Below are 72,089 nucleotides of genomic sequence, written 5' to 3'. Positions count from 1 at the left end.
CTTATTCTACTAAAGGCCATTGTTGCACTACTGCCCTAATCCCAAATTAAGTGTATGGGCTCCATATTATAGGCTTGTTGATCTCCCCGTGTTAAGATATCGAATGCCCGTTGATTAAGTCAAGTTACTAACAACTACATTAATCAACTTCTTATGTCCTTGAGTAGTACCACTCAACCTCATTGTCATGTCGAATTAAATCCACCTGCAAGGTTTACATGACAATCCTTATGAGCTCCTCAAGGGGACATCATCAACCCGACTTCTTGCGGGTCACGGATTCCTTCTATAATCAACAACACACCTTACATACAATGTCATTACCCAATCTATTGAGTTTGTTGATTCACAAAAGAATCTCACTCATTGATGATTTAAAGCAATGTACAATCCACGTAAGTGCCCGTTATTATATCCGGATTAAGAGGACAAGCATCCATAATAACAGAGGTGTTTGTTCTCTTATATAGTCAGTATAAAGATAAACAACCTCACTTGGTCCTGTTCAATACACACAAAGTGTACTAGTGTAATCCTATAATCAAGATAGACTAATACCATATTATACTACAACCATACCAATGGTTTGTCCAAATCCATCTAGGTTGTGAACATTTACTTATATTTTATAAGGTATTGATGATATGATCTTCTGTGTGTCACCACACACCATATCATCTACAACATAAAGTAGTAGACACATGCATATAACTAATAACATATATAATATGCATAACATTTGCCCATATGATTCTCATTCAAAAATAATTAGGTGTCAATACAAAAGTAATCTTTTTAATATATAACCCTATCACTGATCAGCTCTTAAATGTGCATTTTATTACCCTTATATTACTGCATTACAGCTCTTCTCATGCATAATGAAAAGACAACTCATAGTTTTTATTGCCTTTTTCAGATTACAAAGCAATTCAGACCACTTATCATAAAAGTTGCGTCTTAGCACCAAAAGGAGCCTTATTTATGATTATTAGGAAGACTCGAAGCTGCTATGAAAAAGTGCTGAAAAAGTCAAAGTCAAACGTCAAACATCAAGGACTCAAAACCAAAGAGCTGAAAGTCAAGTCCTTAACTTAAAAGACCAGAGATAGATGTCCTTAACACAAAAGATGGCTTTCTCTAAAACCTATCTTGATCAAGAAGAAAAGCAAAAGGAAAAAGCAACTTGGTGAGATGTCCCAAATGTAATGGAGGAAGGCAAATCAGTCTTTTATAAAAGTAGGGGTATAAGAACCAAAAACTAGGGAGAGAGAATGCACCTAGACTTATTCTAGCGTCACGTAGGATTTATTTTCTAATTATTTTCATTCAAGTTATTTACTTTTTGCTCTTCGTTTTCATTTTTGTTTACTTTTTGTTTTTCAATCAATCAATCATTTCATTTCCTTGCTGTTATTTCTTTCAATCAATCATTTCCTTTCTTTCAAGTTATGTTTCCAATCATTTAAACAACTTAGTCTTCTCAAGCTTTTTCAATACAATTGAGTTAACCTATACAAGTTCTAAAACTAAAAGAATCTACCTTCCTTCCTTCTAAAACTCCCAACCATTCAAGCTCCAAACAATTTATGGCGAACCTCATTCAAAATACAACTTTGAAGACCACTCCCACTAGATTACAAACTTGAAATGGTGCCGCCGTCATGGATTGGAGGAGCAAGGATGCTTGGTTGAGCATCTAAAGAAGGAAGCATCACTCTTACCATTTCATTTCTTGGTTTTTTTTTTAATTATTGTTGATATTTTTTGTTATTTTTGATTATTGATCTGTTTTGTTTCAAATCCAGGTTCAACATTCAATAGTGGAGAGGAACTAAAGCTGCTGCTGGAAGATGGACAAACTTGGCCAGAACCATACGGGCATCTGCCTGTGCGTCCGCCCCCATGGTGGAGCACAATCGCCCAACCACCTCAACATAGTGATGTCTTGTTTTTTCACAGTTCATTCATCTCTAATTCGTGGTTGTAACTAAAAGCTCAGATTTTGTAATAAAATAGTATAAATCAGTGGACTTTGTTGTAATAGATAGAGATAAAAATAAGGAAAAACGGGAAAAAATAGAAAAAAAAATGAGTTTTAGGTGAGTTATTTAGATTGATGTGAATGGAACACTTGGTTGAAGTGAAGACTTACCAAAAGTTAGAGTTTTCATTGCCTTGGGAAGTTCAAGTGTGCGAGGCGAGTCATGAATCATATGTTCACACACTTTGAATTAACATGGTAATCAACACTCTAATTACGTTTAGCTCTAGTTAATTTAGTTAATCTATCTAGTTTGGTTAATCTATTAGTTTTAGTATTAGTGTTAGTTTACTTTTATGTTTTGGGCCCTTGAAGGCAAACTTGTTTAATTATAAAAAGCCCACAATCTGGAGCTTTTTAAGTGGACCTTTTTTGTAACTTAAACAGGGAACGCTCAAACGGTTGGGCCTGATTCTCAGATCACACGCTAACCAACGTCGCCTTCTCCTCAAGTAGCATGTAAGCACGATATGAGAGGTAACTTCTAAACCTCCTTGAAGCCCAAGTAAGAGAATACCTTGTGTGTTCAACCATGCTTACGTGATTGTTTAAAATTTAATTTCCTTACTGCAATTTACATTCGCGTATAAAGCTGAACCCGAGCCACATAACAACCATTGGGAAGTCATTCTCCAATGTAGGTAATTTGGACGTTGCTTGTTTCTTGAAGTCCCAAACCAAAAAAATGAATTAAAATCAATCAACTAGAGTCCAAAGTAGTCACGCTCCTCTAGAAAAATACAAAAATATAGCCATGAGGATTTAGAGTAATCAGTTACCAGATTCCGGTGGACCAACTACCTTCCTCACTCCCCTCCCCCAGATTTATCGTGAGTGGGATTCTTGGTAGCACACCACTTGGTGAAGTGACTGCCTACTCTTTTGAGATGTGTAGTAGAGTCATCCTAGTCTCGCGCCTAATTGTTCCCTTGAACAGGGCATAGTAAATTATAGACCATTCAAACACTTTCAAAAATCCAAAAAAATGAATTTCTACTGTTTGTGCATCATATCATTGATTGAGTATTCATGTCTTATCAATATGCATCGTAACTGTCATGGAATTATAATGCAAACCCAAAACCTTGTTCTTTTTGTGGTTGTCTTTATCACTGGTTATCTCATTGTCCATCATATACCGAATTCGAGTCTACTACGGGAATTCCTTACGATTACGGACCTTAATTTTCAAACTTTCCTAGTAGCCCATACACTCAAGAGTTTTCTGATCATGCCAACAATTCGTGGAGTTTCCCCACAAATAGTCAACCACCATTCATATATCCACCTGGTCAGTCAGAGTGCGATTTCACCTAAAAGCCCATTACCATTCTCATCGCCATTCATATCCCACTCCACCATCTATCACAGACCAACTTTACCAGGAAATGGCCAAGCAAACAATACTAACTCAGCAAATAGCAACTACCTTATGTTTTCTCCAATCCGATTCAAATGATGCCACATCTGAGACTTATATTATTCTCACCAATCCAGAACACATCTAACAAGAGAAACAAGGTGTTATTATAACAAAGCTAATTGCTAAAACCCATCCTGATACTCATGACCAGTTAAAAACCCGTCATCCTCCACCTGACTATCGTGTGAATTCCAGATCTTATGATGATGACTATATGCCTAAAGTCACAGTTTCTCTCACATACCTTAATGCATCGTCACCCATAAATGAGAAAACCCCGGCAGAAGAAACTCAACAACATGTATTGAACTCGACATATTTGGAAAATGGCATTGAGAAAATTTATGAAGATCTAGGCAGAGAGGACAAAGAAAATAAAGTGCTTGGAAAGGAAGGAATAAAATCTATGGTGGAAAGTGAATTTCAATTTAGTTTGGCCGTTAAAGACTTATCGATGGAACAAATTTATGACATCCTTATTATTGTATATATGAACCACAATCTTGTGGAAAAGTCAAAACTAGATGAAAAATTCTCTGAGTCCTCAAGAGCATGTGAAGAACAACCACCCAACCATCACTATCCCAAAGTAACACCTCTTGAAATCCAACCTCCATTCATAAAAAATCCACCAAATTTTTAGGACGACACCACGAAATCATTTCTAAGAAACCTCAAATTCGCAGTTAAGCTAATTGCTTTTGATATTATTCATAATTTTCTAAACCTTCCCAGTGAAGAGACTTTGCCCAATATACAAACACAAGAGTCCATCATTTCAGTAGTAGAGAAACCTGGTATATCTTATTCCCCATCATTTGAGCCTCATGAAGGACATCTTCACCAACCTCTCACTCTTTTGGACCATTTAAATATGACGGGTTATTGCATAGGTTCCATGATGGGTTACACAAACATCATCTTATCATTCTGCTTCTTACTCTCCAAATGCATCATTTTATCCTGTTTAGGGGTATATGCTTTCATATGTTTTTCTATAAAGATCCCCAATTGTTTAGACTATTAGTATATAGTTAACAACATATCATCCATCTCATATGCATAGTCTTGGGGAATCTGACTTATAACGACCCCACATATAGTCTTGAATATCTGACTATAAAATATTCATGTTATGTTTTCCCTCGATGTATTCCTTTCCCATTCCTTCCCACCTTTTGCTTTAAAGAGAATACATCAATAAGGTAACCGGACCCTCCATTTGGAATGTGTGGTTGTAAGTGCCGGAGCCTTAGTCCACGTATATCTCGCATATTCTTTGTAAAACACTTTCTACTCGTCATTTGAGTAAGTGTGATCCTATGGAGCGAGTATACAATTTTCATTTTCCTTATTTCACATTTCTTTTTCAAAATAGTTGTTTTTCTCTGTTCGCATTATGAAAGGTTCTCGATACATCAAAGAGTCATGTGATTTTCTCCAAAAACAAAATGAGCAATGGACTCCACATAGACCAACCTTAGAAGTGCCCAATCTCCATTCTTCTAAGGGCGGTTTGAGGATCAGTTATGTCTTACTAAGGGTCGCCCATATCACCATGCACTTTCTATTTCAGCTTAAACCATATAGATACCAATTGTCATTTGGTCACCAACATATCATCACTTCACCCAGAAGAAGTCTGTGCTTTCAATGTACCAAACGCACCATGGAGGCAACACCCAAATTATACATGGAGTACTAATCCACAAACCCAACCACCTCTAGGGTTCGTTCACTAACCATGTTAAACCACCAAATACATTCAAACAAGGACAAGGTTTCTACAACAATCAAAACAGAGCATTGGTTTCATCCCATTTTTACTAGAACTACCAAAATCCACCAAGGAGACTTAGTTCCACCACCCACTAGTGTCCAATCAGATAAACCATCCCACTATGTCTTGTGCAGTAAATCCCCCAACAAACACATAACTGAAGCCACAGTCTGACTGGATTGGGTTCAATAAATAGCCGACACGAAAGTTACCTGAGATTACCTGTTATGATTTGTTTTCAAAAACTTAGCATTTAGAATCACTGCTTTTAGGTACGAGCATCTTTATAACATCTCTACATAGTTTTCAAAACCTGAGGATATAAAAATGAAAATTATTCGCCTCGAAGTAACCAAATTTATACCGGATTCACGTATAATTTTATCTTTTTATCAAAATCTCTATATGGTTAGAAATATATTTTGTTTGGGAAAACCAACTAAAAAAAACTAGGAGTCTCCAAACGAGAATTAAACAAAATAGAGTAACCCAAAGTAATATTATTCTCTGTTTAATTCTATCTTTTGCATCCACCTCTCTATTTGCACTCCCGCATAGCGATAGACACGCTAGGACCCAATGTCATCCAGGAGAAGGATCTTCTCAACATCGTGACAAGTCACGCACGGATTCTAACTAGGCAGCAGCTCTCTCATGTCCATATAGATAGTTTATAGTTATGTCTTATTGTTTAGTTTATTTTCTTTTTTCGCACTTATGTATAATTATAACTAGTAGTGTAATTTTAATTTTGTCTGCTTGTTTTATTTGTTTTCTTATGGAATTTGGTATATGAGTAGAAGGTAATACAACTGCATCATGCCAAAATTTTCCATTTTTCTTTTCTGCATTTCATATGTTATCAAAAAATTTAAAACCCAAAAAAGATTTCATAGTAGAATAATTATTCCTAGTACAATAAACCATGTATTTCTCATTCTATCTCAAACAACCCACGCTCCAAACTTATTTAGGGGTGACGTATTTTCATCATGAAGAACAAAATACAAGTGTATCGCAGTTTTTGCTCATGTTTCTATGGTAATCTCTTTCCTTATCTCTTCATACTTTGAGGACAAGTCATATTTCTATTTAGGGGGTGGTATAATAACATTTTGCAAAAACTAGGCATTTCTATAGTAGATATAATAGTATATTTCTTCTTTTTAAAAACAATTTCGAAAAAAACCAAAAATATTTTTCTGTTTAGTATTAAAAGTCTTGTTTTCTTTTTCTATGATGAATAAAAAGTTTAGAAGTCTCATTATAGCGATATAGTAAGAATTTGTTCTTCGAACTTAGACTAATATATATACAATAGTGTCTGCATATTTTCATGAATGGCATGCATAAGCATTTGGTTGTATATAGCAGTGAGTTTTTGAGACCAAGGTTAGAACATTTAAGTTCCATATCCTGTGAGAATCTAGCCAAAAGCCTCATCTGAATGATTATTGAGTAGTGACACAAATGATGTCCGAATAGAAAGACTACATGTCTACTTGCTTGATCACCACGTCATATCCTAGGAGAGAATTTAGGCTTTTTTTGGATCGATATAGCCAAATAAACGTTAAAAACCTAAAAAGATAGTTTTCCTCTAGTTACCCCTCTTGAGCCTTCACCACATTCTAAAAGCCTTTTTATTCTTCACCACAAATCCTTAACCCATTATAACACACAATAAAAAGCTTATCCAATTGATGAGTTGAGAATTGGATGGATATCAGAAAAAGAGAAGAGAAGACATTGTACAAGAACAAATTAGTTAAGTTGCTTTGAAAAGAAAAAAGAAAAGAAAAAAAAAAAAAAAAAAAAAAAAAAAAAAAGAAAGACCCATCAAATACGAAAACTCCAAGAAAATCAAAGGAGTCAAAAATCGAATCTCCCAAAAGTTCAAAAATCAAAAAGAGACGATATCAAAAACAAAAAGAAACAAAAGCAAAGTTAGAACTCCCAAAAATTCAAAATCATATGGAGTCAGAAAGCCAAAGGGCTAAAAGAATGTATCACAATTCATAAGCAAATAACAAAACGAGGTTCTTCTCTAGTTACAAGTATCTTGAAGACCTAGTTTTTCAACTTATCAGATTTTGTTTTTCCTTCCTTTTTCTTTCTAAACCATCACCCTTGCCTCGTAACTCATAATAAAAGACCTCTAGCTCGATTAGGAATAGGATGGTGTCACAAATTTGTTACATCGATAAGTTTTTAACGGCCAAACTAAATTGAAATCCACTTTCCACCATAGATTTTACTCCCTCTTTTCAAAACACTTCAGTTTCTTTGTCCTCTCTGCCTAGATCTTCATAAATTTTCTCAATGCCATTTTCCAAATGTGTCGAGCCCAATACATGCTCTTGAGTTTCTTCTGTCGGAGTTTTCTTATTTATGGGTGATGATGTATTAAGGCATGTTAGAGAAACTATAACTTTAGGTATATAGTCATCGTCATAAGATCTGGAATTCTCATGATAGCCAGGTGGAGGTTGATGGGGATTTAATTGGTCAGAAGTATCAGGATAGGCTTAGCAATGGGCTTTGTTATAGTGTCTCTTGTTGGATGGGTTATGGACTGGTGGGAAGAATAATAGTCTCGGATGTGGCCTCTTTTGAACTAAATTGGAGAAAACACAAGGTAGTCAATATTTGCTGAGTTAGTATTGTTTGCTTAGCCATTTCCTGGTAGAGTTTGTCTGTGATAGATGGTGGAGTGGGATATGAATTTGATATGCATCATGATGTAAATGGGAATAGGTTTTGGGTGAAACCATACTCTGACTAACCATGTGGATATATGAATGGTAGTTGACTATTTGTGGTGGAACTCCATGAATTATCGGCATGATTAGATAACTCTAGAGTGTATAGGGTACTAGGGAAATTTGAAATTTGAAGTTTGTAATTCGTAAGGATTTCCCATAGTAGACTCAAATTTGGTATATGATAGCCAATGAGATAACAAGTGATAAGGACTATAACAAAAAGAACAAGGTTATGGATTTGCATTGTAATTCCATGACAGTCATGATGCATATTGAGAAGACATGAATGCTCAATCAAGGATGATGCATAAACAGTAGAAATTCATTTTTTTGGATTTTTGAAAACTTTGTTTGGTCTATAATTTACTATGCCCTGTTCAAGGGAACAATTAGGCACGAGACTAGGATGGCTCTACTACACATCTCAGAAGAGTAGGTAATCACTTCACCAAGTGGTGTGCTACCAGAATCTCACTCACGATAAATCTAGGGGAGGGGAGTGAGGAAGGTAGTTGGTCCACCGGAATCTGGTAACTGATTACTCTAAATCCTCGTGGCTATATTTTTGTCTTTTTCTAGAGGAGCGTGACTACTTTGGACTCTAGTTGATTGATTTTAATTCATTTTTTTTGGTTTGGGACTTCAAGAAACAAGCAACATCCAAATTACCTACATTGGGGAATGACTTCCCAATGGTTGTTATTTGGCTCAGGTTCAGCTTTATACGCGAATGTAAATTGCAGTAAGGAAATTAAATTTCAAACAATCATGTAAGCATGCTTGAACACACAAGGTATTCTCTTACTTGGGCTTCAAGGAGGTTTAGAATTTACCTCTCAAGCGGTGCTTACATGCTGCTTAAGGATAAGGCGACGTCGGTTGGCGCGTGATCTGAGAATCATGCCCAACCTTTCAAGCTTTACCCTATTTTAAGTTACAATAAAGGCCCACTTAAAAAGCCCACAAGTTGGGTTTTTGATAATTTATACAACTTTGCCTTCAAGGGCCCAAACTTAAAACTAAACTAATACTATACTAATCTATTAGATTACTAGTTTTAGATTTGATAATTTAGATTAACTAGAGTCAAATGGACTTAGAGTATTGATTACCAAGTTGATTCAAAGTGTTTGAGCTATAATTCATAACTTGCCTCACATACTTGAACTTCCCAAGACAATGAAAACTCTACTCCCTTGGTAAGTATACAACTTCAACCAAGTTTAACTCATGTTCATCATAAGGAATCAATCAAAAACCAATTTTTCCTAATTTTTTTCATTTTCCTTTTTATCTCTAACTATTACAAACAAGTTCCACTGATTTATCCTACACTATTACAAAATTCAAGATCGGTGTTTAACTATTCATCAAAAATCAACTGAGCTACCAAAAAACTGGACCCTTGTGCCTGGAGGTGATTGGGCGGTCGCCCCTTAGCTATCTCGCGGTCGCCTGCCGACACCGGTGAAGTTCGGTCGTCCTTCGGCTGTAACTTTAGCTCCTCTCCAGCTTGTTGGTCCCACACCCTGATTTGCAAGAAAGTAAATCAGTACTGAAAAACAACAAAATAAAATGACGAAAAATTGAAAAAAAAAATAGAAATGGAAATATGAGAATGGTGCTTCCTCCTTAGATTCTCAATCAAGCACTCTTGCTCCTTCAATCCATAATGGTGGTGTCATTTGAAGTTTGTGTTTTTGTGGTGAGTAACTTCAAAAGAGTTTGTAAGAAGTGAGGTTCATCCTAAATTGTTTAGAGTTTGAGTGTGGGAGTTGTGAAGAAGAAAGGTAGACTCTTAGTATAGATTGTTTAGTTTAAACTAATGAAAACATGAAAACTCAAGTTGTTGGTATGGAAATGACATGAAAACTTTGAAATAAGTATTGATTGAAACTTGAAATAAGAACAACAAAATAAGATTAAAGATTGAAAACAAACAAAGTAAAATAACAAGATTTAAATAAAAGGAAATGAAGAACAATAAAGTATAGGACTTGAATTAAAAAACTAGACAAGAAATTAAAACAAACCAAATGGTTTGGACCTTAAAGCAATGGATGTTTTCTCTCTCCCTAGCTTTTAGATTATATACCCCTACTTTTACCTTTTACAGATTTGCCCTTCTCCATTACAAATGAGACACCTCACATTTCACTTTTACTTTTGTTTTTTCTTGGTTTTTTTATTTCTTCTTGACCAAGGTAGGTTTTGGGAGAATTTCATATTTTGAGATAAGGGCCTCCATCTCTGGTTTTCTGAGTTAAGGACTTTGACCTTTGACCTTGACCTTGACCTTTGACTTTGATCGTTGACTTTGACTTTTTCAGCACTTTTCCATAACAGCTTCTGGTCTTCATAATAAGCGTGATTAAGGCTCCTTTTGGTGTTAAGACATAGCTTTTAGGATAAGTGGTCTGAAATACTCTATAACCTGAAAAAGGCAATAAAAGCTATGAGTTGTCTTTCCGTTAAGCGTAAAACGGGTTGTAATACAGTAATATAAGGGTAATAAAACGCACATTTGAGAGCAAATCAGAAGACCACTCCACTATATTACAAACTTCAGGCACCAAAATGTATAATATACCATGAAATTTATGCATGCAACGAGTAACACAGCAACATTAGATTCTCTTTTAATGTAGACATGCCATCTGACCATAGAAATTGATACCAGTTCTTTTTCATTAAAGTTTGTCGCCATTAAGGTGAATCTTCTATAAGACAAAGACTCTAATACAGACTTGATGGTACATCCAACATAAACCATTTTATAATCATTGTTAACTCACATCAACCTTAGTTCAATACTCATCCTCAATTGAATCTAATTCAATGATCATCTTTCATTGAATCTAGTTCAAATAAATTATGTTTACAAATTCGCTACCATAGCTTAATTAAACGTGTCTAAGTTACTTCGAAAATCTACTCAAGTGTAATGGATGCCTGATTCTCAATATCAGTGCTGGTTACTAAAAAACAATATTAAAAATGAGACACCTCCATGAAACAAGTGACTATTGGGTTTCCAAGAGCCAAGCATTACAAACAACAACTTGATTTTCACTTGTTTGTAATACCAAGTGACTATTGGTATGATCATCATACCACGGTTTTGATATTTACTTGTTCATGAAAATCCTGGTTTGGATCCATCTCTAAAGAAAATCCCACCAACCCAAGGAAAATACATCACATGCATCATTGGTTAAATAAGAAACTTAAAAAATAGTAGATAGAGGATTTTGGGTATTTACACTTCATTCTCAAAAGAGAAATAAGCTTTAAAAGTGTGTGGCATATAAAGTCACTGAGCTGAATGTCAAGTTTCATAATGACGTAATAACTAAAAGAAAAACAAATACTAAAGTGAAGTAAATGTATAGTGGAAATATCGAAATATATAAATAAATAAATAAACAAATATAAGTAGCCTCGCGTTTTAAAATATTGCCAATGTAATCTGCAATTAAATACCATGTGAACTGAACCACACTCATAATAAGAATAGATCAATCTAAACACTTCAGAAATAATTAGAAAATTCTGCCAGTTGGATGCGTTGGATGCATATCTAAGAATCAAAGATTCAAATCAAATATTTCTAGTATTTTAGGAAAATGAACAATACCTTAAACACATTCATCTCCTTGGCATTGACTAACAACATCATAGTAGTAGTCCCCATACTTCTTAAGCCACACAAGCAAACATTTCTGATTGTGTAACCCTTGGGCAACCTAAGAATGAAAAAGTATGTAAGATGATAGTGTATATTATTAAAAGAACATAATTGCAATCGTTAGCCAACCAATTAAAAGAACAAGAATAAATTGTTTGCACTTGCTAGTGTATATGATTGCATGTTTCCTCTTTATAAGTATTAGTGTTGAAAATCAATCAAAGCAAAATAACTATGACCAATAGGACTTTTTATCAGAAAAACGGGTAGCATTAGAAACAAATATGAGACAATTCAAAGAAGTAAATCTGGAAGAAGAATCTTACTAAATTTAAGAAGTAGTGAATGCATTGATTTTTACATTCCAAGATCCAAATAATCTCAAAGTTGTATACTAATTATTCACTACGGAACCAATGCCAACCCAATTCACAGAAAAAACTTAGATCAGTTCAGAAAAGCCTTTTGCTTCAATTCAGATAAGCAAAAAAAAATATATACATATATTCTCTTCAATCCAGTGTTTAAGGAAAACGAAAACTAACCTTGAACACAATCATCTAAAGGAACAAGAATTATTTTGCCTTTACAGAAATCAAATGATTCAACATTGTTATAAATTGAGGGGAGAGAGATGTGGAAGCCCTAGTGATGGTACATAGATACCTATCAACAACAGTCGAAAAGGAGAAGTACGGTTTTCCTCTTTTTTGAGAACTGCCTTTATCCACACGGTGAGTGTCACACCCCAAATTTCCAGACAATATTTAAAACAATTATATTCAATTATCAGGAAACCCGGAGTGAAACAAAATCCAAAACCCTGTTATCAAACACGATGTATAAAAACTAAAATCAAATGAAAACAAAAGGAGCAGCTCTTCATTCACAAATAAATATTACAATCATTTCAACTTGGAAGACAAGTTAGTTCCGTTTTCTCAAAACGGCATGTAGTTTCTTCTCAAGTAAGTTTTCAATCCCATTATACATTTCCAAGAAACTCATATAACAGTACTCATCATTCCTATTTTTCCAAATTAACTCACAATATAAATATCACGTACATTCCACTTATTAAATACACATATAATAACATAATTAACTATGAGTTTGATACACCTTACCTTTAAGCCAGCACGTCATTTTAGCATACAAGATTAACAAATCCTACCCTCTTGCAAAACAAAGTTATACATCACAATAACAGGATTTATCTCAGCCAGTCAAATTTTTCGTTCATAATCAAACCTTATTTAAGACATTGAAGTCTAATTGATAAAACATGGTTTTGTCCCTCATATTTGGAAATATCACTTATCATTACACTAATAGATTATTCATGGCACATTCAATGAATACCTTGGGTCATTCCCGCCACATTCAAGGAATACCCATCATAACACCAACAGGTCATTCATGGCACATTCAATGAATACCTTGGGCCATTTCTGCCACATTCAAGGAATACCCATCATAACACCAATAGGTCATTCACGACACATTCAATGAATACCTTGTTAAACAACCACTATCGCATATCCAATTTAATACTAGAATTGTACACATATAGTTATCACTAAAACTAATATATAATATATAATATGGTGGATGCACCTTTACATAAGGCTGCCTACATATCCAATCTCTCAAGATTAGAATCAAGCCTTACGTAGCTCTTAACCAATCTCTCAATATCTTTATATGTGCCTTTAAAGAAAACAACAACTTATACTATATAGAATCACATAAGATAAGTTTCAAATACTCCTACAATCATATACATAAAGTTTCATCCCCGTAGATATATTAGGACCCTTTAAGTCCAAAAAGCTCAAAAATAGATATTTCTCGATTTTCGATTATCCAAAAACGATCTTATGAACCATGTCGGTTCCAAATAAAACCACAATCTAAAAGTATTCTACAAATACTATATAAAAGCACCCAAAAATTTGAGAGACTCTTAGTTCATTACTAGACATATTTCCCAAAACAGGTTCATGCACATAAAGGATAACACGGTAGGTTTTCTAGCCAACTTGTCAATGCTATAGTTTTTCCTACATTCATCCAAATGACATGTAACTTAATTATTTAGAAACTAGAGTATGTAGACTTACTTTTTCATGTATAACTCGAAGTCTCAACCTAAGTCCATCCAAAAGAAAAGTTAGGTCGAAAATGGTAAAAGTCCTAATTTTTAACAAACTAGAATTCTGACACATTATTTTCTGGAGACCACAACTCTTTCCACAAGTGTCCAAACGCTACAAGGCTTTTTGCGTTGAAAAGAAGACTCTTATAAGTTACTCTTTCATATTTTACAAAAATACTAACTCTCACTCTAACTATATGAAAACTGGACTCGAACACAGTGCACAAAAAACTGAATTCTGCCGCACTGTTTACTATCAACCAAACTTCCAGACAACATAGCTGTCTCCACAGGACTCGGAATGGGACGAGGTCAATTGAGTTAGAAAGAACACTCATAAAACTCACATTTTCATGTTTTACAAAAATTCTAACTCTCCTCCTAGCTTTATACAATTTGTGATCAAACCCTATGCAGAAAACTGTTTTCTGACGAATGGAATTTCTGAACAAAAATACTAACTCTCACTCTAGAATTTCTAGCGCCGACCAGCCACTTAAAACTATTGGCTAACATCAACCAGCCACCTAGTTACTAGCAACGCTATTAACAATTTAATTTGTCGAATATCAATGATTTCAGACTATAAAAGAAAATACCAAATTTTCTTCACCAATACAAAATATCAGCCCATACTAGAGTGCTAAGGAATCTGATTCGAAAATTTACAATATAGAAGTGATTCCAATTAAAATACAAATCAATTATGACCACAACAAAAGAAATTAGAGTTCATGTCACTGAGAGAAACGACGACTAAGTATCTGACATACTGAATTCGGTGGTTGGGTTCGCATCCTTTTTGTTTTCGATCTCGATTAACAAGAGTACTATATATGATTAAAATTCTCTAGGAATCGGATGATCATAAGACCACCAGATGACTTAAAAGATTCTCATGGATGCATGATGTGTTCAGACCGCAGATACAAAACTCTACATATATACAGACTACAAGTCTATAACTTAATTAATAAAGAAGCATTGTTGACAAGAATACAACTCAAGAGTATTGAACGAGTCATTTGCACTGAGAAGAATTCACGCTGAATTGACTAAATTAACTGCTATATTAATTAGTTTCTCATACAGAGTGTGGTATCAACATTCATCTGTCAGGACTTGTAACCATATACATCCTATTTCTGTTTTTCAGACTAAAACTTTTTTTTTCCTTGCAGTTTCAATGATCTATCTCAGATTCTCGGGTGGCCATAAGGCCATTTGTTAACTAAGGTTTCTACAGTAACTCAATAAATGATACTAATTAAAGCCTTGTACACAAATGCCATTCAAACTGAAACGCACCTTTGATTTTTTTTGTTTATCCATACCTCAATGAGCATTCCAGCACCAACTCCTGCAGTAAAAACCCTTCCCTTTTTCTTTTTTTTTTAAAACGCAGAACTCTTTCTTTTTTTTTTCTCTCCCGTATATCCTCCCTACAAAGAAAGAGGTTCGGTGGTTATAACCCCCTATCCCTATCTCTATCCACGTTTTTCTCTTTCACTATTTATCCCCCTCTGTTTTTTTTCTAACTAAAGCCCACTTAAGCCCATGTCCAAATAATACTAATAAAACAAAATAAAATACATGCTATAAATATTTATTTATTTAATTAAAAAAATAGGGTTGTTATAATATACACACCTTAAAGGAATCTCGTCCCGAGATTCTGGGAAAAATGTAAATTAACCTAACAAACAATACGTCAAACAATAAATCTTTATAGAGTATATAGTTAACAGATTATATCCCAACAACTAACATTTAAGTAATAATGTCAGCAGGGAGATTAAATTAAACACATCATTTACAGCTTGCACCCAATGATCATAGTAAACCAATATCAGAAATGAGACATACGTGTATACGCAAGTATACACACCTTAAAAGGAATACACATATACAATATCATATAGATGGGCATACTAATATGCAAATCACATACTTTGAAAGTGTGTCCATATACATATAGAACCCAAGAAATACGTGTATACGCTAGCATACACAACTCAAAAGAATAAATGTAATTAGTTTCTTCAATTGCCAGCACTTAAGTAAACTCCTTATTTCTCAATTTAGCAAAACTCATATTCTTCGAGTTAAATCATACTAAGAAGGCAAGGTAGTTCCTCTCACACCGAGGCAATTAGCTCCACTCTTAGTATTTCCCAACTAATCCAAGGCGTTTAACAATAAATATACATATAATAATTTCCTTTTCAACGATCTTCCCTATCAAAACTATTTGTTTAAAAACTCATATGTTTCATCTACAATCTCGGTGTTTACAAATATATCAACATTTCTCGCAGTGTCTCACGAACACCACATGTTCAAAAATGAATATATAAAATGTATTGGTTGATTCATATCAGCAACGACCTACACTATGTCCACCATCACATAGGATCAAACACCTACAATGTGAGGGATGCACACTGGCTCACACACCAACGATATGCAAGTATACACTAGTTCACACACCAACGATGCATACAAGCTCTCTACCATCACATAGGATCAAACACCAACGATGTGTGGTATGCACACTGGATAACACTCTAACGGTGTACATGTATGCACTGGATCAAACTCCAACGATGCATACAGAGAGATGTTATGTATATTGGATCACACACCAACGATATACATAACTTGGAAAATATCATCAATTCCAAATCCAACCTTTACCAAAAGGGTTTCTTTATTCCTTGGGTAATTCCAATTTACTCAAATATGAAATTTTAAAATAACAATTTCTTCTTTAGCCAATACTTACTTAAAATAGAAAACTCCGTTATGAAACCAACACTATAACATGCTGAACAATTTTGATTATAAATTTCATAAGAGCATCATCAACGCGTTTTTAAATTTCGTTGTGACACATCATCATTTTTAGGAATCAAAAATTTCTAAAACGAAGGGTTGAAACAATGCGGGTTGGTTAAATTTTGTTAAAAAATTTTGAACGGGTCAAGTTGTCCCGCCCCACTCCAATTTTTTTTTTGAAACGGGAGTAGTTGTCCGTGCACTCTATTAGCCCATTTTATTTGAAAACGCGAACAATGTTCGGTAACATTTGCCCGCAAGAACTCACCAACAACATCTCAAAATCCAAACCTTCAATCACCCAATAAAAATTCGATTTTCAACCAAATTTGTTTCGTTTTTGCAATGGATCAACGTCGCCGAATTGGCTGGGCGAAGAAGACTATTATCGCGTGGCTCGGGAGTTCAAATCCTCGGAAAATGAGAGTGAACTTCGCATCGGAAAATGATTTCAATTTTCCACAGAGATTGAGTATTGTTGATCATCCGACATTGGCTCCCGATCCAGACATGCATGTTTCGTGTTTATATAACACTGACGGAGTAAGTATGAGTTTATGAACGTTGTTCAATTGATTTTGATTTAAAATCGTGTTTAAAATTTAACGTATACTAACTGTTTGATTAAATGCCTCAACGTATAGAAAATGAGTTCGACGAGATGGAGATCTAAATGCCGGAGTATTAAAGACTTCGGAGTCATCTAGTGGAAAGAGGGGAGGAAATGGAGCACGTAAGAGCTCGAATTTTGGGAACACCTTTTGGTCCATTGATATCGTGTAACGAAAGCATTCAACCGATCGTCCATCGATATTTGCATCATGAACGATGGTGGCACACCACGCACACTTTTCACCTTCCATGTGGTGAGATTGGTATCACACCACTTGACTTTACAATGCTAACGGGTTTAAGTGTGGGCGAGAAGAAGCCATTTTTGTTTGATTCAAGTATCGAAGATGATTTTGAAAGGTTGAAGACTCTACTGCCTTCGTTGTTTGATGTTGAAGGTAGACTTGTTTCAGAGAATATGGATGGCAGATACATTTTGAACCTGTACATCAGAGAAAAATTCATGCACCGATTGAGTATTGAATATTGTTTAGAACATGAAGTTGACGCCCTATATTTGGACCCAAACTCTGCGGAGGAGGATGAGTTTATCAGGATATTTTTGTTATATTTTTTGGGCCAAGTTGGTTTTACAACAGGAAAATCTATGGGGTTCGGGCTGGTTGGTTAGCATCTTTGGTAGACCTTGATAGCTTGGAAGATTTTGATTGGGGAGGTGCTTTCATGGCACATTTATATCTGAGGGGCTTGATTTGTTTGTACAAACAAATCAAATGGGAAGCAATGCAACGGAATTACTTAGATACTACGAGGTAATTCAATAGGATTTAACTTTTAAGATATAAGTTTTTATTTTGTTAGTTAAATATTATATAATTTAAATTAATTAGATACACTTTCATTTGATTATTTCAGTACTGGTGGTATGAGTATTTGGCTTGCTTAAACCCTATACTGAAAGAGGATTGGGTTAAGGACTTATGGCCTCGCCCTCAGGGATGGGCTGTTTTTGGTCATGCTAGATTAAAAGATGAGGTCCATAATGATCTTCAAGCTGCTAGGATCCAAATAGAGACGAAAAGTATGAAATCTATTGTTTGGAGTCCATGGCAAGGTTCTCAATTTGAGAATATGCATATCTGTCAGCATAGTACTCTAATGTCGTTAAAAAGATTCATATTGCAAGCCCCTGATATACGTGCTTGGTTCCTTGGAGATAGGGTGACTATGCAAACCATTGGATATACATATATTCCTGCTCCCCACCCACGATATGCATGCCATGGATGTTTGAAGAGAATTTGATTGAACGGTATCGCGTTGAGAGTCGCGTGGCGCGTTTTACAGATTATGTTGATGTGAACTCCAGTCTTGATTATGAGACTTATTGGCGGAAAGTTTCTAGGGAAGCCTATCTGCGGGTCCATGTATAGAGGTGCAAACATGGATGTCGCGAACTAGTCGAGTTTTAGGCGAGGCGCCCAATTCCCTTAACCCGCAAGTTCCACAAGAACATCCGGAGTATATCATGGTTATACACCCCACCTAGTGATCCATATGACCCATGGTCATACCAGCGTTGTTAGTTCTCGGGGAATGGAGACCACATTTCACTTGGGGCGCCCGGTGCTTGTACCCGATCTACAACAGTTTAATGAGGTATATTTATATTTCATTATGTTAATTTAAACACACTATGTATATTTAACTTATATACAATATTGACACAATGCAGGAAACAGATGAAAGGCAAATCAACGGGGGCTTTGAGCTAGTTTAATTGAGCACACTCAACAAAGTATTATGGCTATTTAGGCGAAGAACGAAAGCAAAAAGCAAGCAAAGCCGTTTAGGATGCATTTGAGATGACAAGCTAATTGGAAGCCTTGGTAATTTTATTATATGTTTTACATTTTCATTTTTTTTTTAATATATATTCAATTTTATATTTTAATTGCATTGTGTTGATGTTTCTGAGAATTGCTACTGATATCATGCAACAAAACAGTGCTCCTAATAAGAGAGGGCGAAAACGGAGAGGGAGTGGCCAGAGCAGTCAGGGCAGTGCTCCATAGTGTTATATTGCACTATTTTGTAATAATTTAGTTATGTCATTGTTTTTTGTTGTTGGTTGTTGGTTGTTGTTATTTTTAGGGTTTGAACAGGTTTTGAGAATCTTAACAGGTTTAGGTATATGAATTATGTTGATTAAACAAAGGAGGCTATGTCCAATTTTTTTTATGCATTAAATTAATTATTACATTACGTTAATTTAAATTCAAGACATTACGTTAATTATTACTTAGAATCTATACATGCTTTTTATTATGTAGACAAAGAAATTCTCATGTGAACAATCAAGCCCATGTGAACGTGACTAATAAACCCATGGGCCTCAATTTATTATTCTTCCAATCAATTTATATCCGTTGGCATTATTCCCAAGGGGGGATCAATTTATATCCGTTGGCATTTATTCCCAACGGATATATTTCTATCCGTTGGGCCTTTGCATATATATTCAAAGTCATTTTCATTCCTCACTTCAGCTTCTCATTTTCATTCTCTAATCTTTCTCAACTTCAACTACCAATATGGGCGGATCAAATATTGTCCACATTTCTACACTTGAGATTTGTCAGTGGTGTAAGGAAGTTGGTCATTACGCTACTTCATGTCCATATATTAACATCAAATGCCCAAACCCTGAATGCAACGGCATGATGATAGTGGTCATAACTATCAATGATGATGGAACATTGGAAGACAAACTTCTAAAGTGTGATGTTGATGATTGTCCCTCAAATATCAACATCTATCATTCAAAAAAGGTTGACATACCTGTATGTCATTTTTGCAAAAAAGCAGTAGATTTCTGCCCTAGGTGTGGCTTGTGCGATCAATGCAATCCTTCAATGTAATATTTGTATTTTGTTTAATTCCCTAGTGTATTGTCTTTAATTGTTTTGCATGTGTTTTTAAGTCCGTAGAATTTTATAAGATGTTTTGTGTTTTTATTTCAAATTAAGTTGTAATGTTTTTCATTTCTAGTTGAGTTGATTTGTTTTAATTTCAACTTATAAACAAACACATTTTTTCAAGAAAATATACTTTCATTAAAACAAAATACAATTTTATTTAAAGAAAAACATACACGTAAACAATAAAAATAGATTACAACATAAAATTTAAATAAATTAGTACGCTAAAACATAATCTAATACCACCCAAATACATGTTCAGGCCCAACGGTACAAAAGTTTACACGGTACAATTTTTGCAAATCTTCTCAAATCGTTCAGGCCCAACCCAACGGTACAAAAGCCCAACAGTATAATTTTTGTAAATCTTCTAAAATCGTTCAGGCCCAACAGTGAAAAAGCCCAATGTTAATAAAGCCCAAAGGTACAAAATCGAACTGTTTGAATTTTTTAATAAAAAAAAACAAAAAAAATTTGGACGGCTAAAGTAGTCCCGTCCCACTCTTGGGACGGGTCAAGTTTTCCCGTGCACACCATTTCTATTTTCTTAACCAATTTGACTCCAGTTTTGACAATTCTTATAATAGAAACGATAATTTGACAACGCGTTGGTGATTAAAATTGCTATAAACATTGTCAACTGTCACATTGAAAATCAAAAATAGCAACGCGTTGATGATGCTCTAAGAAACTAACCGTTAAAGCAACAAGCATTTTATTTTCATAATCATACGATCAATTTTTACATCTAAGTACCAATAGAGGAACTAGTAAATAACAAATTCAAACATACCTAACATTAACCAGTGCAGTTCTTAACAAAGTGTCCCAACTTTCCACATCTACCAAAATTCAACTATTTTATTTTCCTAATCATATCCCAACATTCCACTATAAAAGTACACACAAAACAGCAAACCAAACAAAATACCACAAAGAAACACTCCTACTACCCATTTACCAAAATCTGAGGATCACCTAGACCTTCACTATCTAGGCTAACCTAGGCTCTGATACCAAAATGTCACACCCCAAATTTCCAGACAATATTTAAAACAATTGTATTCAATTATCTGGAAACCCGGGGTGAAACAAAACCTAAAACCCTGTTGTCATAGCCCGAATTTCTAAACAATAACAAAATAAATATTTGAAATATAAATATCTCAAACATCACTATGTTCACTTGTTTAAAAACCCAGACTATGACGGGGGATACTACACATACAAAACCCTAACAGCCATATCATTCAAGAATCAACTTAAATTAAAAATAATCCCAATAATTATCCGCCATTTGCTTTATTAAGATATCATCCCATCCAAACAAAACATCAAACAGACTCTTTGAATAATAGTCCTTACTACCATGTTCTCATGCCATGCAAAAAGTAAACTACGTTATTACATCCTTCCAATAAGAATCAGACCTAAAAGAAAACTAACGGACGGTTCCAGGCAAGAATCCCAATCACACGCCGCGGTTCCACTGCCTTCCACCTATGTTCCCAAGAACACACCCACGTTGCCAAAACAAGCAAACATGGGTCAGCAAAAATGGAATTTGCTGGTATGAGTAGACTAACCACGTATAAACATTTCAAATCTTTTCTTATCTAACTAACACTTTAACTCTATCATAACCCAATCATTCTTAACTTGGAAGAAAGGTAGTTCCGCCATCTCAACCGGCATAGTTTCTTCCCAAGCAAAACTTCCATTATATTAACTCATTCTAGTAACTCGTTTTAATATCTAAATAATTGAATTACAACTTACCGGTATCCACTGCTGTATAAGGGTAGGACCGCGTCCCTGCACAAAATATTATTAAGTCCTACCTTCCTGCAAAAGAAAGTTAGAACTTATATATAACATATGTAGATATCCTATATGTATTCAAAAGTAAACCCAAACACACTCGCATAATCAAATCAATTTCTCTTATCAATTAATCAATTACTTTTCTTATACACCCACCCTTTAGTACCTACTCCACGATTTGCACTCCACACATTTGCCAAATCACACATTCCTGTGTGCCTCTCTCCCACCGAATACCACAATATCATAGCCACCTCTGGCTTTCATACACGTATTTCACAGCCTCATTGGGCACAAAAACTCAGGTCATTCATGGCACATTCAATGAATACCTTAGGTCATTCCCGCCACATTCAAGGAATACCTATCATATCACTAACGGGCCATTCATGGAACATTCAATGAATGCCCTGGGTCATTCCTGCCACATTCAAGGAATACCCAATCCTACATTCTCGTACACTCAAGGAATACAACTAACCCGCAAGGCGAATACCTTAGTTCCTCTTTAGGGCAGTCCAAACAATCTGGTCATTCCTGGCACATTCAATGAATACCCTTATATGATGCTAACGGACCATTTATGGCACATTCAATAAATGCCCACCTAATATATGACATCAGTAGTCATAAAACTCAATTTCAAAACTTGAGGCGTGGAAAGTTCTAAAAGGGTGCGGTAAATTTGTTTACGCATTTTTGAAATTTATTGCATATATTATTTCAGAGAACGAAGAAATATCTTGATTCAAATATTTTTGGCTTACGCGTTATTAATTTCATGGATGTATAAGTGTCATAACGTTGTGTATCGTAAAAGACTGAAAAATCACAAAGCAGTAAATACACGTACACAAGTATATTTAGAAAGGTCTTAGCCTAAGTCAAACGTGCTAATAGTCCTAGACTTATCCTAATAGACCGAATCATAATTTTAGGAAAAAGTCAAATTTGGGTCAACTGGTCAAAGTCAACCCTAGTCAACAGTCAACATTGGTCAACCAGGCCTAAACTCCTCTAACCCAAAAGCCCACTGTTTGCGTTGAAAAGAAGACTCTTATAAGTTACTCTTTCATATTTTACAAAAATACTAACTCTCACTCTAACTATATGAAAACTGGACTCGAACACAGTGCACAAAAAATCAATTCGACGCAGATCTGTTTTCATGTCAACCAAACTTCCGGACAACATAGTTTGTCTCCACGGGGATTCTCGAATGGGGACGAGGTCAATTGAAGACTCATAAAACTCACATTTTCATGTTTTACAAAAACTCTAACTCTCCTCCTAGCTTTATACAATTTGTGATCAAACCCTATGCAGAAAACTTTTTCACGAATTAATAGAATTTCGAACAAAAATACTAACTCTCACTCTAGAATTTCTAGCCGACCGACCACTTAAAACTATTGGCTAACATCAACCAGCCACCTAGTTACTAGCAACGCAATTAACAATTTAATTTGTCGAATATCAATGATTTCAGACTATAAAAGAAAATACCAAATTTTCTTCACCAATACAAAATATCAGCCCATACTAGAGTGCTAAGGAATCTGATTCGAAAATTTACAATATAGAAGTGATTCCAATTAAAATACAAATCAATTATGACCACAACAAAAGAAATTAGAGTTCATGTCACTGAGAGAAACGACGACTAAGTATCTGACGTACTGAATTCGGTGGTTGGATTCGCATCCTTTTTGTTTTCAATCTCGATTAACAAGAGTACTATATATGATTAAAATTCTCTAAGAATCGGATGATCATAGGACCACCAGATGACATAAAAGATTCTCATGGATGCATGATGTGTTCAGACCGCAGATACAAAACTCTACATATATACAGACTACAAGTCTAGAACTTAATTAATAAAGAGGCATTGTGCACAAGAATACAACTCAGGAGTATTGAACAACGAGTCATTTGCACTGAGAAGAATTCACGCTGAAGTGACTATTAACTGCTATATTAATTAGTTTCTCATACAGAGTGTGGTATCAACAGTCATCTGTCAGGACTTGTAACCATATACATCCTATTTCAGTTTTTCAAACTAAAACTTTTTTTTTTCTTGCAGTTTCAATGATCTATCTCGGATTCTTGGGTGGCCATAAGGCCATTTGTTAACTAAGGTTTCTACAGTAACTCAGTAAACGATACTAATTAAAGCCTTGTACACAAATGCCATTCAAACTAAAACGCACCTTTGATTTTTTGTTTATCCATACCTCAATGAGCATTCCAACACCAACTCCTATAGTAAAAACCCTTCCCTCTTTCTTTTTTTTTTAAAACGCAGAACTTTTTTTTTTCTCTCCCGTATATCCTCCCCACAAGGAAAGAGGTTCGGTGGTTATAACCCCCTATCCCTATCTCTATCCACGTTTTTCTCTTTCACTATTTATCCCCCTCTTTTTTTTTCTAACTAAAGCCCACTTAAGCCCATGTCCAAATAATACTAATAAAACAAAATAAAATGCATGCTATAAATATTTATTTATTTAATTCAAAAAATAGGGTTGTTATAGTGAGTGTAATTTGTTACTAACTCCCTAAATAACCGAAGCAATGCAGCCAACACAACATAGAAGTAACGGTGGACTGTTTCTCCCAAGCGCAAGAATTTAAATCCTTCATTTTGATTATGCATGTCATGCCCAATAGTGGTAAGAAACAAAGCCACTTGCTCTTCAACGATGAAATGTCTACTATCGAATAGACCATGACCATGCAAACGAGTGCACAATTGACGAAACATTCCTAGTCTCATCCTTAGTTGCTCATGGCAATATTTGTCAGTGGTAGTATACATCCTACCCAACACAGTTGCCCGTATAGAATCCCAATTTCTACGAGGAGCTCTAATAAGAGCGGGACGAGCCCTATGCCTAGGCCTAGGCCTATACCTCCCTATATACCTTCTCCTATACCACCACGTGGTCATAATATGACCCATCATCATAATAATAAGAAGAGTTGCACCTAGTCTACGCTCACGTTCTGTTATCATGCTACAAAAACTCAAATAGAAGAAACCATGAGACCACCATTTGCAGGTGCCGACTAGCAAAGTCGGTAAAACCTTTGGGTGATAATACCAAAGGTCTGGGGCTTGAACCCCGCCAGCATCAAAGAGTTACTTATCTCATTTAAAACAAGCTTGCCAATAAAAAATTAATTAATTAAAAAAAAATAAAACCACCATTTAAGTTATTTACAGTAACAATAGAGGACATTTTACAAACACATTTTACAGTAACATTTTAGTAACACATCAAATTCCAATAATTCATATGTTACAATAACAAACACATTTCAACCCACTTCAAAGCAATATAAAAAACAAAAAACAAATATTGCAATCTAACAAACATAAAACACTAACTATAAATAACAAAAAAGAATTAGAAACTATTTGCATATAAAGAAATACCAAAAATCAAAATAGGGGTGTGCATTTGTAGTGGTGGTGTCTTGACCTTCGAGCCACATGTACTACGAGGGTAAAACCGAAACAATGAGTGAACAAGTTGCGCACCGGTGCACCCTGTGCATAATAGAAGCTTTATTATAAATTAATGTAAAAACGAGGAAAAGTTTACAGAAAATAATGAAAATGAAAAATGAACAAAAACAATCCCTAATTCAAAATAATGCAGAACCTAAATCTCTGTTTCACTAAAACAAGAGCTTGATTTTTCTATTTAGTTCTTAGCTACCTTACAATGATTTTCTCTTTCCTTTAATGCATCAAATCCAAAAGATTTGCTTCTCTATTTACCCTACACGTGTTCAAATCCTAACTACATAAAGTACTACTTTGCCAGTTCTTGTAGGTTGTGACAACTTTGCAAGTTCTAGTAGGTCATGACATTTTACCAGTTCTTGTAGCTCATGACAGTTTCACATTGTTGGTTTGAAGGGGTAAGACCTAATGATGGTTTGATACTTTTTAATCATCGCGTAATTTTTCCCCTGCTAATAGTCCAAATTTAGAGGTTTAAGCCAAACACTTAGTACCTTAGTTTTTTACAGTCTGTTGATTTTCAAAGTTTTGAGTTTGGATTTGGGAATGAGCATAAAGAATGTTTGGAGGTAGAAAACCTAGTAATGGATTGAAGGTCTTCCTCCATTCAACATCAAACTTGTAAGTTGATTTTTTTTTTTTTTTTTTATATATATATATATATATATATATATATATATATATATATATATATATATATATATATATATATATTTTTTTTTTTTATTTTTTTTTTTTTATTTTTTTTGTACCATGGTTTATACTACGCCCCTTTACAAGATGAGTTAAAAGCTAATATTTTGTGGATATGATCTCATTAGTATGGATAGATTTTCCACAAAAATTTGGCTTATTTGGAAACCTCTAGCCTATTTAAAAATTGTTGACAACTTTAATTATTTTTTAACGGCCCAGATTTTTTTATTTTGCAATCATCTTTTGACACTGTTAAACACTATCAAATGAGCTGAAATTTTGTGGATGTGATCTTCATGGTTTGTTTAACATATCCACAAAAAATTAGGTTCTAGTTCGTCTTGTGGGTGAAGTTGCGAGCCATGGTATAAACCATGGTATATTGATCCCTCCCCTATATATATGTTTTTCCCTTTTGATCTACCGCATTAAATTTCTGCAGGTCCTTTTGGGACCATGTAATTTCAATTTTTTTTTATTAATTTTGTTTTTGAGAAAAACGATGAGAAATAACATTTTTTTTAGCGGTGTAGAAAATTGGGGTCTACTTGATTCTCACTACACTATATATATACTTACATTCATTTTTATTTCTACACTACAAATATTTATCAAATTTCCTAATAATACCATAGCCTTTTCTTTTTTCATGGCATCATAAACCGAAATTTCACTCTACCACTTGCATTCAGGTGATAACCATTTAGAGTTTGTTTTTTAAAACATTATTTTGAATCTCTCTTTTCAATTTCTAGTTTCTAGGGTTTGGTTGTGAGAGAAACAACCACTTATGAGTATTGGTTGACTTTATGTTATTGGTTTCGATGGTTATAGATAGTTTTGATGGTTATTATTGTTATGGTTTTGATGATTATGGATAGTTTTTGTTGGTTTTGATGATTATGAATGCTTTTGATTATCATATTATTGTGTTGTTTCTCTCTTCTTTTTTTAAAAGAATTTGGTATGAGTAAGAAGTTGATGAATGTTTTGTGTTTCCTCAAATAAATTGGTTTATTGTTGAGGAGGGATTTTGTTTTGTTTTATTTAGTATCGCTTCACGTAATTCATATGTTTGGTTTGTGAACTTATTGAATGTGTTAATGAAATGTTATCTTCCGGTTATTTATTGTGTAGCATATGTTTAATATTGTGGTAGCATGCATGGTGTGATGTTTTGTTTGGTGGATGTTATAGTTGATCCTTATACTCCTACATGATTGTTTTTTATGAAATTATTGACATTTCGTATATTTGTTACGAATTATAATTTTGAGGTAGGGTTACGAAATACATTATATATTTGAAACATGTGTTATAATGTGAATATATATGCTTGCTACACTTTTTTTTTGAATATAGCTTACGGTTAATTTGAGAGTTTAATTATATGAGAGTTCGGAGTGATATTTCTAGTTTGTCATTGTTTGTAAGGCCTCTTAGATTAAGGTGTTATTTACTTGAAATGGTTTATAGAGCAAAGTGAATAAGTGATATGGGGTTGAATTTAGTCCTTTGTATTCTTACAAAGGACCTTGTCTCTTATGCAATCATGTGGAAGAATTATATGTATTTGTTTTGGATTTTTATGGTTTGGTGTCACTTTTATGAATTGTCTTCTGCAGTGCAATAATGGAAACTTCTAATTCTCAAACTCGTAAGGACTTCTCGTAATAAACTTCCATTTCTCTCAATCTTGTTTAATTCCGTCTTAGGATTTTTTTTTTTTTTCTTCAATTTGTGTAGCCACAAGTTATTGTAGTTATTGTTATTGTTAAAGTATCAATTACCTACAAGTGTGCAAGTCGCGTTATTAGAGTCTAGTTCATCCCAAGAGACGATGCACTATCTTCCCCTTCATATGGTATGATTTATTTATTTATTTTTAGTAATGGTTTATGATATTGTAATAACTAGAAAGAAATATTTATTGCAAAAACGATGTTACAACATGTCGATGACTGCTTGAAAGACTATATAGCTGCTCTTAACCAACCTATATATTGAAGCTGATTCAAATAACACTAACACTACTGAAGCTATGACAACTAACACCCCTGATGAACCCCGCTGAGGTGGTAGTGTTAGAAAAGAAGCTCATGGATTCAGATATATGGATATGATCTGCACTTTTCTACTAACATACCGCTTGTTACAATGTTGGGAAACTGCAAGCATGTGGAAACTAGAAAATTAAAGGTAAAAGTCTTGCGGTCGAATTTGGTTAAGTTATAGGAGTTATTCTTAAAAATATAATATGAAGTTTGTAATGAGGAAAATGGGATCATATTTTTTGAGAAGCGGGTGGAGCAAACTCTGGAGGGAAAAGGGCATTAAGACTGGGGATAACATTGTGGTGAAAGAAATGGGAGATGATAAATATGTTATTAAGAAGGTACAAGTAGGAAATGGCCGGGGCAGGAGCCGATGATAAAAACTTTATTGGCTTTTGCCGATGTTGGGGTGGGACCTTTTTTAAAAAAAATTCTTTATCTTTATCTTTATTTTTTTTCTTTATTTTATTATTTTTTTTATTTATTTTTTTTTTTTTGAGAGAGAGAGAGTTTTGATTAGTTGTTCCCCGAATTGTTTCTACATCATTTCTTTCGTAATGGGCTGTGGTATCGGCATTCCTTGAGTTTCGTGTGTTGTTCTTTCCACTTTCTTCTCTATTGATTGTCTTAAATATGTGATTCTTCTAAAGAATCGGGCAAGCTTAACTAAATTCTTCCTCATCATTGTTGTTCTTTTCTTGTTCCTTCAACTTCTTATTTAATTTGCTTTTCTCATTGCTTCGTTCTCTTTTGCTAACATCTTGTTTTGTCTTTCTACTTCATTTAACATTTTCACCAGTGCTTGTAGAGAAACTTCTTCTTCTTCTTCTTGAATTTCTTCAATTCTACCGTCAAGTTTTTCCACTCTCTTCTAGTTACTATTTCATCACGATTTGAAGTAGTTTGTGAATGATTATCCTTGTTCACCACTACTTTACTACTTGTAATCTTCTTTGGAAGAATTTTGATGTTGTAAAGAAGAAGCTTTAATGGTGGAAGACCATAAAAACTCAATTGAAAACATGTGACGACTCAATCTTGATCAACGTTCGCACAACTAAGAACATGAAATCAAGTATTGAATACTATTGTTCGATGCACAAACGGCGCCAATGTGATAATCAAGATGAGATCTTGAATTCAAACAAGTTTTATTTGATAACTTTGAAGATTTTACAAAGCTTCAATGGAAGTTACAAATTTCACTCTGGTTTCTTTATTTTCTCTCCCTTTGATTCTAAAAATGTGGAGAAGGAAGAATGAATTTCTCTCTCCTGCTTAAGTCTTTATATAGTCATCTTCTTCCTTTGTTCTCCAATCATTTTCTGACGCATGTCCATTCTCTTCCTCCTTCCCGCTTCTTTCTTGCAAAATAAGAGTAAGTAAACTATACTCGCATGAGATACTCAAGTAGCTTGACCACAAGTCAGTATTACAATGAATTTGTTTTTTTCGATAAACTCAGCAATACAGTGAAGTAATGGACACAAATAGGATTAAAAAAATCTATAACAACACATTACTAAAGGCTACAATATCACCTACATTGGCCTAAAATATGAATGTTTTGACATCTTTCACACCTGATTGGATGTCAAGATGCATGAAGTTTTGTACTCCATATATATCATTAATCCCTAACAAAAACATATGTACGTTCATACAGTAGTTATGAAATATATGAATAGCTTCATGTGTACCACACACAACATGTCAGCCAGCTTGATTCAGTGCAAGACCATTAAATACATACAATACTAGGAATAAAATATTGGTAACTAATCAAGATATATGCACTAAAATGCACGTAGAACATGAGTTACACAAGGTAGATACATCTAAATTCATAGAATCTCATAATGGGGTCATCTAAAACGATTGTACCAGACACATTGTGGCTGGCATCGAAATGCCCACCTACTCCCTAAACTAAAATACAATTCCATTTCGATAACAATATTTAAACAAGAAATTGGGTTAGGGAGCCTCTTTTAGAAAATTTTACACTTAAAAGATTGAGGAATATTATTTTATAGATTTACTGCTACTTACCTTTTTTATATAGTGAAAACTACTTGTACAAGGGGGGAAAAAACAAGATTTAAATGTGTTATCTATAACTACCCACATTTTTAGGAAGTGGACAATTGAGTTATTGAGATTTGTAACCATTTTATTATCTTTTTTACCCTTATATAACTACCAAATTAAATATTTTCACTAAAAACAATATAATTCAATTATAACCACCTGTTTTGCATTTTTAAATGCATATGCACAAATATAAACCACCAACGTAGTAAACTTATTTTAAAATACGTACTAATGCATTTTAAAATGTATATGCATAATGATATGCATTTTAAAGTGCATACACAAAATGCATTTTATTATTTAGTAGTTCCGACCAACTACTATGAAATGCAATGAGTTGGTTTAGGGTTTAATGTCTAGAGGTTTAGGGTTTAAGCTTAGGGTCTAGTTTATAGGGATTTAGGATTCGGTGTCTTGAGGTTTAGGGTTTAGTGTCTAGAGGTTTTTAGGGTTCAGGTTTGGGGTCTAGTTTATTGGGGGTTTAAAGTTTATTCTTATGGTCTAGTTTATAGGGATTTAGGATTTAGTGTGTAGAGGTTTAGGGTTTAGGCTTAGAGTCTAGTATCGACAAGTTTAATTTGTGATACACCATATGCATTTTAAAATGCAAAGCAGGTGGTTGGTTATAAGTGAATTATAATATTTTAAAATGCATTGTAAAACATTGAGATCAAAATAACTTAATGAATTTTAAAATGTTGAGTTAAAGTGCAATACTAAATGTTTACTTTGAAATGCATTTTAAAATTTATGAAATTTATGAGATTATAGGAGAGGAAATATAGTTGTTCAATAGGTGCAAATAATTAAAAGATGGTATTTTTGTCAATTGCTGTAGAAAATGGGTTAACATGTGTCAAATTATGGTTTTGGTGTAGAAACTAAAAATATTATGTCTATGGCTTAGAGTCCAAACAATTCTTAACAGACTCCCTTAAACTAATTTTCTGAATATTTAAACAGATGACAATTTACCTAATACCTATGAAGCACGGACACGGACGCAGCGACACATGCATATCTTAAAAAAGTAGGACGCGGACACAACAAAGGCACGGATATTAAATAAAATTTTAAAATTTATTTGTATTTAATTATGTAGCATTGGGTTTATGGTCATATATCATGATATATCAAGATTCACAACCACAAGAACAATAAAAAGAGTGGTTGTTGGGGGCTAGAAACTTTCCAAACTTTTGGAGGCAATTTATGGAGTCTGTTTAGACTCATTAGGTCGTCCAAATTAGAATAGTTCTTTTAGGCATTTTCTTTTCTTTTTATTTCATTTTAGACTTTTGGGCCTTTTTCTTTTTTTTTATTCCATTCCAGTCCTAAGCCACATCCATGTTGTGTCCAATCTGCGTCCAAACTGCTGTGTCACATAGGACGTGCATGTGACGCGTCCGACACTGACACAGTGAAATGTTTGCCGTATTCGTGCTTTAGAACCTAATACACACAAAAAAAAGTAAAAAAATTTCAAGTCTATAGTTTCAAGAAAGTTTGAAGTCTATGAAATATTGCACACAAACCATGACTAAAAATTGTATCAGCTCGTCATTTGTCCAAACCCAAATACCCAATTACAGACTCTTATTGGGTTTTCTTTCTTTATTCGAACCAATAATTAATAGCCAGGAAAAGAGCTAAAGACAATATCAACTACACAACAAAAAAATTCTAGTTGCGATTGTGAGTGTCTGAGGGAAGTTAGGTCTTTTCGATCATCTTTTTATTCTTCTTTTGGTTCAAAATTCTTCATCTTGGAGGGAAACAAGATAAGGTTTCCTTATTTGGTTTGTTTGACCGAGGCTCTCCGATGGGCTTTGGTCATTAACCGCCTATTGGTCTAATCATGGAACAGTAGGGGGTTAATTCCCCACCGCTATCTGGGCAACATGGCCCAAGTGTTGATCGAAACTCTAGTTACCAAGGTGCTACTGGTAATACTCCTCAATCTTGGAGTTCTTTGTTTACCCAGAGTTCAAATAATTTCCACTAATATGGAGTACTATGAAGCAACTGAAGTGGATGGTATCCCTGAAGTTCCAATCCACATAGTTGAGGAGGGAGAAAATATATGGAAAAACTATTTGGTGGGTTACTTTATAGAAAAAAGACTACCTTTCTTTGTTGTGAAGAATATGATTATGAAAATATGGAAGATCAAAGGAAACTTTGAAATGACAGCTGACAAAGATCTTTACTACTTCAAATTTGGATGTGAGGACGATCGATAGATGGTAATTGAGCAAGGGCCTATTTTTGTTGCAAGAAGAGTCTTTGTAGTAAGACCATGGACTGATTATCTGGATTTGCATAGGAAAGGTATTAAAACTGTGCAGCCTGTATGGGTTAAAATGGATTTACCTAAGATCTTATGGACTGATAAAGGCATCAACTTTGTTGCAAGTCGTTTGGGTAAACCATTATGTGTGGATGCAACTACGTATAGCAAATCAAGCTCGACTTAGTTATGTTAAGGTTTGCATTGAGGTTAATGCTGCTTGCAAGTTTCCTGACCATCTAAGATTCAATGTTGGAAAAGGGAGAATTGTAGATGTGTGCTTTGATTACCCATGGATTCCTTCCTTTTGTACTAAATGTATGGTATTTGGGCACTCCTTAGAAGCTTGTAGCAAGAGCCAGAAGCGTACATGGCAACCTAGAAATGCTAATGTTGATCGAACCCAAAGGGGATGAGATGAGGGAAACACACCAGCACCTTCACAGGAGCCACTGAATTAACATGGAAACACTACAATTACCAATGTATTGGTCAGGTATGATGGTATACTAATCATGTTGATGTAATTGATGTTAATCCTATTGCTATATCTCCAGGTTCTATGGGAGCTGGATCTAGTACTACTTCCTTATCAGGTTGTTCCTTGGCTCGAGGCATTCTTATCACTGATGTAGTTCCTTATCTGCCACCATAAGTACATTATGAGCAAAAAGATGATATGACAGCTGAATATGTTGAACCATATACAAAGGAGAAGGAGAGGTACCATAGTATGGAGGATGACTCTGAAAAGAGTATTGAGCCAGATAGCCACAGTGAAACTTACCACTGTATAGATGATCAAGATGCCACTGTTGAACCAGAGGACCCTCAAACACCTCAAGTCTCTTTGAATGAGAACAAATCAAAAAGCAAGGCATTTAGCTTAGATGAGATGAGGCCTGTGAAGGAAGTCGGGTGGACTGATATCCCTACCAAGAGAAACAGAGGTAGACCCAAGGGGTCTAAGAACAAGAAATAATGTATCCAATAAGTGTGTGGAATGTGAGTGGCATTAATGACCCTCATAAGGCCAGGGAAGTGAACAAATTCAGGTTGGAGAAACATTTTAGTCTGCTTGCCTTAGTAGGAACTAAGGTTAAATATGAGAACTTTGCAAATATTAGAAGTATATGTTGTCCAAACTGGAGCAACGTACTTGGACAATTACAATAAATGTCCTAGTGGTCGTATATGGATTTGTTGGGATGCTAACATCTTATCTATTCAGAAGCTCAAGGAAAGTGATCAATTTCTTCATTATGGGGTGTGCTTCATTCCATCCTCTGAAGTTTTCTTACTTACTGTGATTTATGCTAGTAATGCAAGATGTGACAGGCTTATCCTATGGGAGGATTTAAATAACTTTCCTAATACTAACAATACGGCATGGTTAGTAATGGGAGCCTTTAACAATGTTCTTAAGTCAGATGAAAGAATAGGAGGTGAACTAGTGCATCCTAGTGAAACAAGAGGTTTTGTTGACTTCTTGCAAAATGCTGGTCTGTTAGACTTAAAGGTTGCTGGATTCCTTTATACATGGAGCAATAACTTTTTTGGCACTATAAGGGTTATGAGTAAAATCGATAGAGCATTAGTTAATGCCCAGTGGTTGACTTCTTATGTGGCTACTGAAGCAGACTTTCTACCTCATGGTATCTCTGACCATTGCCCCATACTTATTTCATGGAGAAATTTTACAAAAAAAGTTGGCCCTTTCAGATTCTTTAATGCATGGGTCTATCACCCGGAGTTTAACTCTATTCTTCATGATGTTTGGGATCAAAGAATATATTCCAATCCTATGTATGTTCTTATGCATAAGTTGAAGCTTCTTAAGCAACAACTTAAAGGATGGTCCAGGAGAGAGTTCCTTAATATCAGTGCTAGAGTGGATGCTGCAAAGAGGAATATATTTGATCTACAGTTAGAGATGCAAGCGAATCCCCAAGATGTCAACCTTATGGCCAAGGAAAGAGACTCTATGCAACTATATGGTATGTTGGCTCGGGTAGAAGAAATAGAACTTAAGCAAAAATTAAGATGTAGCCGGTACACTATGGGTGACAGATGCACTATTTATTTGCATAACTTTATTAAGGAAAGAAGGAGCATAAATGAAATTTGGTTTGTTAAAGATCAAAATGGTATCATTATTGATAAGCAGGAGGAAGTAATTGAGACTTTTCTCCACTATTTCAAGAATATCCTGGGAACTGATACAGAATTAGAAGTTGATGATGTTTTCTTTGATAATCTGTGTGTTAGAGATGTCATATCCCCTGAAAATGTAGTTGAGCTTCAAAAAGAGCTAACTTCATATGAAATCAAAAGTGCTCTCTTTAGTATGGGTGATAACAAGTCCCCAGGGCTTGATGGCTTTAATGTATTCTTCTTCAAATCTTGCTGACAAGTGGTGGAAGCTGACTTTATCAATGCTATTACAAACTTCTTCTCTACCAATAAACTGCCAAGAGGGGTAAACTCTACTCTCCTTTGTTTAATTCCCAAAGTCAAATGTCCAAAGAGAGTAGAAGATTATCGACCTATTGCATGTTGTAATATTGTTTATAGATGCATCACTAAGATTATTACTAATAGGCTTAAACTTGTCATTGAGGATACTATTGCTCCACCTCAAACTGCTTTTATACATGGAAGAAATATCCAAGATATCCTGCTTCTTTCTCATGAGCTTTTGAGGAATTACAATAAGAACATGATCTCTCCTCGATGTTCTATAAAAGTAGACCTCAAGAAAGCCTATGATATGGTTGATTGGAAGACTATTGTGTATATGTTGAAAAGATTCCATTTCCCTGAGAGACTCATTCAATGGATATATGCATGCATCTCTACCCCTTGTTACTCCATTCTTATAAATGGTGTTGTTGAAGGATTCTTTGCAAGAAAAAGGGGACTCAGGCAAGGAGATCCCCTTTCACCTTACCTTTTTGTTCTTGTCATGGAAATTCTGGGAAGTTTGTTGCAGAAAAGTACTGTGAACAAAAGTATCAAAATGCATCCCAAATGCAGGAGGACACAAGTTTCCCACTTGTGCTTTGCAGATGACATTCTTTTATTTGCAAAAGCATAAATGAGTATTGTAGCTGTCATATTGGAGGTTCTCACCACATTCTCTAAAGCATCAAGTCTAAGTATTAATAGAAACAAGACTACTATACTTATAAGTGGTCTAAATGAAGATGATGCGGCTGCTATTGCAACTTTTCTTGGTATTCAACTTGCTACACCACCTATTACCTATCTTGGAGTTCCTCTCATCTCTTCAAGATTAGGTATAAGGGAATGTCAACCTTTGGTGGAAAAGATCACTTATAGAATCACTAGTTGGAAGGCAAGGACTCTCTCTCATGCAGGAAGGTTACAACTTATACAGTCTGTGCTCTCCTCCTTTCACATTTATTGGTCAAGAACATTTGTGATTCCTAAGACTGTGTTAGAACAATTGTCAAAAATCTGTGCTAGATTTCTATGGAGTGGGCCTAGTTTGGAACACAAGATGCATCATGCTAGTCGGGAAAGAATTTGTCACTCACAAGAAGAAGGAGGTCTTAGCGTTACTAATATGCACAGATGGAATAAAGTTGCTTATTGTGGTATGGTATTTAAAGTTGCTTCTAGAGAGAATAGTTTATGGGTGAACCGGGTATGACACCAACATATGAAGAATAAGTTCTTTTAGACTATGCAGATTCCCCAATATTGCTCTTGGGTATGGAGACATGTTCTTAAAGCCAGGAAACATGCATGATGTAAAGTTTTCTAAGGTGAGAATAGCTAATGGCATGACTACTCTATTATGGCATGACCCATGGTGTGACAAAGGTATTCTTCTCAATAACCAAGATGCCATACAGGCTTGGAGTTTTCCTCTTGAGTCAAAAGTGGTCGTACTCATCAATCAAGGTACATGGGATCAGCATGTTCAACTGCTACGAGACAATGATCTTAAGAAGTCATATCTTAGTACTCCTATTGAAGACCAACTTTATGAGGATTCACTAATATGGACCCCAGCTTCTACAGGCAGATTTACTTCTAAGTCAACTTACATGGCCCTCAAGAGATCTTCAAACAAAGTAAGTTGGCATAGATTGGTTTGGGGGAAGCTTGTGATTCCTAAACATTCGTTTTCTTCATGGCTGATGTTCTCGGGAAATCTGCCTACACAAGATAGGTTGATTAAGAAAAAGGTGTTGCGCTATTCAAAGTGCTACCTATGCAATCAAGAGAAGGAAAACACCAAGCACCTGTTCTTTCAGTGTCAATACTCTCAAGAACTATTGGTCAGTGTCAAGCAACATGTTGAACTAATCACTGATGCAAGAAATGTGAATAGAGAATGGAGCAACTGTAATGTGATAATGGTCGACTCTGGGGATGTACTATTCTAGGGATGTTATTTTCTTTTAGTTCCCTGTATATTTTTCTTTAGTTGCAGAACTTGTGATGTTCTCAATCACCAACTGTAACAGTGTTTTGCACGTCCTTTCTAATAAATTCTACTTATCAAAAAAAAATGCGAATAGAAAATGGAGCAGTATCCTAAGGATTTGTCAGAAGAGAACTGATAGGGCAGAGATACTCAAAGTATATGTGTGCACTGCTGTCAATTACCTTTGGGCTGAGAGAAATAATAGACGCTTCAGGAACAAGTCGTTCCCTACTACAGTGATTAGAGATAGACTTCTAAAGGATACGAAGTTTTATTTGCTGGCCCAACTAAAGGAGGTGTCACAATCAACACAGACAATAACTTCTTAAGAGGCTCAGTATTGTAGTTCATTATAGACCACAGAGTTTCTCTGACTATGCATGGATAAAGCCACCAGATGACCTCCTGAAACTTAATACAGATGGTTCCATAGGTATGAGTGGTGTTGGATATGGTGGAGCAATTAGAAATGCAAGAGGTGAGGTTGTACTGGCTTACTCGAGGAGTAATTCTAACACATGCATTATGACTCAAGAATTGCAAACTATTAAAACTAAGGTGATGCTTTGTATGCAACAGGGGTATACAAAGCTTCTCGTGGCTTTAGATTCGTTCAATGTTATTAGTAGCATTACCAAAAGGGAAGCACCACCTTGGCAGTGTCTTAATCTAGTTAAGAGTATTCAGAATCTTTGTGATTTTTTTTATGTAATTTTGTTCACTCATGTTTATAGGGAGACTAATGGCCTTGCAGACCATTTAGCCTCTCTCTATACTAACAATGAGGATAGCTTAGTCTGTTTTGTCCCACCTCTAGACTTTGTCTCAGAAAAAATTGTAAGAGAGGAAATGATGGGTAGAGTGTACTCTAGAAGAATTACATGAATACAACAGAGGGTCTGCCTAACCCTAGCTTAACTTTAAACAAAAATACAATATCAACTACAGACCGCCAATTAAAGTACAAGTTCCCCGAATATGTGCCCAAACAATTCTTGATATGACCTAAAATAAAGGAATTACAACCAACCACAATCACTAGCACATTCACATCAAGTCTCGAAAGTTCTGAGTAACCAAATGTGCTTAACCGATCAGGATTAACATGTTGGTCACAGGCGTAAGTTAAGGCAACAACATCAGCTAGTTTCAATTCTTGTGCCAGTTTATTCAGATTCTGGTTATATGAACTCCCCCTTTATAGTGACTCCAAAATTACTCCACTCTTAAAAGTGGACTTACAAGATGAATTGAGGGCTAATATTTTGTGGAGATATACATCACATGATGAAGAACACCCCTACAAAAAATCAGCTCACTTAAATATATTTAACCTTGTCAAAAGTTGTTATGAATTTAAAAAAGTATGGATTGTTGGATAATTTAATAACATTCTAAACTATTTTTGATGATGTTATAGATCTTCAAATAAACTGATTTTTTGTGAGGATGATCTATATTGTGTGGAAAAGATCTCCACCAAAAATCAGCTTCAAATTCTAATTCATTGTATTTAGTGGTGGAGTAACTTCAGAGTCACTTTAAATTTAAATATGGAGTTCATATAACCATCCCCACCCCCAATATATATTCCAATAAAGATGTAGATGTTGGAATTATTATTATTATTATTATACAACCTTGATGGTGACAGGGACACGGTCGGGATAATAATCAGCTGTAAACGAGTGATGGGTAGAACAGGTGGATGTTGTTGAGGAAAAGCTTCATTTGCAGCTGATACAATTAAACTTGATTTACCCGTTCCACGATCAATTACTACTACTACTCTCACTTCTCTCTTTTCGACGCTTGTCGTGGTTGATTTGATTTCGAAGAAGCCATTAGTAAGTGAAGTGGGAGAGACGAAACAAAGTGGTGTGACTGTTCTGTGTTTTCAGGGGAACTCTAAAAAATGGTGGTGTGTCTTGGAACAGAAGCTATTACCAGATATTGCCCTTATAAATGCCCTCACACGTGTTACGTATTTTATAAGTTTCGTGAAATGTCGGTATATATATATATATCGTTAATTTAATAATTATACGTGTCGTGTAGAATCCTTGAAGGCACATTGTTAAACAGCAATTGCACCAGCAAGTACTCAAACCTTGCACCCTCCCCTTTAGGGAGGCGGTACTACTTGTGGGATCATGGTATTGGTATCACCCGAGGAGATTTATAGGAGAGGTGCGCATGCTTCCAAGTTTCCGAAAACTATTCTAATCTTGGTTAGTTATTTAGAACAATTTAGTTTAATATCCTAAAAAGAGGCGTCTGATGATTTTGCAAAGACGCAGTAACGGTGAGCAAAATATATCTAGTGAGTATGTACAACACTATGCAACTGCAACAACTATTTGTGGCACAGATGTCATGTAAGGATACATTCTTAGGTCTGTTAAACCTTAAGTTAGTCATGCAAAAACACAAGTGAGAATATGAAGCAGCATTCCACAGGAGAACATTGTCTGCCCAGTATCTCTACTGAGAATTCCACAGTAGTTTTCAGTACAAGAGTATAATTACAAGTTATGTTATTTTCCTATGAGCAGAAGAAAACCGACCTGTCATTCTCATTCTATTTTCGTCTTCCAAACCCAGACAAACCAGGTGAAAAAACCATCCAGAAATAATTTGAATGTTTTGTTATGGTAAACCAACTCTGTTTCATCCTGGGGCGGGATTGGAAAGACTACAAATGAATGTCATCTTTCCTCTTGGATATAGTAGTATTGATCTGTTGCTCTACGTAAAAGACCGAGCAATTTACAATTACCCCAGGGTGTGTTGTCCGCAACCCGAGACAAAATGCTGAGAGGTGTACCGGAAACTCTTTCGACACACATAACAATAGTGGTTCCGACATGTCAGGCAGACCATGTGGTTATTACTGCCAACCTGAAAATTTATCACCAAACACATAAAAATAATTAATCACTAACAAGACACTTAAAATAATCATATCCAATTGAAAATTTTGGGGAACATTGGCAGTTAGTCCAGGCATTTTGGTCAGAATTAATAAATAGCTTATTCATTTAAAGGGTTTGGTTTTCGTCATTCAACTTGTTAAACTGTTGATTACGATGCCTATTTCTAATATATACATGTACACGCCTCTTGTACACGCTGTGCTTTTAGAGATGACCTTGCCGACTGAATTTTTATGCAGATGATCTTCATGGTGAGGATATCATCTCCGCTAAAAAGCTGCCCGTTTGAATATGTCTAACCTATCCAAAAGTTGTGTTCAGGTTTAAGATTATTTAGGCTTTATCTAAATGCCACAATTTTCACGCTTGCAACACTCACAAACATATCCATAGGAGCTGATTTCTGGTGAGGATGATCTTCTTAATGAGGTGATCATCCTCACAAAAAATAGTCATAGATTCATTAACATTTTAGTTTTAACCTATTAGTGGGAAAGTAGACTTGGATAATGCGGAAACCTTCAATAAAGACGTAACGAGCCTAAAGTGTGTGATCAAACAAAATCCTAGAATATAGACACAAAAGTATAAGCAACTGAATGTATGACTTTGAAGTTGAAAAAATAAATAAAAATCAACTACACTTGCTTCACTCCAGACACTTGTAAGTTATGGACAGAATATAGAGTTGAGTTGTCGAACATCCATTTCTAAGACCAGAGTTGAGTGTAACTAATGTAGATATCAATTGGCGGAACCAACAATTTAAGAAAAACTACACTTCAGAGTTCAGACAAATAAACCAAGAACCCTAAAGTCTTTCTTTTATTTCTAATCTCTTTCAATAACATCAACTAATTCAAACTGAACTACAAGCCCTTATTTGCAACTAAGAATTTTCCTGCCAACCAATGAAACCTATTAACCAAAACAAACAAAAACAGAAAGGGTGACGCCTACTGCACGTGCACCCTTGGGCTTGACAATGTCCACATTAGTAATAGTTTAGAAGGACCAGCTTGAGGTTGAGCAGGTAAGAGGGAATTTTGGGATCACTATAGTCCATATAAAAGTTACATATATAAAAGAAAGAAAGTAAGAAAGAAGGAAAGAAAGAAAGAAAGAAAGAAAGAAAGAAAGAAAGAAAGAAAGAAAATGAGAGTTGGTATTTAAAAGGACTGGATTTGCTATTCAGAACGGATTCTAGTGTGCTTTGTCCAGTTGTCCTCTACTTCTGTATAATTTCAATTGAATAAAACATATTTATCCAAAAAAAAATGCTCTATTTGAAGGGCTAAAAGGACTCCAGGTTTGGAGACGTGGGGGTAAGGGTGAATGTAAAAGAAAATACGAGACAAGTGAAATGGACTAACTTATGTACATGTTCTTCTGGGGTATTGCATAGTTGGTCCAAGGATGTAAAAAGTCTACGGGTGTGTGTATTCCAAACAACTTATATCATGTCAGTGCTCATTGGAGGATTCAATTACTTGGAGCAATCTTCCATAGAATTGTATAGCACACATTTCTTGAGTCTCAAAGGTTTTGTTAGTAAGAAAATAGACTTGTTAGACACCAAATATTTCTGATCAGTAGGTCAAAATATGGCACCATTTTCGACCTCCATGTGCTTCACCGAGATGATCTCCAAATTTAAGCCTATCATAAGATTATATTCTATGCCCTGAGACCTAAGTTATTATACTTGGTGATTTAAGTAAACTGTCTAGGCCTGAAACAATCTGGAACCATGTCAACAAGACTATAACTTACCCTTCATAAGAAGATCACTATGGTACAATAGTTGCAAGCACATTCTAGTTCAGTACTTCAGTCTTGTTTTCAGATAAAATAAACAACCAAGAGTAAGAAATACTCACCTTTGCATTTTCTTCAGCACATATTGGACACGGGTGCATCTGAACCACCACCTTGTTTTCCTCCTCCCTAATATGAGTTTCTTCAGTCAGAAATAGGACACATCCACCTCCGCTTCAGTAAGTAAAAAAACAATAAATTAGTTTCTATGTAATATTCTAAGAACAAATCCATATACTGTAAGTAGGATACCCTAAACTTGACAAAGTGGAAATTTACCTGAAGTGGTCATATCCTCTAATGGCATTATTACATTGATAGCAAAAAAACTGCCCACAGTTTCCGCATACCATCTTGTTACAACCTTCAGTTCGAGAGATTGCAATATTGCAAGATGGGCATCGCTTAGCATCACGACTTATTTCTGTGAGACTAAGAATCTCGTTCAGCATCATTTCTCTTTTATGTGCTTGCTCATCCGTGAGTTCATATGAACCCTGTTGTTCCTGCAAGCAAACACCAAAAGGAGGTTTATCTAGGAATTATGAAAAGGTACCAAATTATCAATCACCATGAAAGAGGTGTCAATAAGCGTAAGGCACTATTAATTATCATTTGCTTGATCAAATTATTACATTTTGCCCAATCTCAGAGGATACCAGGAAAAAAAACGCACTAGCTGAAGATATATATTAAGTAAGAATGTCGTTCAACAAGAACAGATGTTTCATAAGGCTTTTGTTGTTAGTATGTCCAGTTATTTTATTTTCATTTTTATTTTAAATTTTTTTTTGGGGTGGGGTGGGAGTGGAAATATCTCATCAAAACAGGTTTAGAGACCTTTTTATTTGAGCAAGAAAAATAGCATATCAGAATTTTTTTTTCTGGGCTAATAATCTATATCAGGACTTGAGCTTATTAACATGAAAAAAAATCAATGACTAGAGCTTTTATGATTAACTTTTGGAGTTTTTGTTCCGGACTCGTACACGTAATTCCTACATGACGCCGCTCTCTGCAAAGGATACAAAAACTGAAAAAGCATTTTGGGCATTGAGCGTCGTCCCCATCCTTTAAGCAGCCTGTCTCACATCTAGGGCAATAAACTACATCAGACATTGAATCTAGTGTTTTCTGCAACAATAATGATTCCCAGCGCTCGAAGTCTTCGCTTGCAAGTAAACGTTTCAACAAGCCAGGTGGAACAAGCCCATCACATTCTGCATCAGGGCATATGAGCTTGTAAACAGTCCCTTCCTTTACATGGATACTTGAATAAGTCTCCATGCATTTCCAGCAGAAAAAGTGTTTGCATGGCAGTCTGATGAACTCTGCGCCTGAGAAGAGAGACTATTGATTAAAGTTAAGAAGAAACTGAAGTGTCAAGAACAACATAAACACGGTAAAGACAACTGTAGACAACAGGCCACCATCCAGAAATATACACCAATAGCATGCATATTGGACATGGTCATTGTTTATACCATCTCCAATTCCACTGATACATCTCTAAACCTCACAGATGAAGGGTCGTTAATCCCTGTATTTCTAACCAAAGCTTCACATCACACCCCACCTTAAAACTTGGCCAAGTTAACCCGGCTTTTGACAAATACAGATAGGACTTTTACTTTACTTGGCCCCAACTAGTCTCAACCAAACTAGATAATTGTCTCATATAGGCAATCCCAAAGACATGATTGAGACAATAACACGCTGGCGAGGATGCTGAAAAGTAATGCACTGTATATTGTGTGTGGTTTACCATGACGTTGCGCTGACATCACCACACATTCTTTTTGTATATTGTGTGGTGTACCATGACGTCACACTGCACACATCATTATCAGTCCCTTAAATCAAGTATTTTTATTTTGTAGAAGTTAGTTTCCTAGTTTGCTAATATACTCAGCAGCTACAGTGCGAGAGCCTTCGGGCTCGGTTCCCTTCGGGCAATGTAAGCCTTTGGGTTAGTGTCCCTCCGGGATTGATGAGCCTTCGGGTAATGTAAGCCTTCGGGCTAGGGTCCTTCGATGTAACCAGTGTGGGTCTGCCTTAACCCTCTAAATATTTCAAAAAAATAATATACTCAGCTACCAAGTAACCCTCATTACCAATAAGGGCAGTTGCACAAACAAAAGCAGCTTGAAGTTTTCAGAATAAATGAAATATTGGTTTTTAATGCTTATGATAAGTCCCAAACATCCTAAGAGTCGCGTGCGAGATTTTTAAATATCTTGTTGTTAGTTTCATCCTCTTTCTTGCTTCGGCAAAGTGGTTTACATCAAACACATTGTCTTTCTATCTGACGAGAATAAGATATCCTGGACAACAGAAAAGAGACTTTACACAGATAACATATACTGCTACAAAATCCCAGCTATGCCCATGTTAAGTACTATACAATTAAGCACCAAGAAAGCAATTTTGCCACATATATACATTTCAAGTGCATGATCTTAGATAAGTAGATAAACTATATTGCAAGGTAGAATAGGATATAAACAAGATTCTTAGATGTAACCAAGAACAAGACATATTGATTGTAGGTTTTCAATGCTGACAGAAAGAAAGTTAATCTGATTGAAGTTAAGATGAAGATGAAGTGTAAAGAACACCTTAGACATGGTAAAGAGTTCAATTCAGTAGACACACAGCTGTTGAGAACAGGTGCAGTCCAGAAATATACACAAATTTCACGCATATTGGAGCTGAAGCCGTTCTGGACCCAGTGCATGTGTGAGTATTTACAATCTATCTGTGTCAACAAGTATAAGTATACCTGTATGCAAGCTACATTTATAGTTGTCACGATGTGTGTGTAGTGTGTACACAAGGAAATGAATGTGTGCATGTGTGTTCATTAATATGGCAGAAGGAGAATATTCTCTGTTGTTATTTTTCCTTTTTCTATTTGTATGTTAATCTACCGAGGAAAAGAGAGAAAGAGTCACCTGCATGCTCACTAAAACAGATGCAGCACTCCTGAAAATTTTCATTAAAAACCTCATGGCACTTATCATCATTATATTTCATCATTGATGGTATATCAACTTCTGGCGATACACTTCCCGAGAAAGCACGACTGTCACCAGCATCTGGCATGTTATAGGGACCAAGAGTTATTTCCTTATCAAACCCTAGATGAGAAAGAGAAGAACTGTGTAACCAGTCCACCCATTGGTATATAACCTCCTGGCCAGGTTTATCTGTCCAAAAAGAATCCAACATGCGGCAAAGATTGGAAATTCTCAAAGAGTTCAACCATTGAATGGATAGAGTGAAATATGGAGGTTGATGGCTTGGATACGAATTGGGTAATAAACATGTCAACACAATCGGAGGAAGATATTGAACTGCAAAAGTATAAAGGAATTCATTTGAATGTTGAGCCGGGGCAATAAGGCTGGTAGATTTTCCTCCAGGTTCAACATTTTCTTTAGGTGAATGAAGCTTTTATGGATATAGTTAGTTCACCAAGGGTTTCAATATGTACACGGATCAAAAAAAAAAAAAAAACAGATGTTGGATGGCAATATTTGTATAGTGAAATACAAATGTTGGTTATCACCAAACCTGAAAAGATTTCTGGCCTCCTTCAGTTCTACCGATAGTTAGATTGTCCCCATATATGGCCTCCATGGCCAATAACTGCAAAGCACAACTTTGAGATCAGAATGGTTTGCACATTCAGATGTAATGTTTTATCCCAATTCCCAAATACTCCATATATATAAAGAGATGTTATGTTTCCATATGTTACAAAAAGTGAAAAGGCCAGGGCATATATTATCATAAAAAAAAATTAAAGGGGGGAGAATAATATTTTTTAAGCAGGGATTTCCTATTCTTGCAGCTTTTTACTTATAACATTTACTCTCCAGTGTTGTGTGCAGAAAGACCTCTCATCAGTTTCAAGGATGATGAAGGTCCAATGTGTGCTTAGAGTCAAACCAAACACTGTGAATGAACTAATAATGATAATAAAGACCACCAGACAAAATCCATAAAGAAATAAGATGCCGCACAATTTTGAACTCTCAGTAGCTCATCTTATCTTTTGTTTTGTCACTGTAAGCTTGAATAAGACAGCAAAAAAATATATATCTAATGTAAACACCAACTCCGCCTGAGTTTGTCTATTTCCAATTTGTTCTATTATAAGTCACTTGAGGTACCTCGTCATTAAAAGTAACGTAGTTGAAACTTATTATTTACCTCGTCTTCCTGTAAGTGGTTGTTGATAGTGAGCTGCTCCTCTGACAGCTCAGGTTCTTCATTATTAGCCCCCTCCTCTTCCCCAGTGGGACCATGATCAGCACTATTAGTAGTACTAGTACAACTTTTAACTTTTGATTCATTCCCTCTTTCGTCTTGGGGTTTTACCTCTGAACTTGTTCTGACTAACGGTGGAGTTTTGACGACATAGGCAGGTTTATTATTAGTTTGAGAAAAACCTCTTCTTTCGACGAACTTGCGTATAGTTGTTGAAGAGTTTGGGTTTTGTTTAGATGATGATGAAGTATGGAGATTAGTTACTTCTTGTAGAGCTGCTTCTTTCCCCTTGTTCTTCATCATCATGGCTGCTGAAACGCGAAGCCGTAGTTTTTTGGGACTTATAAATAGCTTCTGGAAAGGGGTTAGACCGTTTCAGAAATATATTGTTGGACCTGTTTTTGGACTCTTGAATACAATACACATTCTGTCCCACGAATAAATGAGGCTCAGCCCTTTGGTTCTAACTCGGTTGAGTATAAATTCTCTCCCATCGACCCATATCAAATTACCTCCCTATTATTTCGGTCTCGTTAAATAATCTCTCTGTTTTCCAAAAAAGATATAAAATCTTGTCTGTTTTTATTTTCCATTTTATCTTATTTCCTTTTTTACCCTTTTGGGATTGAAAATTTTCCGACTATATGTAAATGTATTTTTACATAGTCATATATATATATATATATAATTATATTTGCATAGTCATTGGAGCTATAAAAACTTAAATTTACATAGTAACTTTTGGGATTGAAAATTTTCCGACACCTGACATAATATATGTAAATGTATTTTTACATAGTCATATATATATATAACTATATTTATATAGTTATTGGAGCTATGAAAACTTAAATTTACATAGTAACTTTTCGGATTGAAAATTTTCCGACGACACCAGACAGAATATAAATTTAAATTTTTCTATGAAAAAAAATTTCATATGAAAATTTAAATTTAAATATGTTAAGAAGACTGTGTAATTTTATATTATCATATGTAAATACAAATTTACATAGAATGACGTCAGCCCAGTTTTCACAGGGGTATTTTTGTCTGTTTTGGCTTTGATGTTATGTTTTTAAATAATAGGGAGGTTTTATGCATTTGTTCGCTTCTAAGGGGTTTTTGTGCAACCATTTAAGTACCAGGGAGATTAAACCCATTATCTGCATTCTGTCCATGTCAAGTTATCAACGTAATCCCATTTCACTTCTTAACATAACTAGTATACTGCATTGCAGTGGGGGCGTGAGTGGAGCATAGCACTTCGCTAATTATTATTATAAATTATATTTTTTAATTTAATTAATTATAAAAATCTCACTCGTTAAATTAATTATTATTTAATTATAAATTTTCTTTTGAAAAAAACAATTGATCACCACAGTTGGACTAAAATTAAAAGACTGAGAAAAACTTAAAATGTTCAGATAAAAGATTAGGCAAACCACGTAACCATGTTTAGTTAAAATATTGAAATACTATGTTCTATTAATAGGAAAGTGATTGACAATTTCAAAGCTGTGAAAGTTTTAAAAGAAGAGGCCAATGCTAACTATGAATCCATTGAAATGTTACTAAGTGAAATGGCAAGAGGAAACCGAGGCGATTTTCACATGGGGATCTCAAAACCATTGCATCAAATTTCTCTTTTAAAGTAAGCTCTGGTTACTATGGAACTGTTTACAGAGGTCAGTTTCCTAATGGCATGCAACTAGCAGTCAAGGTTCTGATAGAGAGTGAATTTAATATTTTATATTCGTAAATGAAAAGATTCAATTGGATTTCACATCATTACTATTTTGTTTCTTTTTTCTGGACTATGTCATGAATAATCTATAATTCAAGTAGCCTTTCAAGATATTATATTTTCTGACATAGTTTCCAAGCTATGTTAGAACAATATACTTAAAAGTCCCCCAACTTAATTTGTCGTACGATAACACAAATTTAAGAATTCCAAAAAACATATTAATAAAATAAGTCTGAAACAAACAAAATAAGTCTAAAACAACCAAATATCACAACACATTACTAAGACTAAAATCAAATTAGTTGTACACCAACCTTGTTTTTTCTCCATTTCTATTTTTTTTTTTTTATAATCTCCTCTGTAATTTCAATATTAAATTATATCTTCACGTTATACCTGTAAAACACCATCCAAAAACATAATACATACAACAAACTAAGGTGTATAACACAATTCAAAGTTTTGACATAACCTCCTCTGTAATTTCAATATTAAATCATATTTCCACGTTATATTTGTAAAGCATCATCCAAAAACATAATACATACAACAAACTAAGATGTACAACACCATCCAAAATTTTGACAGAGCCTCCTTTGTAATTTCAACATTAAATCATATCTCCACGTCATACCTGCTTTCGACTTTTACAAAAAACTAAGATGTACAACACCATCCTTCCACAAAAGTATATAACAATTTACATCCTATAAGTTCAAAAAGATAATACATACAACAAAATACGCGTAAGACTTTACAAATTGTTTCATTACAGAGCTCTCACTCTGCAGTTGCACCAAAACATATGCAGCAAGTGTCAAAAAATGTTCTTCATGGTTGGTATTTGCCGAGTTGCCGAGTCCCTACACAGAAAAAAAAAAAAAAAAAAAAAAACATCAACTTTATCAAAGTAATAAAAAAAACATTCTTCAAGGTAATGACATACATTACTTCAAAAGTAAAAACAAGATAATTGTAGGCTTAACCGCAAATGTAAAATTGAACTTAAGTAAATATAATATACATATTACTTATCTAACTAGATAACAAGAAACATTGTAGGTGCAAACTAGCAAAGTTGGTAAAACTTTTGGGTGATGATACCAGAGGTCTGGGGTTCGAACCCCACCACACCAATGAGTTATTGTTCTCGTTTAAAAACATGCTTGCCAATAAAATATGTGCCACCTCCCACTTAAGATTCAATTACGATATTATAAGAAACATATTTTGTCTAACTTTAGGCATTAATTTAAATGTACATATAGATGAATCAACTATAAGATGCAATCACGAATTAACATACCAAGAATATAAACAAAATCTCAAGATAAGTGTAGTTTCAACTAATGCTTGTAGTTGACATGTGGAGCAAACGACTCTCCTCTTGCAATCGACCTTTAAGACCAACACATCTTCCAATTCTTTGCAGTCTATCTAAAGTGAACATAGGGCTAAATGCTAGATCACACAATTTTCTAGTACGTGACAAAGCAACAAATGTCAAACCGATGCTTTCTTTTTCACCAATATCTATCACAGCCTGATCAAGAGTGAGCCCTTGACTTTTATGAATTGTTATAGCCCAACACAAAACTAGAGGAATCTAAGTTCTTTGGCATGAAGTATCATTTGTCTTCCAATGAGTTGTTTGTGGAACAATTGGTATTATATTAGAATCTGGACGAAACTTAGGACCACGGTAGTTATCAAAGTCAACCATGACTGCAAAAGGATTCTCTTCTGGTGATTTGCAATCATTTGCATAGACACTGTCCACAATAATGCCCATTGCACCATTAACCAGACCATTGTGTGTGGCAAGGTTTGATCGAAGCATAACACGTGCACCAATTGATAAACACAAAACTTTTTCCAAGCCTTTCGCATCATCAAACAAAGCCCTAGAAGCAGTATCACAATTATTTTTTGATACAATTCGAGCAATAAGTTTTCCAAGCTCAATTAGTCGATTGAGATTATAATCATGTGCAGCTTGCTTGGTCGAAAATAGACGCAAAGGAATTATTGATCGGAAATAGACGCAAAGGAATCATTCTACGCTACCGCTGCCTATATCTGGAGGGAAAGGAATGATCACAGATTTCAGCACTCTTCCAAACCAGCAAGGAGGATATACGAGAAACTGGTCAGAGACACAAGGAATTATTTGCAAGTCCTAAGACCAGAAATAGGTGATACGGCCAGCGCAAGGAATCTATTTCAGCGACTCAACCTTGAACCCAAATACAAGACGCAAAGGCAAACCGAATGTGTTTGGGGCCCTCCAAGTGGCAACCGAGTGAAAGCAAACACAGACGGAGTACTGAGCAGTAATGGTGCGGGACAAGGTAGGGTTATTAGAGACAAAGAGGGACAAGTGGTAGCTGGGTTCAGTGGCAGTGGAGGCTTGTCGTCGGTACTGTTTCAGGAAATCAAAGCTATCGACATATGCTTGCAAAGATGTCTCAATGAAGGCTACAAGGAAGTGGAGGTCGAGTCTAACTCATTGAGAGCTGTGCATGCAATCAACAAGGTAGAGAAACCTCCTTGGTTCTGTCTCGACATGCTTAAAGCGATAGAGAGGAAAAGAGAAAGATTCACTTTTATATCCTTCTCTCATGCTTATAGAGAAGTGAACCGAGCTGCGGATTATCTAGCTTCTCTTCATGACGCATCTAGTTTTGTTGTACATTTTGTTCCCCCTTTAGATCATAGATTACAATGTATTGTAAATGATGACGCAAGTGGACAAATCTATGTACGAAACAGTTAAATCAATGCAGGTGAGGGTCTGCCTAACCCTAGCTTAATTTGGGAAAAAAAAATAGACGCAAAGCATATTTGAAGGTGTTAATTTCTTCCGCACTGAGCGAGGAAAAGTCTCTAGTCAGAAATAATTTCCAGTCATCGATCGTGGATGTTCCATCACTGAGTCTCATCAATGCTTCCCGAAACAATACTTGTTTATCCCCTGCTTGTCGAAATATATGAGACAACCGAACACATTTATCAAAAAAAGTGTACATAAGTCCACCATATAGTTGTTGAAGACTCCCACCTCCTGTATACAATGCCCTATTGCATACAGGAGGTAACTGACGCATATCACCAACAAGGAGAATAGAGACATTACCAAATGGCTCATTAGGCCCAAAAATATCTCGACTACGATGGTCAATATTCGTAAGCATAGATGTTCCGACCATACTATATTCATCAATAATGATGAGTTTGGTGTCTTTAAAGTCCTCTTGCATACGCTGACATTGATTACCTTCAAAAGATTTAAATTTTTTTGAAGCATTTCGTTCAGTTATGATGTCGAGTTCATGGTGTATGGTTGCACCTCCAATATTAATAGCAACAACTCCAGTTAGAGCCATGACACGTACTGCTTTTGCTGATCTAAAAAAACCAGTAATTGAATGCACAATTGCATTTATAAGAGTGGACTTCCCCGTGCCTGCACCACGACAAACTATCAAACAAATGCATGCTCGACATTCTAGTGCTTGAATAACCATATCATGTGCCACTCTTTGTTCAAGAGACAGTTCATCAAGGGTTACAATAAGAGGTTCAATGTTAACTTCTTCTCCACCGTGCAAAGTATGCACAAATTTTCTTTCACTCTCCATGTTTGGATATCGATATAAACCTTCAGCCCAATTATGTGAAGTATCAAAGTTTCACCTTCCTAATTCGACATTCTCCCCAGGGACAAACAAGGGCCCCATTGCTGCTGCCATCATCTATTCATCTCGAAACATGTCTTCCATATCATTCTCTATCTCAATATCATCTTCGAATTCTTCATCAAACAGGTTCAGGAAGAATTATTGATTGGTGTTCTCTGAAGCCCAAGTCCATTTACCTTTCTGACCATAGTATGGAATCCCCTTTTGCTTCTTCTAGAGTCTGAAAAGGGTGATGAATCAAGACTTGTTGACGACAAAATGATTCCCATTTTTCAGTGTTTAGTAGGATGTCACCATCCAGTTGTGGAACCAAACGCACAATTGCATTAGCTCGAGAAGTGTGCCAACCCTTCCTCTCAAAGTAGTGTATTTTTGCCATATCGAGGAGGGATGTATTTTCATAGCAAGGAGGTCGTTGTATATATCTTCCTACAAAGCTTGGGTCTGTTCCAACAATCTCTTCATCTTCGTCCCCTCTTCTACGACATAAAGTTGATGCTAACATGCTCTTTTCACTTACATTTAAAAGGACAAAATTCCTTGATGATCATACCAATGGGTACCCCATTAACAAATGACTTACTTCTTGGACAAAAATATCTCTTTCGGATACACTTTTCATAAGCAATTGCTTGGAAGCAGATTTTGCATTCTGACATGGACGACGAAGATCTTCAACAATTTCTCGTAAAGTTTCTGTGAAACTCTTTGATGCAGGCTCAAATTTTGAAGCATGCTTTGCAATATAATTTACTACATACTGCACCGAAAGGACAGGCGACCAATCAATGTTTGCACGCCATGTCTGCAGAATTTTTCTATTATGGGAGCAGACTAACTCATCATTCCGACGCCCCATAAACCGGAACATATTACTGTTAAGTGGATCTTCAACAATCTCCGATTTATCAAGTACATCAAATGGATATCAAAAGCGGCATCCCATCTATTTTGTTGTTTTATATAAACGTAAGCAATGGCTTCCACATATGCTGTGTTGCATGACCCAATTAACCAATAAAGCATAACCATCTTCGTCTGTATCAAGATTCAACTCGAGTGGCAAAGTACGCGCACATGGATGCTCTTGCATATTTCTATCCATGCTAGGATTTGGATTTACAGTGGAAACAAGCCTATCAAAATATGCAATGACATTTGATATAACCTCTGCGCTTGTACCTATCCCACTAACATTTGGAGCACCTCTTAACCAAAGAAATCCATGAATATGACCATTGCCACGATTCACCATAGAAAACTCATTGCTTAAATATTCCTAAAAGAAATTGGATACCCTGGCCTGAAAGAACCATGCGACGACACTTGGATTTTCGTTAACCAACCTTGCACATCCCCTCTTTTTTTCTAAAGGAGACAACCTGTAAATCATATAATTCAACATGTCATACCTGTAAAGATCCTCAAATAATTCCTAACTCATAGCCAAGATATATTAAAATAATGTACAACACCATCATTCAACATTAAAATGACACAACCTTTCAAGTGCATTAGATGGATCCAAAATGTGAAATAGTTATGGCCATTGCATGCCAGCAGCACTGAGTATGAAGAATATCATTGGTGGACCTAACTGTTTCACCATGGATGTTAACTCTTTCAACCTTGTAAGCCAAAAAGCACCAGTACCACGGATATTCTTTGCAAAGTAAGAAATGCGACTGACTAGTTGTTTGTCACCAGATGAAATCATATCTCAAATATCTTGTATTGACAACTCTGCATCTCCTGGATTCTTTCTCATGAAAACATCACCCAATGCAAGTGCATGCCACCTTGATAAAGAGTTCCATGCAAAGTACCGAAATCTTGTATCTTTGGCAAAATGACCATCATCGTACTTCATCAAATATTGAAAGTATTGCAACAGGTTTACTTTCCTTTGACGAGCTTGCCTCAAATCAGCATTGCCTCAAGGAAACAAGGTTGGAAAAGCCATAGCAATGTATCCGGGAGTTGAAAACTCGATCATTAATGATCTCTGTAGTGAAAGGCATATGCACATGTGTCTGATCTGCATTTGGAACTTGCAATGCCCTTAAGAGACATGCTTGTTAATTAGGTTGTGGCTGAATAGCAATAGTACCAGCAACATGAAAATCATCAATGTGGAAATCTTGGTCCAGTAACTCAGGTGGTCCTTGAGATTCATCTGCCTGCATATGCACTGCATTGTCTCCATTGTTATGATCTCCCAAACTTTCTCCCACCTTTGGGATGTCTTCCGGTATCTCATCTATTGGAAGTCTTTCTAGAGTTCCGTCATCAATAATTATATCACCATAGTGCCGATGATATTTTTTCAACCAAACCAATGCTTCACGTACAAACTCGCGACGAACACGAAACTCCTTGCTTGTATGTGGCCCGCCCCTATTAACAACTAGTATTGCAGATAAATCAGCAGGCTTGTATGGCAAAACAGTTGCAATTGCGTTGACATCTTGTGCAAAGTTTATTACATTACCACCGTATTTGTATTGTTGACCTTTAACACGATATACAAACATCATTGGGTGCACCCTAGCAATAAGAATCCTTTCTTAATCTGTCAAACGAGCCAATTCTAGAGGTACAATACCAGGATGCATTGAGTTATCCACATTGAGCATGCTTGCTTGGTGGTTCCCTCGCTTATCTGACTTGCAAGAAGAACACATACCTGCAAAAAAATTCAAATCAGGGAATCTTCTTTGGCATCTAGACAACTTAACCATAGACTTGTAAGAAGAACAAATACCTACAGATATCTTCAAATCGAGAATCTTCGTTTGCATTCTGGACAACTCAACCATTCCATATCGTTACATGATTTTCGGAAAGCTTGCGCATTGGTAAGAGGTAAGCAATCATTCACAATTTGTGTTTGAATAGTCACTTCACATCTATTGTTATCTCCAATACTCAATTGTACATGGGATTGTGGTTGTGGAACTCGTCCATGTCGAGCAACTACCCGACGGGAAAGAGCAACTATTTTGCAAGAAAATCTTTGGTGAGCAATTCTGCGAAGAGCTGCCCTTTTTATAAAACACACGTAGTGCATTATGAACAGCCCGTTCAACAGGGTCTTGATTTTCAACTATTAGTCTTCGACGAGCTCTATGTAAAGCTAACTTGAAACGATGTACCTCTGCCGTTTCATTTTGGTTGGACAAGTTGCGTCAGGAGGTATCAATATCTCGGCACAAAGAACGTTACTCAGTTGTCTGATTTGCCCATGCTCGCTTTCGACAAGAGGTGTCAATATCCCGAATAACAACACGTTGCTCATTTGTTAGTTTTGAACGTGCTCTTTTACGTCTAGCATAATTGCAATACCATGAACAACAATTCTATCCGTAGTATACATATCTGGATCAACGACATGAAGTCCATTATTCAACACCAAAATATCACCAGAGCAGGTAACATTTAATCATTTATCTCAAAACCATAAAAAAAAAAGTCGACAACAGCTAGATTAACCAAATCCTTTCAACTCAGCTTGTATCCAAAATATCGAGTTATGATTACCGAAATTCTTTAAATGAAGCTTCATCTCAACATCATTTGGCGCAAATACAGTAAACTGGTCTTCAATTGGTAATAATTGCAAGTCAAGAAACGAAGCCATTACTGAGTAATCATTAGAAAACACCTTCACAGATCCGAGAACAAAACTAGGCTTTACTTTTGGGGACAAAAACTCAGAAATATCAAAAGAAGGATCAAATATTTTCTCTATCCTTAAAACTATCAAAGATTCAGTCTCGTAGATGGGAAATTCATAAACCTTCACATTATTCAAACAGATTTCTTTCTCCGAAGCCGATGAAGTAAACATTCTTCAAAAATGTGGGAATCTTGGTTCCGAAAGGAAGTGATTCAAGAATCTTGATTGAATATTTCAATGGTGAATAATGATAGTTATTTTGAAAACGAATTTTGTTTGTGAAAATATACTCAAGATCAGGAAAAGCAAAGATAGTTAATGATGATGAAGATTTGGTAATTAGAGTTTTAGATTCGTGTTCAAGGTATAAAGACATTCGTTTGTAACCAGATTTATAAAGAGATGTAACGGCTTCATCAAGAACTGATTGAGAAAGTGGTGGCGGTGGTGAAATTGGGAAGAAAAATGAGAGGAGAAAGAGAGAAATGAGGATGGGTAATAAATCATAACTAGTTTCGCCATTTTTTTTTTAGCTGAGAAAGGGAGAGCGAGAGAAGAGAGAAGAAAGTGGAATTTGTAAAGAGAAGTTTTGGCGGGAAAAGAATACACGTGGCGTTTGTTGGAACCTTGAGAAGTGGTTGAGTCACTGGTCTAGAATTAGTTGTAATTATATGATCTGTTTTGTAATAACAACCAATTCATCAAATATATTGAACGGTTACTTCTCAATTTTTATCTCTATTGCTCGTTGTAGTGTTGTTTGACTTGTTTCTTATATGATTCAAATTTACTTATAATCTACTTTTACTATGCTCATCTATTTGATGAAATAATAATTCTATTGATGCATTGTCTGCGTATGCTGAACACTCCTTTTTTTTTTTTTTTTTTGATTGAATTAGATTTCCACCCTCAGCAACTTTGCAAATTAGATTTCCACCTCCAGATATTTCATTATTAGACTTCCACCCCTACTTTCACAGCAAAATGCATTCCGTCTGTTTGCTACATGTGCAAGTACACATCTACCCCTCAGCAGGTAAAATGACCAATAAACCCTTTGACTCCCCCAAGACCAAAACCCATCCAATTGCCACGTGGCATTATCACACCCATTTAATCCAACGAACCTAAATTTTTTGCCTAAATGACGTCGACTACCCCTACCCACCTAAAATACCCAAAATAACCTCACTCAAGTTTTCTCAATCGCCACGTGTCAACATCCTAACCAAATCCATCAACAGTGGAGAACAAAACATGCACAACACGTCTCATCAGAGAACATTTTTAGTGGTACATGTTACTCTTCTTAGCTAAGCTAAGCTAAAGAAAAAAAAAATCGTTGAATCATCCTAAGTTATCTTCTTCATTGTGAACTCCAACATGATGTAAAGCTCCATCTTGACAAACCCAACTTTATCTAGTTTACTAGACAAATCCATATGAACAAGAACTCAAGAACTCAAGAACTCAAAGCAAGTACACTGAAACAAGTAAGTAGGTGGTAGCTGGTTTACTTACACGTGATCTTACAAAAACTTCAAGGTAAGTTGCTTAAATTTCGCACCTTTAATCAGTTTTAACATGTTTTTAGGTGGTTTAAAGTGTGTCAAGTGAGAAATGTAAAATTTTTAGTCCAATGTTTAACTTTCATGATAATGTTATTGTTAAAAACCTATGTTTGAGTACAATCCATTTAAGTTTTTGTCATTGTAACATGAGTTATTATTTATATAGTTGAAAACGTGTATAATGGTGGAATGTTTTGTTTTATAAATATGTTTGATTCATGCTTGTATTGCAAGCTGGATATTTTGTTTGTTTGGTTGTTATAATAATCAGATGGAAAGGGACTGATTGGCTAAAAGAAACTTGATCCTTCATTATCATGGGACATTTCAAGAGGCACCTGATGGTTCACTATATTCCCAAGATAATTATCGAGGTGGTGTTATGGAGAAAATGAGGAATGTGGACGGGGATAGGACAAATTTTATGGATTTAGTAGATGATATAAAGGAGAACTATTTGTTTGATATTAGTGTAGGATTTCAAATATTGTACACTTTGAGTGGTGAGAAGGTGTATGTTAAGAATGACAATGATTTGATGCAAATGTGGGCTAACATGGAGGAAGATATAAAGGGGTGGAGTCATGTATTTGTTGAACTTGAAGGGGAACTTATAGAGCTAGTTGAAACTATGATTGTGCCAACTCCACAAGTTACAACTCCAAAGTGTAGGAAGCCTACCAAGAATGTAAAGAAAATGAGTACAAGGAGAAGAAGTATCACTAAGAATAAATCTAACATTAAAGATAATGATGATTTTTACTCAAAGAAGTGTATTGGTACATTAGATGATTCTAATGGAGAGGATGACTGGAATGAGGATTTACCACCAATAACACCTCTAAGTTCAGGTCCACAAGCTGATATATTAGCTCCACCACCACATACAACCAATGCATCTACTCCACACATTTCAGGTCCATCCTTTATTTCAGATTCCACAACACCCATTTCACATGCACCAACACCTTTTTCACCTCCACCACCACCACCACCACCAAGACCCATAGATGAGATTGAGGATGATGAGGGGTATAAGAGTACACATTCTTCTGAGGATGAGGAGGACCATGTCATTGCAAACAAAGCAGACTTTGTTGACTTCATTGCAGGGACTGACAATATTATTGATATAGATGTGGGAAGTGAGCAGTCTGTGAACAAACCATTAATTTGGGAGGTAGGAATGGAGTGGCCTAACATTGATGTTTTGAGAGATAATATAAAAGATTTTTGTATAGGAAATAGGTTTGCTAGTGACTTAATCAAGAATGACCCATTAAGAATTAGAGTGGTTTGTTTAGGGGAAGACAGAAAGAAGGTACAATGTCCATGGGTAGCTTATTTCAAGAGAGATAAAGATGGATTCACAATGAGGCTGAATACACTGAAGCCAATACATACTTGTCAGGTTGATTGTGATATGTTGAACAGAATGGCCAATGCAAATTGGGTAGTCAGAAAAATTCAAGATCAAATGAAGGTTAGTTAATTATAAGTGCGTGGAGTTTAATTATCTCATATTTGTCTTTTTACATTGTACTAATGTAGTAACTCTTCTATTGTTTTGTCCAAGGTTCATTTCCAAACCATGACTCCTGTTTTCATAAAAGAAGAAGTCATAAGGGTTTTTTATGTCAATATAAGTTATTGGACAGCTTGGAATGCAAGATTCAAGTCTCTACAACAGATTTATGGTGATTATGAGGAAAGCTACAACATGATCCCAGTGCTATGTAACATGGTATACACTTTATAAATGTTTGCACTTTGTGATTTCAACTGTCAAATTGATTGTACTGAATAATTGCATGTTTGTTGCTTGCTTGTAGATTCATGAGAGTAATGGTCTATCAACTATTGCAAAATACTGAAGAGATGTTGATACACTTCAGTTTGAAGGAGTGTGTATTTCATTTGATGCTTGTATTCAGGGTTTTTCAGTTGGTTATAGGCCATTAGTGGGGTTGGATGGTTGTTTCCTTAAAAGGAAATATGGAGGCCAAGTGCTTAGCATGGTTGCTTTAGATGGAAATAATGGTTTATTTCCATTGGCTATATACATTTGTAGATCTGAGTGTAAGCAGTCATGGAGTGAGTTTTTGAGTATCATGGATGAGAAGCTAGAACTACACCCTTGGCCTGTTACCTTTATTTCTGACAGGCAAAAGGGTTTGATTCAAGCTATTAAGTGCATATTTCCTAGAGCACAACATAGGTTCTGTTTCAAACACATGTATAAGAACTTCAAAAAGTTGTTCAAGGGTGAGTGTATGGAACAACTTGTATGGGCTGCCTCAAAGGCATATAAAAAGGAAGACTTTGAGAGGTGGATGGAAGTGATAAAAAAGGAAAACATTGAAGCACATAAGTGGTTGCAAAAGGAGGAATATGAAACATGGGCTAGGTTTCATTTTGCTAAGGAACTTAAAGCTGAACAAGTAAGTATTAATTTCTTAGAGTCTTTCAATAGTTGGATCTTGGAACTGAGAGACCTTCCAATTACCTGTTTCTTGACAAATATCACATTTTGTTGATGAGTTTGAGGTACAAGAGAAAATAGGCTTGTAAATAATGTGGTCAAAATGGATTGGTCCATAGAGTGAATAAACATATATCCAAGATGATTGAAGTATGTTCCCACTACACATTTGAAGGTTCAGATGATCATCTTTTTGTGGTGAAAAATTACCATGGTGATAGGTGGGTTGTCAATATTGTGGACCACACTTGTGAATGTAGGGTATGGCAGATGACTGGGATTGTGTGTGTTCATGCGGTGAGAGTGCTCTTACCAAAGAGAGTTGAGTGGGTTGAGTACTGCAGCTCTTACTTTTGGGTCTCAGAGTACAAGCTAGCTTACACAAGTAATGTCAAACCCATGAAAGATGTCAAAGATTGGCCTAAACCTGTAAGTATTTATTTATATATGAGTTTTATATATTTGCCAAGTTTAATGTTCTTCAAACAAATTTGTAAAGTGTTCTATTTTCTTAGGATCCAACCGAACATGTGAAACCACCTCCTTTGGTGAGGGGTATTGGAAGGCTTAGAAAGGAGAGAATGAGGGCTGAGGATGAAAATGAAAATGGGCATGTCTATAAAAAGAGGAAAATGACTTGCAGCAAATGTAAAGAAGAAGGGCATAATGCAAGGTCATGTAAGAGTCCTGCTGCATCAGAAGTATCAAGTAATGGAAGTAATGGAAGCAATGCAAAGAAAACAACACCAAGACTGAAACCTAAACCTTGGACAAGGTCTAGAACTGTGATAGGAGAGTCCACTGTCATGGACAGGGAAAAGTAAGTTCTGATTGTACTAGGTTAGTCATTGTTACTAAAATGATACCAAATCTAAATTGTTTTTGTCTTGTTTTGTAGAAAAATTGTGCGGAAGACTCAGAGTGGTATTAAAAAGGCAAAATACAAGGCATTAAGAAATGGCAGTGATGCTCCTGCAAGTGACCCCATAGCAGAACCACCAAGCAATGCACCAGTTAGAGTGGCACCACCAAGACATGAACACCCAAGGAAGAGCCAAAGCAATGGACATACCTTTTTCAAAGCACCATAGCACAGACATACTATGGGTGACTTGATCATGAAGCAAGGAGAGGGGCAAAGGAATAATGTAAGTGTTTTACATGCTGCTATGGGTGACTTGATCATGAAGCAAGGAGAGGGGAAAAAGAAGAAAAAGAATAGTGTAAGTGTTTTACATGTTGATCATAAAGAAAACGAATACTGCTAGTGTTAGGGCTCCTTTCAAGGCACCAACATTGTGAGTAGCTGCTAGTGTTAAGGTTCCTTTCAAGGCACCACCTGTCAAGCCAATGGAGAAGCTATCTGTGAAGCCTGTACAACCTAGACCAAAGTTCAAGGTGGTCAGTTTAGACTTGTTACTTTTGGAGTTACTTTTGGGATACTTTTGGAGCAATGCAGTCAATGTATAGTTGGATGAATGATACTTTTGTAAGTTAGTATGTTTGCATTTGTTTTGGTTGTTTTTTACTCATTTTGGACAGAAACATGGTGTATCTTGGGTTTTAAAACTCATTTTGGTATGTGTCAATGTATAGCTCATTTTGGTTATAGACTGATGGATTAATGGCGTATCTTGGGTTTTAAAACTCTTTTAAAATTGGCAGTTATGGATTTATGGAATTAAGTTAGCATATTAAGAAAGAAAGTTGTGATATTGTGTTTGCTTATATAGGAAGAGACTCATATAGAAATGAGTACTCTATAGAAATAGAAATATTGTGATGAGTTATTGTGATAATTTTACATCTGTTTTCTAAGCTGGCTAGTCAATGCCTCGTGAATAAACATTGTTCATCTCTGTTCTATAAGGGCATAACCACCCCCTAAGCACAACTCACATCACCAATCACATCTCTCATCTCCTCACACAAAAAATGCAAACAAAACAAACTCAACAAACAATGGTGAAAGCAGGAACAATGTCAAAATTTGAGTTAGATAGCAAACAAATTGAACAATCTTTTGAGCAAATCAAGTCATTGCTCAAAGACAAGAAAGATCGGAGGGTGTTCTTGGAGATGATGGAGAACGATGGTAGGTTAAGTCTCAAAGTCTGTAAGCATTGCAATTGCATGTGTTATTTACAGTTGGACTCTTATTTTGGTCGATGTGAAGATGAATTAGGATCATATCCTCCACCTGGCTTTGCTCCAAAACCAGGGTTTGCTCCTCCACCACCAGCCAAGGGTTTTGATTTGAAATTTGCACCACAACCAGAACCACCACAACCAACACCACCACCAACAAAAACACCTCCTCTTCTTCTCAGGCGATCATCAATAGTAGGTGGTCCAGGACCATCACAATCACCTGGTTCATCACAATCACCTGCACATCAAGCTAAAGAAATTATCTTGGCACTAGAAGCAGCTGGAGTCTGTATGAGCAAGAAGAAGTCCAACTACAAGAAGAAGTAATCTCAAGTTTGTCTTGTTTCATGGTGTGCTCTATGGTTGAAGTTCAAGCATTCTATGTTTGAAGATCTATGTTTAGAGTCAAGTTAGGAGTTCAAGTCAGTGTCAAGTGTCTTATGGTGAGTACTCTCCTATGGTAGTTCCAATGTTTTGCATGTTTTGGCCTATTATTTTCAACTAGGGTATGCCCGTGCCTACGGCCCGCGAGACCTCGACGCGCCTGCAACATTATCCCGACAACTTATCACGCCTTCGTCGCAAGGTGTACACGCATCTTAGGCGTAAAATATTCGGCACAAGACCAGCGAAACAACTCAATTTATAAATACAGCCACAAGGCCATCCCAATTACCCATTATCTATAAGCCCAAATCAATTGGAGGCGCTAACACTTTATGGGCTAGCCCAACAATTTATAAGTCCAGCTGCAATTGTTGACTTTTTGTTGATTTTAGGATAGATCCCATAGTATTGATTACACTTAATAAAATTACACAAACTCTCCAAACACTTGGATCTGCCATGTCACAACTTAGAAAAGACAATGACAACCATTGGATGGAGTCTCTGTGGGCTCCACACCATTGCTTTTTATTAGATAGATGTTTAGTGTTGCTATGTTAGTTTCAAGAGTCAAGAGTACTCTAGTTTCAATGTTTAAAGTCAGTGCTAGTTTTCTCTGGTCTTTTCTCGAGTCTCTTTTCTTTGCAATACTGTTTTACTCTTTCTGTTACTATTCTCCTATGTTTTCAAACATACACTAATTGATTGAAGACTGACAAACATACTCTCCTCTGCAATACTGTTTTGCATACAGTTCAACATATTTGAGAAGACTGATTGATTGAAGAGTACTCTTGATTGAAATTGAATGAACATTTACAACATAACTAAAACTTGAGTAAAACTTCAGAGTACTCAAAACTTCATTACCAAACTTCATTAACAAACTAAAGCTTCATGAGTACTTCATTAACAAACTAAAACTTCATGAGTACTTCATTACCAAACTAAAACTTCACTTCAACATTTAAAACTAACTCTAAAACTAAAATCTCAAACTTGATAGGATTACAAGATTACAACGAAACATCCAAAACAAAACAACAATACTGATAAAACTAAGAGTACTCTAACAAACTAGAGTACTCAATGTTCCGGCCTCCACAAATGTGGCCCAATAAAAGCCCAATTCAATACAAGCCCATGCTCAAAGCTAATCTACAAAAAAGCCCACGCTCAAAGCTTATCTATAAAAAGCAGCTTTCCAGAGCCCATGCCTCGAGCTTAGCTATAAAAAGCCCCGCATTTCGGAACCCACGCTCGAGCTTATCTATAAAAAGCCCCTTTCGAGCCCATGCTTTCGAGCTTAGCTATAAAAAATCCCACGCTCAGAGCTTATCTACAAAAAAGCCCACGCTTAGAGCCCAGCTTCAGAGCTTATATACAAAAAAGCCCACGCTCAGAGCCCATTCTCAGAGCTTATCTACTATAAAGCCCACGCTCAGTGCCCATGCTCAAAGCCTACATACCTACACGTAAAATCAATATCAATTGCGCACATGTTTTGCGAGTCAAACAACTTCCACCAACTTCATCCCACGATTGGACAGATCTCCCGCCAGTTCTCCAACTTCATCCCACGAGTTGACAACTCTCCCGCCAGTTCTCCAACTTCATCCCACGAGTTGAAAGTTGTCCCGCCAGTTCTCCAACTTCATCCCACGAGCTGACAGTTGTCTCGCCAGTCCTCTAACTTCATCCCACGAGCTGACAGTTCTCCCACCAGTTCTCCAACTACATCCCACGAGCTGACAGTTGTCCCGCCAATTCTCCAACTTCATCCCATGAGGTGGCGGTTGTCCCGCCAGTTCTCTAACTTCATCCCACGAGTGACGGTTGTCCCGACTCTCAACTTCATCCCATGATTGGGCCAGTTCTTCGCCGGTTCTCAACTTCATCCCACAATTGGAATATTGGAGAACGAGGAAGTAACTATCACCAATCCTACCTATAAAATCCAACCTTCGTCATTTTTCCAGAAATACGCAATCGAGACTTGATCCCAAGCAATATCTTTGGGTACGTAGGCAACTTCAAAACCGAAGTCCAGTCTCATCTTTCCCCAATCACCATTTCCAAAAAAACATTACTTCTAACCCTTAACTGGTGTGTTTTGGCAAATCTTGCTGAAACATATTTGGCGCCGTCTGTGGGGATACCCTCAACCACAAAACAAAAGTTACTTCAATGGCTTCTCGAAAAACAAACAACGGTGAAAGTATCCCTTTTACCGCACAAGTTCAGCATTCACCTTCTGCTAGGAATTCACTTTCCAAGTCCGATGGTCCTCGGCCATCTACGACTGAGAGAGTGGGTATTCATGTATCCGATCCATCAACTCAGGTAGACCGTCATCTCCGACAATTGGAGAGCAAGAATAACAATATGAAGAAACAGTTGCGTCAACTTCTCAAAGATGATTTAGGGTCCACGGCAAAAAGTGTTTGGGATCGTTTGAACACTGAAGCATCTCTGTCGAAGACTCCGAGTACAAACTCCCGCACCAAGAGAAACCATGCGAAGTAAACTATTTAAAGGCTTGGCGCCAAACAAAATGTGCAACGCCGAAAGCCTACACTTTCCAGTGTAATCGTAAGCGAATCCACAAACTCCTCTGCCGACCTTGATGCCGACCACCCTGTGAGGGATCACCAACTCACAAAAGATCTCATGACAAAAACCGGTTTTACCGATTCGAACCGTACTAAGGGAGATCGGCAAAATATCCATATAGGTCGGCAAGATAGACTACCCAACCAACGAAAAACCAATGAAGTTCCTACCCCAAGCTCTAGAAGGGGTAGGCAAGCCACTACAAGTCCTCGTCGCAACAACAGTATGCGCCGATCTCGACAGTAGTACTATTTACCAAGCAGTTCCAGTTCACAACCTAGTAGCTCAAGTTGTAGTCCCAATCCAAGAGCTCATTGTCAGCCAAAGTATGTTGACAATGGTAGCCATGGAGATGGAGACTCACTTGCATCAGGTCAAGAAAATGGTTGTGACAGTCCAGCACTCCGTCCGTATTCTCCCGATGTTCACTATAGGAGACGAAGGAACCGAACTCCTCTACTGGCTCTGTCACCTTCACCTGCATGGACGGGTCGACGAGAACTCACTCCACCTCCTCCGAAGAAATCTTGGCAAAAATGTCCATAGTTCGGTCGTGACCATCGTCAAGAGAATGTTCCATTTTCTGAACGACGTCTACACGAAATGATATTGAAGGCTGTTAATGATAAGGAATCACGAGATAATAAAATACGAAATCTCGCTATCGAGAGTGGTATCGATTCTCCCTTCTCTCTCCGAATCCAAACAACTGTTCATCACAAGGACTTCAAGCAGCCAGAATTCGAAAAGTATGATGAGATTGATGGAGATCCTTTGATGCATCTTGTTAATTACATAAACAAGATGATCTTATGGACTTTCGACGATGCTCTTCTTTGCAAGTTATTCCCATCCACACTCATTGGAATTGAGTCGATGAGATGGTTTAACATGTTTCCAGAAAGATCCATTCATAATTTTACTGATCTGGCTTACAAGTTTGCCGAGCATTTTCGTCACAACTGGAAAGATCCGAAAAATATTGATTCTCTATTCAGTATTAAACAACAAAAAGACGAAAAGCTCAGTAAGTTTGTTGCGTGATTTCAAAAAGCGGCTGTTAAAATTCCCGATGCATCAGATATTCTTGTCATTTATGCTTTCAAGGAAGGCATTAATTATGACAGGGACGGAGTTTACAACTATAGTAAAAGACGTCCCAACAACTCGTTATGAACTTTTTGCTCGAACTCAACAGTTCATTCGAGTTGAGGATGATGCATCAGCACGAGTTCACAGAGATAGGGATCGAATAATCAAGCAGCAGGAACAGAGTCAAAAATCGAAGTTTCAACAAACAACCGATCAAAAGTCTAAGAGTGATGGTAGGCCACAACAATGGAACGGCAAAGAACAAAAGAAACTTCAGAGTTAAAGCTTACCGCCCTCAACGAGAAGTATGCTATTATCTATGAGAAGATTAAGGGAAAGAATATCTTATCTCCACCTTTTCCTCTCTCCGAAGATACCAAGGCTACACGTGACAAATCACTGTGGTGCAAATTTCACGATGATTTTGGTCATGAAACTGAACAATGCCGATCTCTAAGGGGTAGAATCCAAGGTTTGATCGAGAAGGGTATGCTCCAGGATTACGTGCTGGGTAAAACGAAACAAGCTTTAGTCGTGACTGCACACAATGTAATCAAAGTCGGTCATGCCAGAGTTGATTCAATGTCTAACACCCAGCGCAAGAATTTCAATTACTTCAAGATCACTGATCTCAGCCACCACTATGTTTATAGTGGATATGATTTTCTCCACGGAATGGGTATTGAGACTTATGAGGAAAGGCCTCTTTGTTGGACTGACAATGACCTGATAGGAGTGCACCATCCTCATTATGATGCTTTTGTAATACAAGCTTTTGTTGGAATTCATCGTGTGCAGAAAATCATGATCGATACAGGTAGTTCGGCAAGTGTGATCTACAAGCGTTGTTACAAAGGACTCAACCTCCCCGAGAAAATGATAGTTCCCGATCCCAATCCTATCATTGACTTCGATGGGACAGCAGCAACATCAGTTGGTAGATGCTCTCTTCCGGTGACATTAATGAACAAGGAAGTTACAATTGATTTTCTTCTCTTGGATTGTAACTCCTCCTACAATGTCATTATGGGAAGAGATTGGATTCACTCAATGGGAGCTGTCGTTTCAACTTTCCATCAGGCTATCAAGTTCTGGTGTGATGGTATGGTATGCAAAGTTCGAAGTGATCAGATAGCAGCTTTGAAGTGTCATGAGTCTGTGCTCGAAGATTATAAAGATTCGAAAGTCAAGGGCAACACCATCCTAAATGTCGATGGGGAAAAATAGCAATTACAGAATTCCATTGGCCGAGTAAACGCTATGGAGCAGCGTTTAGGTGGCCCCCCGACCATCGACATACTCTTCGAAGTCCAGATCGGCAACAAGGAAGAAGAAACCACTTTTATTTCTACAGAAATTTCCAAGAAGGAACAAGATGATCTCATTGAGCTTTTGAAGAAAAATTTCACAGTGTTTGCATGGACGGTCGAACAAATGCCTGGGATTGATCCTTCACTTGCATGTCACAGGCTGGATATCGACAAAACACAAAAGCCAGTGCGTCAGAAGCCTCGCCGAATGGCTCCCGATCGAAAGCTCAAAGTGAAAGAAGAGATCGACAAACTTTTAAGTATTAATTTTATTAGGCATGTACTATATCCGAAATGGATATCAAATGTAGTAGCAGCCCCTAAGAAAAATGGGAAACTTAGAATCTGTGTTGATTTTACTGATGTCAATAAAAAATGTCCTGTTCACCCGTATCCCTTGCCTCGTATTTCTGAAATGGTTGATGCAACTTCAGGGTTTAAACAAATTTCTTTTATGGATGCCTCAATGGGATTTTATAAAATTACATTAGCCGAAGATGAACAAGAACTTACAACTTTCATAACAGACCAAGGCTTATTTTGTTATAAGGTAATGCCTTTCGGTCTAAAAAATGCACCGGCAACATATAAGAAATTCATTAATACATCATTTTCAGACTTCTTAGGCAAGTTTATGGAAGCTTATATTGACGATATGGTCATCAAGTCGCATGAAGAGTCTTCACACCTTCATCACTTGCAAAAATATTTTGATCGGCTGGTGCATATTCTAATGCGTCTAAATCCATCAAAATGCGCATTTGGGTTAGCATCGGGAAAATTTCTTGGATATCTTATGACCAAACGAGGCATTGAAGCTAATCCTAATCAAATCCGTGCAATTACCGAAGTGCCCTCGCCAAAAACCAAGAAGCAAATCCAGTAACTTACGGGTAGGATAGTTGCTTTGGGTAGATTTATCTCAAAATATTCAGATCGGCTGCACCCCTTGTTCCAAGCCATTAAGGGATCCCCAAAATGGACAGATGAGTGTGATGTAGCTTTCAAGAAAATGAAAGAATACCTAGTACAGCCGCCAATTCTTGCTAGTCCGACCACCAGACAAACAATTGGCATCTATTTGGCAGCATCAGAAATAGCTGTGAGTGTCGTCTTATTCATTGATGATGAAAATGAACAACCAATTTTCTTTATAAGTAAGACCCTTACAGCTCCAGAAACAAGGTATTCGCAAATTGAGAAAATAGCTCTGTCACTTGTCCATAGTGCACGAAGATTGAAGCCTTATTTTCAAGGACGTATCATCAATGTCTACACTGAATACCCCTTGAGAAAAGTTCTTCGAAATGCTGATTCGAGCCGATTAGCAGAATGGGAAACATATTTGAGTGCCTACGAAATTATCTACAAAGCCCGATCATCTGAGAAAGGCCATGCAATGGCATCACTTATGGCCGATTTTCCTGTCGATGACATACCGACCATGGAAGAGCAGTTTGACGAACCTCCTCCTAATCCACAACAAGGATCGGCTGATCCATCCACAAGTGCCGACCCTTCTTTATAGATTCTACATACGGAAGGTTCCAAGAACAAATCAGGTTCAGGCCTTGGTTGTGTTTTAATCCGACCTGATGGCGAAAAAATTGAAAAATCTGTTCGCCTCGGATTTTGCGCTTCAAACAATGAAGCTGAATATGAAGCGGTTCTTTATGCAATGCGAACAGCACTTGACCTGGGGGCGACAAAGATCGAGTTATTCACTGACTCAAAGCTTGTTGCGAATCAATTTGGCGGATCTTTTGTTGCTCGAAATGATAGGATGGCTGCATATGTTCCAAAAATGCATGAGCTATCCATTCATTTCAAATCCATTGCAGTTCACCAACGCTCTCGCAATGATAATCGTCACGCCGATGCCTTAGCCTATCTCTCTGCCACAGTTGATGTTAACAATGAAACAAAAATCTATATTGATTTCCAACCTTTTCTAAGCATAACTCTTATAGAAGAACATGTTCAAAACTTATATATTGCTCACCTATGCTATTTCCAAACGACATCTCGGCATTTCGAATTCGAGCAAGTAAATGTCATAACAACAAGGAAAAGAAAGAGAGAAGAGCTAGCTCAATCGGCCGGCACAAGTTCAGAATCTCACTCAGAGGAAGCAGCTCAAGAAGATTTAGCCGACCATCAAGATTTGGCCTATCATCATTTTGAGAGTGAATCTCCACTCACACAGGATGCCGACCAAAGCAATGTTGATATGGAAGATGAGTCCCATGAAGCAGATAATTCTCCAGAAGTACCACATTTGGATCTCCAATCTATCGACGGTGATTCTTCACCAGATGATTGGAGACCTACTTATTTAGAATTTCTACAACATGGAACTCTACCTGAGGATTCCTCACTTTCCTACAAAATTAAGAGAGATGCCTGGAAATTTGTCATAATTCCAAATTCTAAAGGCAAGCTCCTACTTTATAGGAAATCAAACAACTTCAGTCCTCTTCTCAGATGTCTTTCCAAAGATCAAGGTCATCTAGTTCTCGAAGAAATACACTCCGGACTTTGTGGAAACCATTATGGGGGACGTAGTCTTGCACATAAATCCATGACTCAAGGATACTGGTGGCCTAGCATGCAAAGACACTCAGTAGAATTTGCCCAAAAATGCATACCATGTCAAAAACATGCAAATATGGGCAAACTCCCAGCAACAGAACTCCATCCAATTCTAAGCCCTTGGCCTTTTGCGAAATGGGCTTGGATATTGTGGGACCCCTACCAAAGGCTCTTGGAAGTGTACGCTTTTTATTGGTTGCAACTGATTATTTCACTAAATGGGTAGAAGCTCAACCGCTTGTCAGCATCTCAGCAACAGATGTACGGCGTTTCTTATGGAAAGACATCGTTTGTCGCTTTGGAATTCCATCTAACATCGTCTCTGACAATGGTAAAGAATTTGATGCGGAAGAAATTCACAAATTTTGAGCCTCACTAAAAATTCAGCATAATTTTTCCGCTCCATATTATCTACAAGCAAATGGACAAGCAGAAGCAACCAATAAGAAGAATTCTCTCGACTTTGAAGAAAAAGCTTAATGAAACAAAAGGAAATTGGGTTAAAGAGTTACCAGCAGTGCTTTGGGCTTATCGCACCACTCCAAAGCATTCTACCAATCTTTCCCCTTTCAACCTAGCTTATGGCATGGATGCTGTCCTCCCGACAGAATTAATTGCACCAACTACAAGGACAGAAGCGGTACAAACTGGAAACAATGATGCTGCTCTAACTTTGGTGGCAGACTCAATCGATAAAACTCGAGAAGAAGCTTTACAATGTCTAATAAAATATCAGGCAGACATGAAACGCAAATACGATAGAAAGCTTCGCCTCAAGAGTTTTGAACCAGAAGATTGGGTACTTAGCCGAAAACAGAAGCTCATTGAATCTGGAAAGCTGTCAGAGAATTGGGAAGGACCGTTCATCATTGATAGGCCAGCATCTAAAGGGTCTTATTTCCTTCGTAGAATCACTGGAGAAAAATTTGTCAAGCCATGGAATGTTTTTCATTTGAAAAAGTTTTATCGTTGAATGTTTTATTCTTCATTCATTGTAATCATTTCATAATTCAATAAAATTCGATCCATCTTTCGTTTTAACTAGGAATCAAATTCCCCAAATTTCATTACGTTATCATTACGCTATGGGGGCGGTGACACCCCAAATTTCATTATGTTGTCATTACACTAAGGGGCGGCGATACCCCAAATTTCATTACGTTATCATTACACTATGGGGACGGCGACACCCCAAATTTTATTATGTTATCATTACATTTTGGGGGCGGCGACACCCCAAATTTCATTACGTTATCATTACACTTTGGGAGCGGCGACACCCCAAATTTCATTACGTTATCATTACACTGTGGGGGCAGCGACACCCCAAATTTAATTACGTTATCATTACACTATGGGGGCGACGACACCTACGTTATCATTACACTAAGGGGCGGCGATACCCCAAATTTCATTACGTTATCATTACACTATGGGGGCGGCGACACCCCAAATTTCATTACGTTATCATTATACTTTGGGGTGACACCCCAAATTTCATTACGTTATCATTACACCGTGGGGTGGCGACACCCCAAATTTCATTATGTTATCATTACGCTTATGGGGCTTAATTTGACACCCCAAATTTCATTACGTTATCATTACACTAAGGGGCGGCGATACCCCAAATTTCATTACGTTATTATTACACTATAGGAGCGGCGACACCCCAAATTTTATTACGTTATCATTACACTTTGGGGGCGGCGACACTCCAAATTTCATTACGTTATCATTACACTGTGGGGGCGGCGACACCCCAAATTTCATTACGTTATCATTACACTGTGGGGGCGGCGACACCCCAAATTTTATTACGTTATCATTACACTGTGGGGGCGGCGACACCCCAAATTTTATTACGTTATCATTACACTGTGGGAGCGGCGACACTCCAAATTTCATTACATTATCATTACATTATGGGGCGGCGACACCCCAAATTTCATTACGTTATCATTATATTATGGGGGCGGCGATACCCTAGATTTAATTACATTATCAATACATCATACTAGCCGGCCTATCAATACAATTACATGCCCAATCAAATTACTTGCCGATCAAATAATTTGCCAACTATTCACTATTGACCGATGAATTCAATTTTGGTAACTCAACTTCCTATTCCAATTGGTAGCCAGAAAATTTTAGCCGATCAATAATACACAACTGATCAATTTGATTACTTGCCAATCAAATTCAAATCCAACAAATCAAATTCATCTTGCCTATCAAATCAAATAACTTATCAAGTTACCGATCTGTGCGAAGTTCGAACTTATAATTGAACTTGCCGATCAATTTGAATAATTCTGCTCACCCAAACCGATCAATGAATACAATTCAAAACCGATCAGTTTTTCTAAATTGAACTAAAACAAAAATTTAATCATTTCGATTTACCGACCCGACCGAAATTAGTAGGCCGATCTAAATTGAAACAATTTCCAAAGTAAATCAAGCCTATCAAGTTTGTCCCAGAAGACTCGTCTTCGAATATCCATTTCTTAGAAAG

At 36.3% G+C, this 72,089-nt stretch overlaps 3 protein-coding genes across 3 annotated transcripts; 1 reads left to right on the top strand and 2 right to left on the bottom strand.

The window, feature by feature from the left end:
* Positions 1–35,843: 35,843 nt before the first annotated feature.
* Positions 35,844–37,164, top strand: LOC147496295 (uncharacterized). The gene is made up of 2 exons (XM_086562531.1): positions 35,844–36,130; positions 36,462–37,164. The coding sequence occupies exons 1-2, from the start codon at positions 35,844–35,846 to the stop codon at positions 37,162–37,164; spliced, it is 990 nt and encodes a 329-aa protein (XP_086418657.1).
* Positions 37,165–39,639: 2,475 nt separating this feature from the next.
* On the bottom strand, positions 39,640–46,602 carry LOC147496294 (uncharacterized). The gene is made up of 7 exons (XM_086562530.1): positions 46,178–46,602; positions 45,536–45,610; positions 44,914–45,412; positions 42,883–43,296; positions 42,239–42,494; positions 42,022–42,133; positions 39,640–40,106 (listed from the first exon to the last, which is right to left on the bottom strand). Exons 1-7 carry the CDS (start codon positions 46,538–46,540, stop codon positions 39,981–39,983), a joined length of 1,845 nt encoding a protein of 614 aa, XP_086418656.1. The 5' UTR covers positions 46,541–46,602; the 3' UTR covers positions 39,640–39,980.
* Positions 46,603–49,593: 2,991 nt separating this feature from the next.
* On the bottom strand, positions 49,594–51,628 carry LOC147496293 (ATP-dependent DNA helicase RRM3-like). The gene is made up of 2 exons (XM_086562529.1): positions 50,951–51,628; positions 49,594–49,986 (listed from the first exon to the last, which is right to left on the bottom strand). Exons 1-2 carry the CDS (start codon positions 51,626–51,628, stop codon positions 49,594–49,596), a joined length of 1,071 nt encoding a protein of 356 aa, XP_086418655.1.
* Between the last annotated feature and the right edge of the window lie 20,461 nt (positions 51,629–72,089).

This window comes from Coptis chinensis, chromosome 5 (assembly GCF_015680905.1).
Source record: "Coptis chinensis isolate HL-2020 chromosome 5, ASM1568090v1, whole genome shotgun sequence".
Taxonomy (NCBI): domain Eukaryota; kingdom Viridiplantae; phylum Streptophyta; class Magnoliopsida; order Ranunculales; family Ranunculaceae; genus Coptis; species Coptis chinensis.
The sequence above is the reverse complement of the archived record's forward strand: the minus strand, read 5'-3'. Positions and strand labels throughout refer to the sequence as shown.

Excerpts from the sequence above, each read along its gene's own strand:
- LOC147496294 (XM_086562530.1), bottom strand. The coding sequence starts at position 46,540 with ATGATGATGAAGAACAAGGGGAAAGAAGCAGCTCTACAAGAAGTAACT. Across the intron at positions 43,297-44,913 it reads CTGTTTTAGTGAGCATGCAG|GCGCAGAGTTCATCAGACTG; the intron begins GTGACTCTTTCT and ends CTCTCTTCTCAG. Across the intron at positions 40,107-42,021 it reads GTGCTGAAGAAAATGCAAAG|GTTGGCAGTAATAACCACAT; the intron begins GTGAGTATTTCT and ends ATAAATTTTCAG.
- LOC147496293 (XM_086562529.1), bottom strand. The coding sequence starts at position 51,628 with ATGGAGAGTGAAAGAAAATTTGTGCATACTTTGCACGGTGGAGAAGAA. Across the intron at positions 49,987-50,950 it reads GACAAGCAGGGGATAAACAA|CAAGCTGCACATGATTATAA; the intron begins GTATTGTTTCGG and ends TTTTCGACCAAG.
- LOC147496295 (XM_086562531.1), top strand. The coding sequence starts at position 35,844 with ATGAGTATTGTAGCTGTCATATTGGAGGTTCTCACCACATTCTCTAAA. Across the intron at positions 36,131-36,461 it reads ACTCTCTCTCATGCAGGAAG|ATTCCCCAATATTGCTCTTG; the intron begins GTTACAACTTAT and ends TAGACTATGCAG.